The sequence below is a fragment of the Sus scrofa genome, chromosome 11, assembly GCF_000003025.6.
Source record: "Sus scrofa isolate TJ Tabasco breed Duroc chromosome 11, Sscrofa11.1, whole genome shotgun sequence".
In the NCBI taxonomy this organism is placed as follows: Eukaryota; Metazoa; Chordata; class Mammalia; order Artiodactyla; family Suidae; genus Sus; species Sus scrofa.
Genome location: NC_010453.5, coordinates 20,178,759 through 20,250,847, shown reverse-complemented (window position 1 = coordinate 20,250,847; position 72,089 = coordinate 20,178,759). Strand labels below are relative to the sequence as shown.

At 39.6% G+C, this 72,089-nt stretch overlaps 1 long non-coding RNA gene across 1 annotated transcript; it reads left to right on the top strand.

The window, feature by feature from the left end:
• LOC106505291 lies at positions 18,124–66,239 on the top strand. The gene is made up of 5 exons (XR_001299568.2): positions 18,124–18,540; positions 27,823–27,910; positions 29,083–29,274; positions 58,268–58,410; positions 64,741–66,239. It is a non-coding gene; the product is annotated as an uncharacterized LOC106505291 (long non-coding RNA).

Here is a 72,089-nt window from a genome sequence, read left to right as displayed (position 1 = left end):
CTGAATCCAGTCATCTGTCGATGGACATTTGGGTTGTTTCCACGTCCTGGCTATTGTGAATAGGGCTGCAATGAACATGCGGGTGCACGTGTCTCTTTTAAGTAGAGCTTTGTCTGGATAGATGCCCAAGAGTGGGATTGCAGGGTCATATGGAAGTTCTATGTATAGATTTCTAAGGTATCTCCAAACTGTTCTCCATAGTGGCTGTACCAGTTTACATTCCCACCAACCTTCTCTGGGTCCTAGTTGTACTCTTTTTCAGTTTAGTTCACTTTTTCATAGTTGTCCAGATAATATTCAGTTTTTCATGCCTGGCTCTCTACCCTGCACTCTGCTAACATAGGTGAGGCTGAACTGTTCTGTCTACCTGTTAAAGAATATTAAATTATTCGGGGTCTACTTGTGCTGACCACTCAATCACTCATTGTACATTTGCTATTTTATGTAATTCTTTTTTTCTCCTTTGTTGAGTAAACATTTCTATTTTATTAACCTCTGAATTCCTCTTAAAAAGACAAGTAGCAAGTAACAATTTAGTACTCATTAATGTTTTACTTTCACAGAAATCAGTGAAAGGAAACATAACCATGTATTGAATTTCAAAATGGACTATTCGCCATGTAAAGGCCAAAGTCAAATCCATCCTAGGATTGCTCTACCTGTGAAAGGAGTTAAATTATTAATCTACTTGTGGCACTTACTCACTCTTTGTACCTTTGCTATTTTCTGTAATTTAGGAGTTATTATTTTATTTTAGATGGATGGAATTTTTATTTTTAGGTATTATTGTTTTTAAAGTATTATTATTAAACAGTTAAGAGTGAGTACATTTCAAATTATTTTTTATTTTTATTAAAGAATAGTTGATTTACAGTGTTGCATCAATTTCTGCTGTATAGCGTAGTGACCCAGTCATACATTTATATTCACTCTTTTTTCTCAAACTGCCTTCCATCATATTCTATCCCAAGAGCTTGGATACAGTTCCGTGTGCTATACAGTAGGACCTCATTGCTTATCCATTCTAAATGTAATAGTTTGCATCTACCAACCCAATCCTTTTCCATCCCACTTCCTCCTCTCTGCCTTGGCAACCACAAGCCTGTTCTCTAGGTCTGTAAGTCTGTTTCTGTTTTGTAGATAGGTTCGTTTGAACCATATTTTACATTCCATATATAAGAAATACCATAAATTGGAGTTCCCATCATGGCACAGAGGAAAAAAACCTGACTAGGAACCATGAGGTTGCGGGTTCGATCCCTGGCCTTGCTCAGTGGATTAAGGATCCAGCATTGCCATGAGCTGTGGTGTAGGTCACAGACATGGCTCAGATCTGGTGTTGCTGTGGCTGTGGAGTAGGCCCCTAGCCTGGGACCTTCCATATGTTGTGGGTGTGGCCCTAAAAAGACAAAAGCCAACAAAAAAATAATAAAAGAAATAGCACAAATCATATGGTATTTGTCTTTTTCTTTATTACTTCACATAGTATGAGAATCTCTAGTTGGACCCATGTTCCTGCAAATGACATTATTTTGTTGTTTTTTATGGCTGAGTAGTATTCCATTGTATATATGTACCATGTCTTAATCCATTCATCTGTTGATGGACATTTAGGTTGTTTCCATGTCTTGGCTATCGTGATTAGTCTGTGATGAACATAGGGATGCATTTGTCTTTTTGAATTATTTTATACGTGAGCACACAGAGGCTTGGAGAGATTAAATAACTTACCCACGATTTGACAGTTAATTGTTGATTGGAATTCTAACCATTATAATTCTATTGGTTTTTTTCCTGGGCTTCAACCTCTTGAACTAAAAATCTTCTAACAGCTCTTCATGTCTTTAGTTACCTCTCCTGAGTCATTCATTTGTAATGTACCCCCCACCACCATCCAAACTACCCCCTTTCTTGCAACCACCAAAGATACAAGGGCTGTAAAGATGAATGTCTGGCTGTCTGTGGGTCTGTGGTCCACACGGTGTCCAGTATCTGAAACACAAACATCTGGACCACTCTTGTTCCTTGACTTGCAAAAAGCTATTAATCACTCCTGGAAAAGTCAGAGTAGTTTCTTTTCTATGATCTGGTAATCAATCCTGGGATCTTTGGTCGGTTGAAATTCTGTTTGACCACCACGCTCTTAATCCAGAGCCTAAGTGCATGGCCGGAGAATCCTCATACCTTTTAACAGCCTGCTCTTTGCTAGCATGCAGATAGCCTCATCTCACTGGTGTAAGTTTTTTCCTCTGAGGTTAGCATCTGGGCAGACTGACAGTGCGTGAGTGGTATCATCACCATCTGCGTTTGCCTGGTAGGGATCTTACCAGCTGTTACATAGGATCTTGTGAACTCTGTGTCCTCAAGGGAAAGCAAAACAGAGGAACACCAAGTCCTTTTTTCCTTCTGAAGGGGAATATGAGCGTAAGGAACCTGGGGGTACAGAGGAAGGCAAAGGGAACCCCACATTTGTTGCAGCAGGTGTTTGCTTTTGTGCGTGCCTGAGGACTGGTGAGACCAGAGAAAGGCTTGCGGATTCAGAACAGGACGTCACAGAACTTGAGTTTGTATTTGACTTGCAGGAACATGTCACACTGGGTATTCAAACCCCCCCACCAGAATTTCAGAAGAGGAGAAGGGGAGTTCCCGTCATGGTGCAGTGGTTAACGAATCCGACTAGGAACCATGAGGTTGTGGGTTCGGTCCCTGCCCTTGCTTAGTGGGTTAACGATCCGGCGTTGCTGTGAGCTGTGGTGTAGGTTGCAGATGCGGCTCGGATCCCGTGCTGCTGTGGCTCTGGCGTAGGCCAGTGGCTACGGCTCCAATTGGACCCCTAGCATGGGAACCTCCATATGCCGTGGGAGCGGCCCAAGAAATAGCAAAGAGACCAAAAAAAAAAAAAAAAAAAAAAAAAGAAGAGGAGAAGGAACACAGAATTCCTGGGGTCTGAAGGACAGCCCCAGAGAAGGACATATATTTTTAGATAACCTGATTTATCATAAAAATTCATGAGGAATCTATCTGATGAAATAGAAAATAATGCTTTCCCACCATACTTCTAGGAAAATAGATGCTCTAGGAAAACATGTTTTCCTGGGGCTTACTCCATTGCTCATCGGTTATATATGCTCTAGTTTGAGTAGAATAGCATTATACTGAGAAGCAGATCTTTGGGATATAATGGTTTGGCTTGCTTTCTTTTTTTCCTCATAACTTTAAAGGAGGTTAATGCCGCAGGCATCTTCTCTTGCCACTCCATTCTGATGGGGTTTCAGGGCTCCCAAGGGCAAAGGACCTGATGAAAGAGAAACGACCAGCTCAGGTTTGTCTCACAGCAGTCTCTCCATGGTATGAAGGCTTTGGCAGTTGAGAAAGTTTTACATATAACTCATCTTTGCCTCTCCAGCTTGGTGATTGGCATTTAAAAAGCTTGAGGATACTGTGAATGGGCTTCATTTTCCAGAGCAGTATTTGACAAGAAAATCCCCCGAGTCACCCCCCTTGGAAGGGAAGGGCTGTGTGGTCCTTGAGATTGCCTTAGTGCCATAGGGGTTCTTGTAGGATGATGGAACTGTTCTGAGATTGAATTTGTTCTTACAGATCCGAGGGTTTGTAATTATATCTGTACAAGGAATTCTTTTTGAACTCAACAGGGTGTTAATGGAAAATTAATTAGTTAATTGCATGAGAGACTCTGACGATAAGAATTCATTATCATTGTACCTAAATTTATATATGGTCAGTTAAAGAAATGTCCTATAGCTCTCTATGTAATGCCACAATATATGATTTAATCAAAATGAAGACAAGACTGATAGGGAATCAAACCTTTTATTTTTAATCATTACATGTTATGAAAGAGTATTTAAGGTTATTGGTGTATTTAGCAGACTGTATTTCAACTTGCTGTGACCTATTTGGGGAGCATCAGTCAAGAGTGGTCACTGTTCTCAGCCAAACCATGACTCCTACATGGCAAGCACTCTAATTTAGTAATAATAATGAAAACAGCAGAAGCAACAACAACAATTAAGCTAATTACTACCACTTTGGAGAACTTTTTGTGCCAAATGCTGAGGCAAGTGTTAGGCATCTCACTTAATTTTTCAATAGCCTTATGAGAGAGGGACTGTTATTATTTCACAGGTGAAGCAGTTGAGGATTAATGCTCTTACATCACCTGCCTGTGGTCACAGAATTGGAGGTAAGAGTTCAAACCCAGGTCACCTGGCTTCAGGGTCCTTGCAGTAATTATGACTTCATATCACCTTCCAATGAGCCAGATTTGCTTTTGTTCTCCCCACCTCACCTCCAATACTTAGCACAATGCTCTGATGGATGCCCCAACACTTACTTAGTTGAATGGGACTAAAAGGTAATACATGAATATCCAGGGAACTTTTTGTAGACGATATGTGGTGGCCTCATTTGGCAATAAAAAAGATGGATCAAGAACAAAATCCTGATTGTTTGCCTTCTCCTCTTGGAAAAAGCCAGAGTTCAGCTTTGGCCCTGGGATCTTTTACTACTCAATACTTACCTCTCCTGGTGATGATCCCAGTATTGTCTTAATCATGACAGTGAAGCAGATAATCTAGGCTTTTTTATTGTATTTGAAGCACTAATTTAAATAAGTTTACTGAATAAAGAGTACCTCCCCCCTCCCCTCCCAGGAAATATGACAAATGAACCTCTCAAAACTCTTACCTAATCTTACCAGACAAATGAGTTCCATTCATTCATTCACCTCTTCCCTTACCCTCTCAAACTTTCCTTCATTCTTTCAACACATTTTTAAAATTTTTGACATAATTTTGCCTTCAGGAAGTTCACGCGTAGTGAGGGCCACCAGCAAGTAACGAGATGCTTATAACAGAGTGTCCGTACTGACCGTTGAACACAGGGATATGGCGAATGGTTTGCTTGTGACTCAGGCTTTTCCTGGGATGCAGGACTTTCAGTTGCCAAACCTGGGGGAGGCCCTGGCAAACTGGTACATCTGGTTACCCTCGTTGTGGGAAGATAGAGGAGAAAAACCATGACGCTGCCTCAAGAAGCAGGAACAAGTTACCAAAAGACGTGGTTGTAAGGCTGAAATGTCAGGCCAAGCAGATGGGAAGGTCAATTCCTTACCACCCTGGTCTAGGAGCACCCACTTCATATCCCCAGGACTCCCTGGAAGAAGGGATGTGATATGTGATGATGGACTAGACACTCCTTTGCTAAACACACGAGAGAGAGAGATGGACAGAGGAGCGGGGATGGGGCGGGGGTGTCAGAGAAGAACATAGGCACAGGTTTGGCCTTTCTGAATGAAACTAAGCTCTTTTTAAAATTATTTCTCTCTAGGGAGTTCTCACTGTGGCTTAGCAGTAATGAATCTGACTAGTATCCGTGAGGAGTATCCACTGGCCTTGCTCATTGTGTTAAGGGTCTGGTGTTGCCATGAGCTGTAGCATAGGTTGCAGATGTGGCTTGGATCCCACATTGCTGTGGCTGTGGCATAGGCTGGTGGCTACAGCTCCAATTCAACCCCTAACCTGGGAGACTCCATAGGCCTGCCCCAAGTGCAGCCCTAAATAAAGAAAAACAAAAACAAAAAACAAAAATCTTTCTAAAAATTATAAATCCCATCATACACATTCCATTCTTTGCTGTAATCAAAGCCTGAGCCATTTTGCAGGGCCTCTAAAACAGTTTGCTGTTTTTCATCCCATAGATATCACAGAATGAAACATTCTCAGGAGAGGAAAAAAGCAGCCAGGTACAGTGGCAGCTTCTCCTTTTCTAGGCGGCACTGCGTCACTCTGTGCCTTCCATGGCACAGCTGAGTCACAGCTGATGCTCTCAAGAGCGACCCAGGCAGGAGAACAGGCTGGAGCCTCTGTTGAGGACAGATGCCCTCGGTTCCTGAGACAGGACTGGACCTCCAGAGGCTTGCTATGTAAGGGTGGCATGAAGCTGCCAGAAAACATAATCACTGCAGTGATTATTATTATGAGTGCCTTTTAATTGCCGCGGCATCATGCTGAGTATCTTGGGGGAGGAAAAAGTGGGGCCTTATGAATAAATGATCACTTAAAATATTCAAATAGAGGATTACCATATACAACTCTAGAACACTTTGCTTTACATTACCCTGAAGCTAAGGGCTTCCTGCAAAGTCTGGAAAAGTCATGCTCAGTGGCTGAGCTGTTTCAATGTCTGGCAGCTTAAAATACCTATATCCTTGTTTAAGAAAATTTATACGAGCTTATATAAGTATGAGTAACAGACACATTACAAATTATTTAATTATGTAATATGGAGATTTAGGATGCTTATTTCAGGAATGTATTGGGGAAAAAAATAGCATATTAAAAAACAATGTGATTTTAATCCCCTATTGGCACTGGAAATTCACAGAGAGCTAAGTTTGCTTTAGAAAGACATTTTCTAAATCCCCAAATTTCCCCTTTATATAGTGACACTCAAGACCAGAATATTCATTCAAAAAGATACATGCATCCCTATGTTCATTGCAGCACTACTCACAATAGCCAAGACATGGAAACAACCTAAATATCCATTGACAGATGAATGGATTAAGAAGATGTGGTATATATGCACAATGGAATACTACTCAGCCACTAAAAAGACAAACTAATGCCATTTGCAGCAACAGGGATGGGATGGAACTAGAGATTCTCATAGTAAGTAAGCCAGAATGAAAAAGACAAATACCATATGGTATCACTTATTTGTGGAATTTAAAGTATGGCACAGATGATTCTGTCTACAAAACAGAAACAACATGGCCAAGGAGAGCAGACTTGTGGTTCCCAGGGAGGAAGGAGTAGGATGGACTGGCAGTTTGGGGTTGGTGGATGCAAACTCTTACATTTGGAATGGCTGGGCAATGGTGCCCTACAGTACAGCACAGGGAACTGTGTATGATTGGGTCACTTTACTGTGTATAACAGAAATTGAAGAAACATTGTAAATCAACTACACTTTAATAAAAAAAATTAAAAAAAAAACACTAGGGAAACATAGTAGAAGAATTTTCCTATAAAGTTTAACAGATCAAAAGACATGATCCACTGAAAAGAAGTAGGAAAAAAAGGGTAATTTGGAGTCGTGTCATTAGGAAGGGATGGCTGCTGCCCAGGCCCCTGGAGCAAGCTCGTACCTCCTGTCTCCTGAGCCTTAGGCCATCACAGTCCCCACAGAATCCCAGAAGGTAAAGGGAGGGTGAAAGGATGAGCCAGCCCTTGCTGTTTCTGGGATCAGAAATAAGGTACTCTGGGAAAAGAGAGTTTTCTAGACAGATGGACCAGAAATATCCATCCACCACCTCCCACAGACTCGGTTGGGCATTCCAGGAACCCAGGAACTCCTAAAACCCATGGAAGGAAGGAATTAGAAAAGGCCCAGTGTTGGAATGGAAAGGCTGTAGGTCAGAGACTGACAAACTGTGGCCTTTGGGCCAAGTCCTGCCAGTCTGCTTTTCATAGCCCTAAACTAAGAATGTTTTTTACAGTTTTTAAAGAAGACAAGAATAAATAAGAACAGGAGGGGAAGGAAGATAAAGAAAAATAATACCAACCACCATCGCCACACCACCAACACCACAACCACCATCACAAGAACAGTAAGAACAAGAAAAAAGAAGGAAAATATGCAACAGAGATTGTATGTGGCCTGCAAAGCCTAAAATACTTATTAATTGGCCCTTTAGAGAAAAAGTTTGCTGACCCCTGCTGCAGAGCACAGGGGCATCATAACATAGGCAGGTCACAGCCCCTGATGATTTCAGTATCTGGATCTAGTACATTCCCCAGAAGTCCAAGCAGAAGTAGATCCACCCTGGTGGATACCAGCACAGGGACCAGAGCAAACCAAACACATCACCACATGGACTGGGAGAGCAGGGAGGAGAGCTGTGTATAGGAGAACTCCCCTGGTAAATCCATGAGGAAAAACAGTTCAACATGAGGTCAAATACGGTCTCAGGAAGAAGAAGGAAAGTAAACCATATTTAGAGAAGACAAATGGCCATGACTGGGAGTTTTAGTCTTTTTTTTTTTTTTTTTTGTCTTTTTGCCTTTTTCTAGGGCCGCTTCCCACGGCATATGGAGGTTCTCAGGCTAGAGGTTGAATCGGAGCTGTAGCCACCAGCCTATGCCACAGCCACAGCAATGAGGGATCCGAGCCGCATCTGCAACCTATACCACAGCTCACGGCAACACTGGATCCTTAACCCACTGAGCAAGGCCAGGGATTGAACCTGCAACCTCATGGTTCCTAGTCAGATTTGTTAACTGCTGCACCATGACGGAACTCCCCATTTTTTTTTGTTTTTGTTTTTGTTTTTAGTCTTGAACTGAGTATCACATGAGGTTATTATCAAGAAAAGATGGACTAAGCTTAAGAACTTCTTATTTTGAGCAGTTTATTTTCTGGGATATTAAAATGGAGCTCCAAGATGAAATGAGAATAGCTGTTGAAAGAAAAGACTACTTTTTGGAGTTCCTGCTGTGGTACAGTGGGTTCATGATCCGTCTTGTCTATGTGGAGGTACTGGTTCAATTCTGAGTGCAGTGGATTAAGGCTCCAGCATTGCTGCAGCTGTGGTGTAGATCATGCCTCTGGCTCATATTTGATCTCTGGCCCAGAGACTTTGCTATGTCATGGGTTTAGCCAAAAAAGAAGGAATAAAGAAAGATCACTTTTTACTTGCTTGTGCTATTCATATTTTAACCCCCATTGCATTCACTTTATAAAATAATTCTTTGTCTTAGGGTAGGAAATGTTGTGCTGTGGTAACTAAATAATTTTGAAATGTTAGTGGCTTAACGCAAAGTTTATTTCTTGCTCATGGTACTTGCCCCATATTAGTGGGCAGAGAATTCTGCTCCACACAGCCTCTCAGAGACCTAGGATGATGGAGGCTGTGATTTCTTGTAGCTGTACCAAGTGGACTATGTAGCCTTGGGGTCACTGCAGAGGGGAAAAAATGTATAAAGAGGAACATCTACTGTAGTTGCCTTATCCTTGAAGTAGACACTATTTCTGTTCATAGTCCATTGTCCAGAACAAGTCACATGATCCCAATCTAACAGCAAGGCTTGGAAAAGGAAAGGACTCTATTTACCCTTTTCAAAATTTACATTAGAATTTCAAAAGTGTTCATGGTTTAGAAAGCATGCTAAAGTGTTTGTAGACAGATAAGGAGAGACTGAGAGTTATAAGACAAAACCAAAAGTTCTGGGGTCAAGGCAAAATAATAAACAGTAAAAAAAGTATGACAAAATAATGAAAAACAACAAAAAAAAGTAAGCCTATGGGAGAACAATTTGATTTCCCAAGAAGTACTTCAACCATTAATAAATAGTTTAGATAGTCTGCCTTTTTTCTTTTTTTCTTTTTTTTTTTTTTCAATTTTGGCTGCCCCACGACATATGGAAGTTCTCAGGCCAGGTCAGTTCCAGGCCGCAGTTGCAACCTAAGCTGCAGCTGCCACCTCACTGGATCCTTAACTTACTGTGCTGGCTAAGGATGGAACCCATGGCTCAGCTTTCCAAAGGTGCCAGTAATCCCCTTGCACCACAGTGGGAACTCATTTTTTGGATGGGTTTTTTAATTTTTTTCATATAAAGCTTCATTAGATATTTGTATATTTTGGAGATTAATCCCTTGTCAGTTGCTTCGTTTGCAAAGATTTTCTCCCATTATGTGGGCTGTCTTTTTTTTTTTATGATTTCCTTTGCTGTGCAAAGCCTTTAAGTTTAATTAGGTCCCATTGGTTTATTTGTGTTTTTATTGTCATTATTTTACCAGGTGAATCCAAAAATATTTTGTTGCAATTTATGTCAGAGTGTTCTGCCTATGCTTTCCTCTGGGTAAGTCAGAGAAAGACGAATAACATATGCTATCACTTATATGTAGAATCTAATAAAAATGATACAAAAGAACTTATTTTAAAAACATAAACACTTTGGCGAGGGTCTTGATCATGAATGGATATTGGACTTTGTCAAATGCTTTTTCTGCATCTATTGAGATGATCATATGATTTTGACTTTTCTTTTGTTAATGTGGTGTATGATGCTGATTGATTTGCGTATGTTGAACCATCCTTGTGAACCTGGGATGAACCCAACCTGGTCATGGTGTATAATTTTTTTGATATGTTGTTGGATTTGGTTGGCTAAGATTTTGTTGAGAATTTTTGCTCTATATTCATCAATGATATTGGGCAATAGTTTTCTTTTTTGGTGGTATCTCTGTCTGGTTTTGGAATGAGGGTGATGGTGGCATCAAAGAATGTCTTTGGGAGTATTCCTTCTTCTTCAACCTTTTGAAAGAGTTTAAGGAGGATGGGCACCAATTCCTCTTTATATGTTTGATAAAATTTACCTGTGAAGCCATCTGGTCCTGGACTTTTATTTGTAGGGAGTGATTTTATGACCTCTTCAATTTCATTTCTAGTGATTGGTCTGTTCAGTTGGTCTGTTTCTTCTTGATTCAGTTTTGGCAGCTGTAAGATTCTATAAAATTGTCCATTTCTTACAGATTGTCAAACTTGTTGCCATATAGTTGTTCATAGTATTCTCTTATGGTTTTTTGTATTTCCGCTGTATCCATTGTGATTTCTCCTTTTTCATTTATAATTTTGGTTATTTGGGTTCTTTCTCTCCTCTTTTTAGTGAGTCTGGCCAGGGGTTTGTCAATTTTGTTCACCTTTTCAAAGAACCAGCTCTTGGTTTTATTAATTTTCTCTATACTCAAAGCCATTTATGATAAACCCACAGCAAATATAATACTCAATGGGGAAAAACTGAAAGCCTTCTCACTCAAATCTGGAACAAGACAGGGATGCCCACTCTCACCACTGCTCTTCAACATAGTTTTGGAAGTCCTAGCCACAGCAATTAGATAAACAAAAGAAATAAAAGGCATCCATATAGGAAGAGAAGAGAGAAAACTGTCACTGTATGCAGATGGCATGATACTATACATAGAAAACCCTAAGGACTCAACCCCAAAACTGCTTGAACTGATTAATAAATTCAGCAAAGTAGCAGGCTGTAAGATTAACATTCAGAAGTCAGTCACATTTCTGTATACCAGCAATGAAATATTAGAAAAGGAATACAAAAATACGATACCTTTTAAAATTGCACCTCACAAAATCAAATACCTCGGAATACACCTGACCAAGGAGTAAAGGATCTATATGCTGAGAACTATAAAACTATAATCAAAGAAATCAAAGAAGATGGAAAGAAATGGAAAGATATTCCATGTTCCTGGATTGGAAAAATCAATATTGTAAAAATGGCTATACTACCCAAAGCAATCTACAGATTCAATGCAATCCCTATCAAATTACCCATGACAGTATTCACAGAACTAGAACAAACAATCCAAACATTTATATGGAACCACAAAAGACCCAGAATCGCCAAAGCAATCCTGAGAAACAAAAACCAAGCAGGAGGCATAACTCTCCCAGACTTCAAGAAATACTACAAAGCCACAGTCATCAAAACAGTGTGGTATTGGTATCAAAACAGACAGACAGACCAATGGAACAGAATAGAGAATCCGGAAATAAACCCTGACACCTATGGGCAATTAATCTTTGACAAGGGAGGCAAGAACATAAAATGGGAAAAGGAAAGTCTACTCAGCAAGCATTTCTGGGAAACCTGGACAGCTGCATGCAAAGCAATGAAACTAGGACACACCCTCACACCATGCACAAAAATAAACTCCAAATGGCTGAAATACTTAAATATACGACAGGACACCATCAAACTCCTAGAAGAAAACATAGGCAAAACACTCTCTGACATCATGAATATGTTCTCAGGTCAGTCTCCCAAAGCAATAGAAATAGAGCAAAAATAAACCCATGGGACCTCATCAAACTGAAAAGCTTTTGCACAGCAAAGGAAACCAAAAAGAAAACAAAAAGACAACTTACAGAATGGGAGAAAATAGTTTCCAATGATGCAACTGACAAGGGCTTAATCTCTAGAATATATAAACAACTTATACAACCCAACAGCAAAAAAAAAAAAAACAATCAATCAATGGAAAATGGGCAAAAGACCTGAATAGACATTTCTCCAAAGAAGATATACAGATGGCCAACACACACATGAAAAAATGCTCAACATCGCTGGTTATAAGAGAAATGCAAATCAAAACTACCATGAGATATCACCTCACACCAGTCAGAATGGCCATCATTAATAAATCCACAAATAACAAGTGCTGGAGGGGCTGTGGAGAAAAGGGAACCCTCCTGTACTGTTGGTGGGAATGTAAACTGGTACAGCCACTATGGAGAACAGTTTGGAGATACCTTAGAAATCTATACATAGAACTTCCATATGACCCCGCAATCCCACTCTTGGGCATCTATCCGGACAAAACTCTACTTAAAAGAGGCACGTGCACCCGCATGTTTATTGTAGCACTATTCACAATAGCCAGGACATGGAAACAACCCAAATGTCCATCGACAGAGGATTGGATTCGAAGAGGTGGTATATATACACAATGGAATACTACTCAGCCATAAAAAAGGATGACATCATGCCATTTGCAGCAACATGGATGGAACTAGAGAATCTCATCCTGAGTGAAATGAGCCAGAAAGACAAAGACAAATACCATATAATATCACTTTTAACTGGAATCTAATATCCAGCACAAATGAACATCTCCTCAGAAAAGAAAATCATGGACTTGGAGAAGAGACTTGTGGCTGCCTGATGGGAGGGGGAGGGAGTGGGAGGGATCGGGAGCTTGGACTTATCAGACACAACTTAGAATAGATTTACAAGGAGATCCTGCTGAATAGCAGTGAGAACTTTGTCTAGATACTCATGTTGCAACAGAAGAAAGGGTGGGGGAAATATGTAATTGTAATGTATACATGTAAGGATAACCTGACCCCCTTGCTGTACAGTGGGAAAATAAAAAAATTATAAAAAAAAATTTGAAAAGACAGAGAAAAAAAAAACATAAACAAACTTGACAGATTTCAAAACCAATCTTACGGTTACCATAGGTGAAACCACTGGGGGGAGGTAAGAATTGGGAGGGGGGAATAATACATAAACTCTACTCTATAAAATAGATGATTAACAATAACCTACTGGAGTTCCCATCATGATGCAATGGAAATGAATCCAACTAGAAACCATGATGTTGTGGGTTCAATCCCTGGCCTTGCTCAGTGTAGGTTGGTGTAGGTCGCAGATGCAGCTCATATCCTGCATTGCTGTGGCCGTGGCATAGGCTGGCAGCTGTAGCTATGACTGGACCCCTAGCCTGGGAACCTCCATATGCCGTGGGTGCGGCCTAAGAAGCAAAATAAATAAATAACAAGAACCTACTGTATATCACAGGAAAATATGCTCAATAGTTTGTAATAACCTATATGGGAAAAAAGAATGGATATATTTATATGTATGACTTTGATATATACAAGACACTAATATAATATTGTAAATGAACTATATGCCAATAAAATTAAATTTAAAAAAAGAAATAGTTGCTAAAACTGTTCTGAGTTTGGGATCTAAAACATCTATATTAGGAACATGACATTTACCTCTGTGATATTCATGAAAAATTGGTTTACTCAAAAACACCTCAGAGGTTTAAGAAGTCACCTGAATTGTGCTATCATGCATTAATTACTAGAGTAATCAGGAGGAACCTAATGGATGTTTGTTTTTTATAAGCATGTTCTAGATGTTCGAATTAACATCACTATGATTGAAATATACATTATGGATCTTTCATATTTTTAATATTATCCTCTTGCAGCACCTGGCTTTCCTGTGGTTTCATCCACTTTGCTTTCTAACCTGTTTCCCACAGCTAAGTCCATCTTGTGAAAAGAGCAGTATGACTTCATGCCCTAAGGATTGTTATCCCAAAACATACTGGGCCACTTCTTCAGTCTAATGCATGCTCTTGCCTGAAGCCATCTGTAACGTTTTTCTAGAATCCACAAAGTGAGTATCTTTGTGGTGAATGAAAGGACCAGCTCTTAGCCAATGAGGCTTGAAATTCTAATACTTAGAAACCTGAACACAGGAAGGAATAATCTGGCATTGACCTGCGTCTACATGTATGCATTTAAAAAAAATAATAGGTGTTATTTTTCAGAAAGTTAAGATTTACATAAAAATTTAGTATATAATTCAGAGTTCCCATATACTTCCCTATAGTTTCCAATATCTACGTTTCACATTATTATTGTATATTATAAGTAATGAACCAGCACTGATGTGTAATTTCAGTGAAAGTCTACAGTTTACTTCTATTTCCTTAGTTTTTCCCAAATGTCATTTTTCTGTCCCAGGATCCCATCAAGGAGACTACATTAAGTTTCATCTTCATGTCTCCTTAGGCACCTCTTGGTGATGAAAGTTTCTCAGATTTTTGTTTTTTGATGACTTTACCAGTTTTTAGGAGTCTCATCAGGTATATTGTAGTATAATCCTCTATTTGAATTTTGAAAATCTGATGTTTTTCTTATGATTAGATCGATGTAATGGGTTTGGGGGAGAAAGATTACAAGATAAAATGATATTTTCATCACATTAGACATAGTCTTTGTCAGGTTCTCCACTATTGAATAACTCTCTATTCCCCACTTTCATGCTGTGCTCTTTGGAAGGAAGTCACTATGTGCAGCCCACACTTTCGGAGAAGGTAATTATTCTTCTCCTCTGAAGTGTGGTGTATCTACACAATTTATTTCTAATTCTTCAGTATAGGAGAATTGTCTCTTCTTTCCCACTGATTAATTTATCATGTATTTATATCAGAATTGGCTCATAAATAGCTATTTTATACTTTGGTCCAGTACTGCTTTGTTTTATTCCTCAAATTGTCCATCTTTCGTCATTGGGAGTCCATTCACTGGCTCCTGTGCTCCTTTGACATATTTCCATCAGTGGTGTGGGGTCATTTTTCTGTTCTTTTTTTGTTGTTGTTATTATTTTAATTTTTTTAACAAGCTATTCCTTACTTTCTGGAATGATAAGATGCTTATCATATATATTTCCTGCTCTAGCCCTAAAATCAGCAACTTCTCCAAGGTTCCTTGGGTCCTTTTATTGGAGAAAGGGTATTGAAAACAAAGATCTGGGTGTTGTGACTGTGGTGGTATTTCCTTTAGAGCCTCTCAGCAGATAGAACAAAGGAAAAAAATATATATATATGAAACACATGTGTATATATATGTCTATAAATATTTCTTTATGTAACCATATCTGTATTAAACTTAAAATGAGTTTTAGTGACGTCTCTAATTCTAATCCATCACCACATGGATCATTAGTTTTGGACTTTTGCTTCTCTGTACCCTCCCACTCCAACAGTGAGAAACTTGAATGTCACCATCCGCCATCAGTTTACTTATTTGTTCACTTCCCATATACGGGTATGGCAGTATCAGAATCTTCATTTGTAATCTCGTGGGAAATAATTTTATCTACGAGAGTACAGTGCATCCATTTCATTTCCGAAGTTACTTAAATCAGCACCTTTTCCCCCTACCCTCTTCACTGAGGCTGTTTCACACATTTATAATACAATTACATTCTCTTGTTACAGTCTGTGTTCCTTCAGGGATCCTCCAACCTTCTAATGATTAGCAGAATTTTTAAAAATTGCATATAAAAGTTTGTTTTGGGTTTTGGCAAATGCATAAGGTCATGTACACATCTACCATTGCAGTATCATACAGAATAATTCCACCACCAATAAAAATCCCTAATGCCTTTTTATCCCTCCCTTCCCCCAGAATCCCTGGAAACCACTGATCTTTTTAATTGTCTTATAGTTTTCTTTTCCTGAATGTCATATATTTGGAATCACACAGTATATACCTTATTAGGTTGGTTTCTTTCACTTAGAAGTATGCATTTAAGATTCCTCCATGTCTCTTTATGGGTTGATAGGTCATTTCTTTTTATCACTGAATAATATTCCCTATTGTGGATGAACTATAATTGGTTTATCCTTTCTCATGTGGAGACATGTTGGTGGCATTTGGTGATTATGAATAAAGTCACAAGAAATATTCATGTGCTAGCTTTTGTATGGTTGTCAATAAAACTGCATAAAGCCCTAGGAGGACAATTTCTGGACTGTATGATAAAACTGTGCTTAGATTTGTGACAGTATGTCAAATTGTTGTCCAAAGTTGCTGTATTATTTTGCATTCTCACTAGCATGACAGTTCTTGGTGCTCTACATCCTTGCCAGGAATTGATGTCATCTCCCTCCCAAATTTTTAGCCATTTAATAGGCTTGTATTAGTATCTTATTTTTGCTTTACTTTGCAATTCCCTAATACTAAATATTGAACATCTTCTCATATACTCATTTGCCATCTGTATATCTTCTTTGGTGAGGTATTTATTTAGATATTTTGTCCATCTTTCATTTGAGTGTGTTCTTATTGTTGAGTTTTAAGAATTCTCTGTATATTTTGGACACATGATCATTATCAGATATGTATTTTGCCTATATTTTCTCACAGTATTTTTTAATAAAGTCTAATTTATCTATTTTTTTCTTATATGGATCCAGCTTTTGGTGTTTTACCTACAAATTCATCGCTAAAGTCAAGGTCACCTAGATTTTCTCATTTATTACCTTCTAGAAGTTTGGGCATCCTGAATAGTAGTCTATTTTTATTACATTAGTAGTCTACCATATTGCAAAAATGACCAAAATTAAAAATATTGGCGTAGCAAATGTTGGCGATGATGTGGAGCAACTAAAACTCTTTAAAAATGCTTGTAGGAGTATAAGTTGGTTCAACTATTTCGGAAAACTTTGGAGGTATCACTAAAGCTAAATTCACGTTTACCCTATGACCTAGAAATTCTACCTTCAGGAGAATGGAATAATTTTATCTACAAAAAGACTCATATGAGGATGTTCTTAGCTTTATTTACAAAGGCAAAAGAACTAGAAGCAACACAAATGTGCAACTTAAATGATAATGTATACATAAATTATGAAATAGTCATACCATGGGATAATATCCAACAGTTAAAAAAAAATCTTGCTACACTCAACAGCCTGGATGAACCTCACAGATGTTCTGCTGTGCAAAAGAAACTAGACGCAAGAATCTATTGCATGATTCTATTTATAGGATGAACAGCTGCCTGATTTTAGCATTGAAAAGTCCACATCTGGGAATCCCCTCAGTATCAGCAAACTAGACTGACCAGTCATGCTACCTTCATGTGATGTTCAAGAATAAGTGTAATTAATCTATGTTACAGATGTTAGAATAGATATTACCTCTGAAGAGCACATCAAATAGAAAAAGGCAATAAGGAACTTTCTGCCCTGGGGAAACTCTATCTTGAGCTAGGTGTTAACTCTAGGCTATATACACATCTACCAATTCATGGGCTGTATACATAATTGGAGTGCAGTTTATGTATATAACTGTACTTCAATAAAACATTTAAACAGGAGTTCCTGTTGTGGCTCAGTGGTTAACGAATTCGACTAGGAACATGAGGTTGCAGGTTCCATCCTTGGCCTTGCTCAGTGGGTTAAGGATCCGGTGTTGCTCTGAATTGTGGTGGAGGTTGCAAATGTGGCTCGGATCCCGCGTTGCTGTGGCTGTGATGTAGGGCAGCAGCTATGGCTCCCATTCAACTCTTAGCCTGGGAACCTCCATATGCTGGAGGAGCAGCCCAAAAAATGGCAAAAAGACCAAAAAAAAATTTAAATAGACATTTCTGGCAGAGTTCCGGAAACAAATCCGACTAGGAACTGTGAGGTTGCGGGTTCAATCCCTGGCCTTGCTCAGTGGGTTAAGGATCCCGTGGTGCTGTGGCTGTGGTTTAGGTCAGCAGCTACAGCTCTAATTAGGCCCCTAGACTGGGAACCTCCATATGCTTCAGGTGCAGCCCTAAAAAAACCAAAAAAAAAAAAAGACATTTCTGTACTCCTTGGCTAGGGATCTTAGCAATGTCTTTAAAACACTCCTAGTTTAGCTTTCTCACATGTAAAGTGAAGATAACAGTAATTATCTCTATGGCTGCTGTGAGTTAAATAATATTTATAAAATGTCTATTATATATTAGGCATTCAGCTAATACTGGGTCACATCTTTGTGAATCTGCAGGTAAATGCCTTTCCCAAGTGAAGATTTTTCTGTTTCCAGAACTTCACTTCAGAGAGCTTCCCATGCTTGAGTCATGCATTAGCTTGTGACAAGTTATTTTTTAACAACTTTTCTTCCCGGCAGTCACCACCTGTGATGAAAACACAGAGGAGGAAGTTACATCCCAGCGGCTAAGAATAATAGCAAGCAGTCTTTTGAACTATTTAGCTGGAGGAAATGATGAAAAGTTATTGAGTCATCAGATGTATTTCCCTCTGTTTTCTCAGGAGATGTTTTCTACTTCCTGTGAGACAGACCCAGGAAAATTTGCTGAAGAGCAGGCAATTGGTGTGAGATCTTCTGCAAACATTCTTTCACTGAAGGTAACTTAGAGGTCCCACTTTGGCCTAAGAAACACGCGGAATGTCTAGTTACTTTCTCTTGGATCACTTATGGCTTAGGTCACATTGCCACTCTCAGAAGGGATGCTTGTAAGACACCCTCTTGCAACACTTAGAGTAGAGTCTATAGATTCTAAGTGCTGAGCAGTGTATCTTGATGTTTCCAGATCCTGAACTCTGCAATTGCTACTTCATGCATTTGCTTTTACATCCTTATGAGTGAAATATTTGGGTTTCTATTCAGTTGATTTCTGCATATCTGGAAAGTCTATCAACCTGGCTAAGAAATCTTGTGATTTTTGGAGACAGCTTGGCAGGTGTCCAGGAATACTGAATGTTCCTGCCATCTAGTACAGTGTACTATTCTATTTGGTTCTCCATTTTTCTCTCTTTACATAAATTTCTGGGAAATTTTCACATTATATGCAAATATATAAAAGCATATGCTTTATTTTTCATTTTTCATTTTATTAGAGTATAGCTGATGTACAATGTTGTGTTTGTTTCAGGTGTATAACAAAGCGAATCAGATATATACATGTCTGTTCTTTTTCAGATTCTTTTCCCATGGAGGTTATTACAGAGTAATGAATAGATTTCGCTGTGCTATGCAGCAGGTCCTTTTACTTATCTAATGTATAATAGGATGTATATGTCAATCCCAACCTCCTGATTTTTCCCTCCCCCCGTGTTTCCCCTTTGGTAACCATAAGAAATATTTGAGCCTGTTTTATGAATAAATTCTTTTGTGTAATTTTTATTAGGTTCCACATATTAGTGATCTCATATGATGTGTGTCTTCCTCCGTTTGACTTAACTTCACATAGTGTGGTTATCTCTTGGTCCATTCATGTTCCTGCAAATGGCATTATTTTGTTCTATTTTATGGCTGAGTAATATTCCATTATATATATACACTATATCTTCTTTATCCATTCCTTTGTTGATGGACATTTAGTTTGTTTCCATGTCTTGGCTATTGTAAATTGTGCTGAAGTGGACATTGCAGTGCATGTATCTTTTTGAATTATGGTTTTCTCTGGATAGATGCCTAAGAGTGGGATTGCTGGATCATATGGTAGTTCTATATTTAGTTTTTTTTGTTCTCCATAGTGGTTGTACCAATTCGCATTCCCACTAACAGTGTAGGAGGGTCCCCTTTTCTCCATACCCTCTCCAGCATTTACTGTTTGTAGGCTTTTTGATAATGGCTATTCTGATGGTGCAAGGTGATACCTCATTGTAGTTTTGATTTGCCCTTCTCTAATAATCAGTGATTTTCAGCATCTCTTCATGTTTGTTTTTTGTTTTTTGTTTTTTGTTTTTTTTTTTTTTTTTTTTTTTTGGCCTTCTGTCTTCTTTGGGAAAATGTCTATTTAGATCTCCTGACCATTTTTTGAGTGGGTTTTTTTTTTCTTTTTTAATATAAAGCTGCATGAGATATTTGTATGTTTTGGAGATCAATCCTTTGTTGTTGCTTCATTTGTAAAGATTTTCTCCCATTTGGTGGGTTGTCTTTTCATTTTTTGAATGGTTTCCTTTGATGTACAAAGGCTTTTAAGTCTAATTCGGTACAATTTTTTTATTTTTGTTTTTATTTTCATTAGGAGGTGGATCCAAAAAGAAATTGCTGTGATTTATATCAGAGTGTTCTACCTATGCTTTCCTCTAAGAGTTCTGTAGCATCCAGGGTTATATTTAAGTCTTTAGTTCATTTTGAGTTTATACTTGTGTATGGTGTAAGAGAATGCTCTAATTTCATTCTTTTACATGTATATGTCCAGTTTTCCCAGCAACACTTATTGAAGAGACTGTCTTTTCACCATTATATATTCTTGCCTCTTTGTCATAGATCAGTTGACCATAAGTACATGTGTTTATTTCAGGGCTTTATATCCTGTTCCATTGATCTATATTTCTGTTTTTGTGCCAGTACCACACTGTTTTGATGACTGTAGCTTTGTGGTATAGTCTGAGGTCAGGGAGACTGATTTCCTCCAGCTCCATTTTTCTTTCTCAAGATTGCTTTGGGTATTTGCAGTCTTTTATGTTTTCACACAAATTTAATTTATTTTCTTCTAGATCTGTGACAGGAAAAAAAAGCTGTTGGTAATTTGATAGGGATTGCACTTTATCTGTAGACTGCCTTGGGTAGTATAGTCATTTTCACTATGTTGATTCTTTCAAAAAAAGAGCATGGTTAAAAGTATGTACTTTAGAGAGCTCTTCTGGGTGGGATTTGGTAGAAATTAAAATTATTCAGAAGAGATAGTTAATGTGTATGTTGTTTACAATTAGGACAATTCTAGTTCCCATGAAATAACACTGACTTCAAATTAAAAACCTGGGTTTGAATCTAGGTCTACTCTATAAAGCTGTGCAAACTTGAACATTTAATATCAGTTTTCTGCATCTGAAAATTTGGAATAAAAAGTAATACTTGCCCCTCAGGATTATTGTAAACCATTTATAAAATCACGCATGTGAAAAAGCTAGTGCACTGTTTTCTTAGTAGATGCTTCGTGTATGGCAGATTTATGCTATTCATTGCCACTCAAACGGTTCCTCAAAGTTTAGGAAGTCCACCCTGAGAGCAGATAGTGAGGACAGGGGTGAGCATAATAATACTCCTACCTCATCCACACAAACCAGCCCAGACACATACCCAGGTCTTTGGCCCAACTAATGTTTCCACCTCTCTCTCTCTCCTCTGTGTTTTGTCCTTTATCCAGTGCTCAACTACTGGAAAGGGGTCTGTAGAACAAATGCATGATCAGTCCTTGAGAAATTTTAAATAACAAGCCATTAATTGCCTAAAGGAATTAGCTGACCCTTGCTTGTTTCTGGGAAAATCAATAGTTTCTTGCCAGGTTTCCAAAGTAAAAGAACTGAGTCTTATGGAACATTGAAGACGTTAAGATGTTAAGGCCTAAGATTTTTTCCCCTTCTTCTTTCTTTTGCCTTTATATCCCCATGTCTCAAGAATAAATTTTGCAGATTAGAGATATTGGCCCAGAGCAAGAACAGCTTGTCCACCATGTTGAAATGAATTTCTAATTTATTTCATGTAAAGACCTAGCCACATTTCTTATAGATTTTTTAATAGTTCAAATTCTACTTGTAGCATTTAATCTACTGATTTGATGCTGGAGATGATATAAAAATTCAACTTTATTGAAACCTTGTTGCTTGAATTGGAAGCCAACAGGACCATTTAATGGCCTCTGATGACTTGCTTTTTTAGAATATCCACTAGGAGAGTGATTTCAGGGGCCAGCAAAATTGTTGATCTCCTCTCTCTCTCTCTCTCTCTGGGAGTTGGGAGAGGAGTATAGTCTACCAATTAGGAGTAGATTTTATGAAATGATTTCAGGAAGTCAGAATCACCAAGGCCCACCCTCCATATCCTCCATGATGAGTCAGAGTCTATAATTAAAATCCAAGTCCACCACTTAAGACCTTGTTTCTTGGAAAATAATCAAATCTCTCCATTTGCACCTCTGTTCTGTTCCAGGGTCCTTCAAACCCTGCCCTCTCAGGGGATGTTATGTGTCACGGAGAACAATATAAGGTGCAGCCACCTCATTCTGAAACCCATGTTGGTGCTCCTCCAGAGAGGGAACACTCCATCTTCTCCAAGCCTGGATCTCAAGCATCTTAGTTTTCTTTCTAAGCAGGAATTCTAAGCACTACCCAGGAGTTCTCTCTCTAGACCAGGAAGGAGTTCTTCTTGTTATATATTAATCATCATCTTCCCTTTTGTGACTTGGTTAGGTGCATGAACCTAGTCAAAACTACTACCCAGACCTTTGCCCAGGGAGTACCCATGCCTTTAGTTACCCCTTCCCACAACAATACTGCTTCCATAAAGTAGGGATCTTACTGCCATAGCACAGTCAGCAGGCTCTGCACCATCCAGATGTAAATAAAACTGATTCTACCAAGCCGGATTCCCAATTCCCTTGTGTGATGACAAAGATGCAAAATGTCCTGTGGTCCTGCCTGTTTTCTTCCCTTGATTGGTCTCTTTCTTTCCAAAGTTTTTATTACCTGCATAGTTTCACCAGCACTTACTCTTATTTTAGGGCCACACCTGTGGCATATGGTGGTTCCCAGGTGAGGGATCAAATTGGAGCTGTAGCCACTGGCCTACACCACAACCACAACAATGCCAGATCCGAGCCACATCTGCCACCTACACCACAGCCGTGCTGGATCCTTAACCCACTGTGTGAGGTCAGGGATCAAACTCGTATCTTCACGGATGCTAGTCGGGTTCATTACTGCTGAGCCACAATAGGAACTCCTCACTAGTACTTACTACTTTCTAACCTTGGTGCTTTTTATCCTTTCAAGTTTACTTACAATCATCCTTTCTCACTTTTGTCCAGCAACCTATGCCTTTAACATCATCACCAGTCTTCATGCAAATACAGATCTGAGAGCAGATTTGGGATGATTTAATTGCTACCATGTGGTGACCAGGAGTTGATCCAGTATTAGGTTCCAGGATCTGGGGCTGCAATGGGAATTATAATCTGAGGCAAAGGCTGAAGAGTAGGCATATTAAAATATCAGGATTCTAGGAGTGGGTCCTGTGCAATAGAATTTTCTGCAATGATGGAAATGTTTATAACACTCTGTATTGTCCAATACTTAATAACTAGCCACTTGAAATGTGACTGGTGCTGCTGAAGAACTGAAATTTTAATTGTACTGGCTTTTAATTAATTTTAATTTAAATAACCACCTGGGGTTAGTGGCTACTTGATTGAACAGCTCATGTCTAGAGGGAAGTATACTAATTCCAAGGGGGCTAGAGGGAGCACTAAAGACCACGGATCCAGCATGGAGTGGGGAGCTAAGAAGAAGAGATTACAGTCAAAGGCAAGTTAGGCAGGAGTGAAAGAGAAACAAGGAAGTAGGGAGGAGGGATTACAAGCACTTTTCTAGAAAAATTGTTTTTACTACATTTTATGGATAAGTTGAGTTGTTCTCAGAACTTTAGAGAGAAGCACTGGACCAAAGATATCTAGATGATTCTTTTGTGCCTCAGCTTTTCATCCTTACACATCAGTCAGTTTTCTCTGAAAGATGATCTGAAGCCCAAACACCATGAAGATCAGCAGTACAGCCTTCACTTTGCAAATCAGTACAAAGAGAACAGAAGGTGAGGACCCAGTTAGAGGTGCAGGTGGGTGGGCACATGTTGGGCTAGTCATGTGTGGAAGCCCCCCCCCCTTTTTTTTGCCTTTTTGCTATTTCTTTGGGCCGCTCCCGCGGCATATGGAGGTTCCCAGGCTAGGGGTCGAATCAGAGCTGTAGCCCCCGGCCTGCACAAGAGCCACAGCAACGTGGGATCCGAGCCGTGTCTGCAGCCTACACCACAGCTCACGGCAACACCGGGTCCCCAACCCACTGAGCAAGGGCAGGGATCGAACCCGCAACCTCATGGTTCCTAGTCGGATTCGTTAACCACTGTGCCACGACGGGAACTCCAAGAAGCCCCTTTTAATAATTATATCTTACCAGTGACATAGAAGTGTCGTTATCAACTGAGTAATGGTAAGGAGGAGATACTGGACATCTATTGAGAGGAAGTGTGTGAACTAGATGCCTGGAGAGTAGGTGAATGAAAGAACTCAGGAAAAATAGGAAGATATCTGGAATCCCCTAAGGCCCACTTAAAGTGAGTGGCCATGGATTTAAAGGAAGTTGGCATGACCCTATGTCCTTCTCCAGCCATGCCCACCTGCCCAAGCTAATTTTCTGATTTAACTGGATGTGCAAGGAGAATACAATGGAGATAGAAAGAGAAAGGCATTGAGGGTGTGTGCTGGGGATGACTACAATGATAGACTATAGACTCAAAACAGGGAAAATGGAGAAATGAAGACATTTGGGATTGTGGAACAGTGAAATGCAGTAAGATCAATGGGTTAAGGGCTTGGGTAGGTTAAAAAAATGGGGATCTTAGGACAAGCCAGAAAGATAGAATGTGGTGGTTGGAGAGCAAGATGCTTAAAATAAAGTAATGGAGAATATGCTATTGTTGATTTAAAAATATGTATATATCTATGGTGTAATAATGGGAGTGGGTGGCTAAGCCTGGATGGAAGATGGGATTACTGGAAGAGGTTAAGAAATTCAGGGAGTTCCCATTCTGGCTCAGCAGTTAATGAACCCAACTAGTATCCATGAGGACGCAGGTTTGATCCCTGGCCTTGCTCGGTGTGTTAAGCGCCCGGCATTGCCAGGAGCTATGGTATAGGTTGCACACAGATGAGGCTTGGATCTGGCATTGCTGTGGCTGTGGTGTAAGCCAGCATCTTCATCTCTGATTGGACCCCTAGCCTGGGAACTGCCATATGCCGAGGGTGTGGCCCTAAAAAGACAAAAAAGAAAAGAAAAGAAAGAAAGAAAGAAACAAAAGAAAATAAATTCTGAGGTCATGGGAATGGGAGAATGGTACATGTATGTATTAAAACCACCTGAAATTATGACAGGAGAAAGTGATGGGTGAGCTAGGTTTGAAATCTTCAGTATATGCGAGGAATGACCTGATGATGTGTTAATGACTGTGGCAGTAGGTGTTATAATCTAATGGCATGAGTTGCCAAGCTGGGATGGTCTAGGAATAAGGAGAGACGGTGGTCAGGAACATGTGAGGAACAAGGAAGACATCAGTACTACTTCTAGGCCCTAAGGTAGCAGGAGTATGGGAGAGAGCTGAAGAGGAAGCACTGCCTCAGGGAAAATCCAGCCTTTTACAAGACCGGAATGGAGAATATATAGACAACCATAGAGAAGATAAGGGACGATTTTGCTGACCTGGACCATGAATTCCCAAAACCTCCATGGAAAGATTTTAGAAATTAGGAAGAGGGATATGGGACCAGAAAAGAGGATGAAGAATTCTGAGAGACATTGCAGTGGGGGATGAGGAAGGACCTTTTGGAACTAGATTTTGTTGTTGATGAATTTTATGTGATATGCAGGACATGGTATGGTTATGAAGAATATTAAACACCTATGGGTGCAACATGAGGGAACATCTCTTATTATTTTTGCTCCAGTACCTTCCCATGATGCTGGAGAAGATATGAGCAGCCCCACTACTTCTATTCTTAAGAAGATAGGTACCTCAGCCACCCTCTCACCCATGATGAAACCATGTTTTCTAACATTTATTTCTTCTGACTCAATTTCATGAAGGGTCATATGCTGGGTAGATTCAGGATGTCATGCCCATATCTTAACTGAAAGAGAGGCAAGGAGCCAATTTCTGGCTTTCTTTGTGAAAAGAAACTCCAAACACAAAAGGGAATTCAGAAGCTTAGAGATCTTGACCATGGCAAATGGACAAATGCCCACTAGAGACTCCAAAAAGCAACTAATGTTTTCTGGGGCTCTGCTTAAGGATGGGGTGTTTTCCCATCAATGATTTAATTCAGTCACATTATAAATATTGGTTGAGTACTTGCTCTGTATCAGACACTGTTCAGGGCACCAAGAATATAAGGATAAGAAAGACACAGTCTGACCTTTAAGAAACTCCCCACTACTGGGGAAGACAGACATAGCAAATAAACAAATAATAATGCAGAATAAAGGGTGCTATTTAAAAGGATTTTACAAGAATCAAAGAGAGGACAGCTAAGTGCCTGGGCTGGTTGTGATGGAAATGGGAAATTAGAGATGGCTTTGTTTAATGTTGGATCAAAGTTCAGGACAGAATTTGTTTTGGGAGAATTGAAGAAAAGGCGAGAATAGCTCTGGCCAAGAGAACTGTATTGCATATTTCAGTGTGGCTCGTGTCCTGGTGGGGAGAGTGTAAACAGGGTAGAATTTGGGAAAAACAAATGGTAGAAGGTGTAGTTAGAAAAGGAGGCTGAAGCCCAACTATAAAGTAGACGTCTTTAAGAAATTTGCTTATAACCTACAGGTGAGGGGTTGTCAATGTACTTGTGCTTATCTGTTGGTTTGCCATTATGGGAATCCTTCTTTCAAATAGTACAGGATGCCTACCCAAAAAATACAGCTTCTGTGGTTAAATTAAGAAGAGGGAGGGGAAAAAAAGAGGAGGGAAGGAACAAATTCCTACTCTTTTCCCCTGTTAGTTCATAAGGTGCCTTCGTGGGCTCCTGTGGTTCCAACAGGGTCTGATGGAAGGCTGATGGAAAAGGCATCACCTGGAAAAGATCATGCATATTTCATGTTTTAGGAAGATGACTTCAAAAGATCTGAGGAAGGAAATGGATCTCCAGGAAGCAGAACTGAAATTGGGAGGCTGGGGACAGGGAGGCCAGTTGGAAGCCTATTATAGGGGTTCACTGCTGATAGGATAATGAGAACATGGACCAGGATGTCAGGATGAGGAACCGTTGTGATGCTTGAATTTATGGAGGAGGCTGTTGTGTTGCTTGAATTTATGGAGAAGAAGAGAAAGAAGAGTCAAAAATTTGTAAAGATTAACATATAGTAGAACTAGTAGTTGTAGCAGGTAACGTGGAGCATACAGGGTCACAAATTTAGAGACTATCAGAATAGGTCCTTAAACAGTATTGGCATCACTTGAGTTTGTGGTCCTGGAGGGAACGTTAGGTAGAGGTATTCAACATATAGGGAAAATATGTGCGTGAAATGAAGGAGAGAAATGGTGCTAAAGCTATAGAAGTGAGGGTATTGGTAGCTGGTACCATGGATGTGGACAGGCTGGCTCAAGGAAAACATGGAGGGAAAGGAAAGAGCAGCAGGACAGAAGTCTAGAGCACATAGCATTTTGAGAGGGTGAGGCAGAGAAGAACCATGACCTGTGTGTAGACATGGTGATGGAAATCAGAGGAGACCCTGTTAGTGTAGGTCTTATTATTTGTTCAAAATGTCTCATTCTGCCCCCACCTTTACCACGCCCAACCACCACTCCTGCTGCCATGCTCTAGCTCCATGTGGCGTTGGCCCTGGCTTCAGCTCATGGATTATTAGCAGGCATAACAAAGACCATATTGAACCAAAGCTTTAATGATGCCTGAAATGGCTCTGTTTCTTTTGTTTCTGTCCTTCACCGTGAGAACAGCAGGGGCCAGATGGCAGCTAATCATCATGGATCCCAAAATGAGAAGATGCATGGAGCCCAGCCAATCCATAACCAACATGTAACCCTCATGGATTGTGAATGAGAAATAAACATTTGTTGCATAAGCCATTGATTTTGAGGGCTGTTTATTGCTATAGCAAAAACTGACTAATACTGTCACATTCCAGGAAGAAGAGAGCAAACAGCATGAAGGAAGAGGGACCAAACAGCAGAGATGGCACATAGCTTGGGAGTTAGAAGAGGCTGCTGGATAGGGTAAGCTCCACATAGGTGAGAACTATGAGATGTCTGATGTATATCCAGGATCAGGGTTTACCTTGAGCCAGACAATGAAGTTTGTTTTGGACACTTCCCCTCTCGGTTACCCAATCCTCCCTATTACTTTCCTATCCTCTTGTCTCCTGATGTCCTCCAGAAATAGACATGTCTTCTCTACACAGTGGCCTGACCTCTGTATTAGGGTCTTCTGGAGACTCAAAAGCCTTTGAGTCTAAATGATGTTGATATTCAGCGAAAGGGTGGACACAGGTAATTTTAATCGCACAGCAACTTTCTAGGAGGACGTTCTGCCAGGGTAGATTTCCTGAGTACTTGAGCTTTGTGAGGTTCTATTTTCATATCTTTTTAAAATAGTATAAATCTGAAGGGTTAGCCAAGCTGTACACATTCTTATTGTCATATCTTTTTAAAATAGTACAAAATCTGAAGGGTTGGCCAAGCTGTACACATTCTGGGCAACCACATTTAATGAAACGAATACTGAAATTCTGTAAGCAGGACGTGCTCGCTTGAAGGTCAATTCCTCACATCTAACTGCAGAGGACAGCAGTTGTAAACTTAAGGTTTGGGGTTCATATCTGGGTCAACAAATGCCTAGATCTGTGCATTTAGACACCTTAACTCTCTGTACCTTAGTTTACTTTTTTTATGGTGAAAAAGACTATCTTTTGCATTTTCTGATAGTAGTTAAATCAGAAAATGCTTAAGCAGCTCGGAGCACAGAGTTGGACAGAGCCCTCACTCAACGTTAGCTGTTATTCTATTGATACTATTGTTATTACTACCCTATGTTTTAGGATTTGCATTGTACATATAGTGAAAGTCCCAACCTAATTCTAAAGTGGGATTTCAATGTGTTTGGACATGAACTAGCCAGGCTGCTGCCAGGAGTCGGAGTCGACTTGAATGAGAGTTTTCAGTGAAATGAGAACGGGAGGATACTGTGTGCCGACAGAATGAGGGGAGGAAGAGAGCCTGGCATCTCTCCCAGAGAGTGGGTACCTATCGTGGCCCTGCCCGACTGACTCAATTCCAAGAATTGAGAGCTGACCCCTACTGAGAGGGGGGCTGTACTCGAAATCCCTGTGGCTTCTAATGAGGTGCTGTTTTTACAGGTTTTTTTTTTTTTTTTTTTTTTTGATGTAAAGTTAAAACAGTAGAGTTCACTTGGGAATCTGACTGTATTGTGGGAGGATCTTTCTCCATCCTTCTGTCTGGAAGAGCAGCTCCCACCCAGAGAGCACTGGGAGAGTGCGCTCCACACCTCCAGGCCATTGGTCAGCTCACGGAGACGGCATCACCACCACGAAGGCAGCCTCCTCCTCTGTGTGACTTCAGAGGTAAGACAGGCTTCACAAGGCTTCTTGGGCAATAGCCACAGTGATGAGGGGATCCCAGCAGGAGAGCACAAAGAGATGACTTGAGAATTCCTACAAGACTCCACTGAGATAACTATGGATGGTTCCTTGGTGGCGGGAGGGATGGACTGGGGGCTGGGACTGGCATCTGCACACTGTGGTATATGCAGTCTCTGGCCATCAGGGACCTGCTCTAAAGCACAGGGACCTCTGCCCAATATTCTATGATAATCTAAGTGGGAAAAGACTATGAAAAAGAATCAATATATGTAAATATACAACTGACTCACCATGTTGTACGACAGAAATTATCACAACATTGTAAATCAACAAGACGTCAGTAAAGCTTTAAAAAATGGAAAAAACATGGATAGTTCTTATGAATTGACCACATGTAATTCCTCGTCTCATATAGCCTTAGGCCATAGGGGATTCCGCCTTGGATCCATGCAGCTGATGAGAGGGCTAAACTTAAATAACAGCTCTATTTCCTCCTGGTAGTTTGGTTGGATTCCCAATATCCCCACATTTTCTTTATCTCCCTCAGTGTATGTGAGAAAGTCCATGTAATGGTTATATCCCTTTATTTTGGGGTTAAGAATGCATTTTCCCCAGGGGAAGAAAACTCACTGTAACTTTTATTAGAAGTAGTGAAGAGTGTATGAAGACAATAAAAGAAAGTTTTCAAAAGAAAGTAAGTGTGAAGAACATGAAGGTACAAATGTGATTTATTGAAGTCAGCTGGAGAATGGCTGATGGTGGGTGTGGGAAGATGGGACTGTCGCAGAACAGAAGCTGAGGCCACGAAGACAAGTTCTGTCAACTTCACAGCTCTGTTCAGATTCTACATCAATTCTCAATCTAATGAGGAAGGAATATCCATTCTAGTACATAGACACTATAGACTTGGTCTTTTATCCAAGGATTGGGCATGTCTAAAGATTGTGTGTGTGTGTATTTTTAAATAACACAATACTAGCTATCGTAACAGATAAGTTATATTGTAACAGATAACGTAAAATGGGTCAGTGTACCAGAGTGGAGAGTAGGGATGCCCTGGTGGACTTGGCCAGGTTTAGCTTGTGACTTTGAAGGCCATCCTGTCTTATAGACATGGAGCTGTACCACCCTGCTCTCCTTCAAAGGACTTGTTTTCAGATGTCAAGTGACCAGACCCACTTTCTAGAGTGGCCCACAGCCCAGGGTTGAGGGAAGTGGGCATACTAGCCATTTTGGTTCTACCCGAGTCAACACTATAGGACCAGTTTAGCTCCTGAGATCCCCTGGGGTCAGCCAACACTGGCATCAGCCCAGTTTCACAGCTTAACTTGCCTTCTGCCCCATCCTGCTTTTTCCTTACCTTCCACGGGTATTGGTCCCCAGGCATTTCCTAATAAACATTCAGCTCAGAGTCAGATTCCCACAGAACTCAACCTGGGAATCTCTGAGAAATGACTGACAGCTTGCTACAGGAAAGACAAAGGAGGTTACCCATGCAAGGTTTCCTCTGAAAGGGACACATATCACTTCCTCTCACATCATTAGCTAAAACTCAGTCACCTGGTCAATCTCTCCAACTCCTCATTTTATAGACTCAGAGATACCCAGAAACATTGGCTGGCTACCCAAGATGATACAATTCATTCTATAATTCAGATCATTGTACTCCTGACCCTTCTCGGGAAATAGTATGGTTTTATTTTTTCCCTTTAGGTAATAATAATAACTCTGTAACTATGTCCACCTCTTTCTTCCCATCCATCTCATCTCTTTCTTCGTCGTCGTTTCAGAAAAAAACCTCAGAAAAAAATCAGAGTAAATTATAGCAACTGTGTAATCTCTAACAAAATACATTATTTCCTTTTCTTTCATGTCATGACCCACTCTTCTAATTTATCTTTGCCCTGGTCCTTCCCCCCCCCTTTTATTTATACTTTATCATGTTATTGTGGTTCTGCTATGAATTACCTCACATTCTTTTTTTAGAATGAGTCAGGGTAGGTGTAAATAAGTGAATAAATAAATACATAGAAGCATGATTCAGAATTCTTTATACCATAGCATCCTATTACAAATCCTTCCATTAGCGTTGAGCATCATTACAGGAACATTTCCATCTCATTATAAAATGAACTGACTAAACCCACAGAAGGTCTGGCTTGAATAAAAATTATATGCAAGGCACCTGTTAAATAGCTACTGCCTATTAAAACTTCTGATTTCCAGATGGGAAATAGCAACATAATTTATGATTTATGATTCATGTAAACGCTCCTTTCAGGAAGAGTGCCTCTCTGGCAGATAAAGTTTAATCATTCTCCAAGGAATGTATTTTCTTTCTTTTCTTTTTTTTGGTGCCTACTCACATGTTAGGTACTGTAGTCTTCTATTTCGTGGCCAATGAAACTTGGGTCTGGAGAGATCATTGCTCATAGTTATACAGAAGGAAGCAGCAGCACTGCCCCCCTGGGCTATTTTTTTTATGGAACTCTCTAATTTGAAAAACCAGCCCAGTAGAGGATTTTAATGCCACTGTAAAAGAATGTAGTAGCCAGAGTCATGTATTCCCATGATAATGCCCTTTGAGATACCTACTACCCAGGCTTTTCTCTGAGTTATGTGCTCCTGACCCTTGAAAGATTGTGACTGATTCTGTCTCCTTCCATCATCTTGTGAACATTCCTGCTCCAAATTCAGCCTCCTCTCTGTCCTCCCTAGTGATCCTCAAACCCACACCCTGTGATAGTCTTCCTGTCTTGCTGGTAAGACAGGTCGGGGGTCTTGTCCAATTCCGCTCTCCAAATGAGTTTTGGGAGATCCTGTTGTGGCTCAGTGGAAACGAACCCAACTAGTATTCATGACACAGGTTCAATCCTGGCCTCGCTCAGTGGGTTAAGGATCCAGTGTTGCTGCAAACTTCAGTGTAGGTTGCAGAGGTGGCTCAGATCCCATGTTGCTGCAGCTCTGATTTGACCTCTAGCCTGGGAACTTCCATGTGTCACATGGAAGCGAAAACAAACAAACAAAAGGAGTTTTGTGTCTGTGTGTGCTGCCCAGTAATAAGAGCCCCGAAAGTGTCAGGGGTGGGGGGGGGGCTGAAAAAGGAAAAAGACGCAGAGCCTGCTGCCTCCAAACCTAAGCTTGAGGTTGGAATACCTCAACTGAGATACACTGTTCCCTGACAAGCCTTTGGTTTATAAATGCTTCCTTATCTCTCAGGGCAGCATGTATTTTCCTAGAAATTTGTTCATGAGCTTTTTAGTTGGTGCCCTTCCTTAGTCATTATATTTGAACCCATTTCTTTGGGAGATCTTAAACTCCAACTGGGCTTTGGAAGAGGTGAGACCTTGATCTGTTCTCCTAGGAGAGGGACTCCAGCTCTGGTCACTTCTTTGGGGGTGATTTATAGCTTTCAACAACTTTTCTTATATGAGGTATCAGGCCTACCAGCCTTTTGAAGATAATTCACTTCTTCCCATCTTTTCAAGATGATAGCTGTGGTTGTCCTTCCCAAAGTAATTTATTCCCATTGAAACAAGTAGTATTCATCAATTCATTCATTCTCTTATCATCCACATATTTATTCAACAAACATTTTTGGTGAGTCTGCTAAGAGCCAGGTGCTAGAATATAAGCTCCATGGTGGCAGGGACCCTGCCAGTTTAGTTTATAGCTGCATTGCCAGGGCTGAATCCCATAGCTGTTACTGAGTAAATAACAAATTTAATGTAGTGCCTGTTGTGGCAGAGACTATCAGTTGCCTATACCAGCATCCATTCTCTCCTTCCCCCTTAGCTAATAGGGCCCTAGTTTTGAGCTAGGAATACTGTCACTCACCTTATTTGCAGCTAGTTATGGGCATGTGGATTTGTTCAGGCCCAAGGTATCCATGGTACCAGCAGTATGGTACTACTGGGAAACTGCTTAAGGGGGTTGGTTCACCTGTAAAGAGTGTTCTTTGTAATCCATCTCTTTCCCTCCTCTTCTAGCTTGCAATATAGATTTTTTTTTTCTGACTGTTAGGATTGAGGAATAATTAATATAGATGAAGTGTACAAATCTTAATGATAAAGGTTAATCAATTTTTATAGGTATGTACACTCATAAAACTATTAGCCAGGTTAAGATAAAATATTCCCAGCACCCCTAGAAAGCTCCCTTATGACCATCCCAGTCAATACTTTTCCAGAGGTAACCACTATCCAAGCAGGTTAGTTTTGCCTGATTTCTTTATTTCTTTATTTTTTTCTATTTTGGCTGCCCAACAGCATACAGAGTTCCTGGGCCAGGGATCAGATCTGAGCCACACTTGCAACCTCTGGCAACCTACTGTGCCAGGCTGGGAATCGAACCTGCATCCTGGTGCTGCAGAGGTGCCACTGATGTCATTATGCCACAGTAGGAATTCCAGTTTTGCCTGATTTTGAGCTTCATATAAGTGGAATCACATAGTTAATCAAGCAAGATCTCATCAAGAGACAGAAACCACTCCAGTAATTTGAATAGGGAAAACTTTTTATGACTTTATTGATTTAAAAAAAAAAAATTATTGTTGACTTAAAATGTTCTGTCAATTTTTGCTGTAAAGTGATCCAGTTACACATATACAAACATTCTTTTTCTTACATTTTCCTCCATCATGTACCATCACAAGTGACTGGGTACAGTTCTCTGTGCTACACAGAAGGATCTCATTGCCAATCCACTCCAAATGTAATAGTTTGCATCTCCCAACCCCAAAGTCCCAGTCCATCCCTGTCCCTCCACCTCCCCCTTGGCAACCACAAGTCTGTTTTCCAAGTCCATGAGTTTTTTTCCTGTTGATAGGTTCATTTATGCCATATTTAGATTCCAGATATAAGTGATATCATACGGTGTTTGTCTTTCTCCTTCTGACTTACTTAGTATGAGAATCTTAGTATAAGAATTCTTAGTATGAGAATCTCTAGTTCCATCCATGTCACTGCAAATGGCATTATTTTGTTATTTTTTATGGCTGAGTAGTATTCCGTTGTGTATATGTACCACATGTTCTTAATCCATTCATTTGTCAATCAAATTTAGGTTGTTCCCATGTCTTGCCATTGTAAATAGTGCTACAATGAACACAGGTGTGCATGCATCTTTTTCAGTGAAAGTTTTGTGTGGATAGATGCCCAGGAGTGGGATCATATGGTAGTTCTATATTTTGTTTTCTGAGGTACCTCCATACTTGGACAGGGAAACTTTAATATAAAGAATTACTCAGCTGGAGCCCCTGGCGGCTCAGCCTGTTTAGAATTGAGCATTGTAACTGCTGATGTGGGTTCAATCCCTGGCCCAGAATTCCACATGCTGTGGGCATGGTACCCCACTCCAAAAGAATTAATGATTTAAAAATAGTTAATGGAATTCCCGTTGTGGTTCAGTGGTTAGCAAATCTGACTAGGAACCGTGAGGTTGTGGGTTCGATCCTGGCCTCGCTCAGTGTGTTAAGGATCCAGCGTTGCTGTGAGCTGTGGTGTAGGTTGCAAACTCAGCTTAGATTACGCATTGCTGTGGCTCTGGTGTAGGCTGGCTGCTACAGCTCCGATTCGACCCCTAGCCTGGGAACCTCCATATGCCATGGGTGCAGCCCTAGAAAATACAAAAAGACAAAAGAATAAAAAATAAAAAAATAAAAGTAGTTAATAACTGGAATTCCCATCATGGCGCAGTGGTTAACGAATCTGACTAGGAACCATGAGGTTACGGGTTCGATCCCTGCCCTTGCTCAGTGGGTTAACGTCCAGCGTTGCCATGAGCTGTGGTGTAGGTTGCAGATGCGGCTCAGATCTCGCGTTGCTGTGCTCTAGCATAGGCTGGCAGCTTCAGCTCTGATTAGACCCCTAGCCTGGGAACCTCCATATGCTGTGGGAGCGGCCCAAGAAATGGCAAAAAGACAAAAAAAAAAAAGTAGTTAATAACTAAGATGGGTAAAAAAGGATTCAGGGGGTACAAAGTAGCAAATATAGATGGCAGGTACTACCTCTAGGGCTTAGGGCGAGGAAAGATATTAGGAATTTAAAGGATGCTCTATCCTCATCCCTGAGATTCAGACCTGCTCAGAGGAGCAGACTGCTGGTGGCTAAGAACCTTGCTGGAAGTTATAGGTTGGCACTTGCCCATAGCAGTGGCTTGCCAGCTGGTGGAGGACACAAGCCTATGTGGGTCTGTGGGGACTGCTCATGTGAGCACTACTGGGCCACCCACATGCCAGTATGCCAGGTTTCATACACTCAAAACAGTACCCTGAAACTGGAGAGGGAAGCCTCCTCTGCCTGCTGCAGATTTGCAGTGTCCCTGCTAAACTATTTGTTGATAAGACTAATAAGGAATGAACTGGCAAAGGAGAATGTATATAGAGCCAAACGCCAGCATCACAAAGCAAGGCAAGAAAGATTTAGAGCTGAGAGGCAATAAATTGATAATTGTCCCAAATAGCATATACTCTATCTTTTTTCATTCATGGACACTGGGTTTGATAGCTGGAACTCTAGCAGCTAGCTGGAACCATGAGGCAACCTCAAGAATGGAAGCCTTGTACTAGGGTGGTGAACATAGTGTTAGGAGCCTGGGTCTCTGGTGACAGCAGTAAAGCTGCTATACCAGCCCAGAACTTCTCAAATATGGACTTTTTTTTTTTTTAATGTGAAAAGAAAATAGCACATTACCTCGTTTAAATCATGTGATCTTTTTTTTCTTGATATATGCATGGAATCAAATGGTAACTAATATACATACTTCCAGCTGTTTATTATCTGGGTGAGATTGTCATATAAACAAAACCATGATCAAAATGAGGAAGATTCAGGAAGGAATTAGAATTGGTTGTTTTCTTTGTGTCAGGCCCTATGCGAGATAGTTGGTATACTGGCAAGATTAGGACCTGCCTATCATACAGTGTTGTGTCTGAGTGTCATATCAGCCACCAAAAGATGAGTCGAGGTTTTCTGACTTCTCGTTTAGTGCTTTAGTATTTAATAACCCAAATGTCAGATGGGATCAACTTTTCTATTAAGAACTAAGTAAGGTTTCCCAAATGTCCGATTTTGTGCCTTTGTCTCCCAAATCTAAAGCTTTTCCTGAAATTCCTGTCAATTTAATGGTTGGGGAAGGAGAAGGAAAAAGGCGGTTGTGTAAAGTGTTTAAGTTTTCACAGTTACCTCTGGTTCTGATTTGTCAGTTCATGGATCAATTTTCTATCTTATTAGTTCATGCACTAATTTTCATACTGTGTCAACTCAGCTGTGACACTCATACCAATTATCAATTTCAAAAAAAAAAAAAACCCACTCCCACAAGTCAGTATTTATGTGTAATAGTCTCTACTGAAACATACCCAAACAGTAGCCAGAGAAATATCTATACTTTGATTTTTATTTTATTGTCTTTTGAAAATGTATATTTTAAATGTTCAAAGATGATAAATTGGGAAATAGTAAATAGACAACCCAGTTTTCTAATGGGTTGCTCATCTTTTCTGAGTGAGAGAAATTCTTATGTTAAATGAGCCCTCCATGACAAGATTTTTTTCTCAATTTTTCTTCTTTTGTCTTTCCTTGCAGTGGTTTGGCCAGGGGCTTTAAAAAATTTTCATAGGCATCTTTTTTTCAATATTTTCTTTTAAAGCTTTAAGAGATCATATTTTAATTAGAAAGCTCTTCTACATTCCATGGTTATAAATAATTCTCCCAATTTTTTTTCCTAGTAATTTTAGGGCTTCCTTATTATATTTAAATCGTTAATCCATTTGGAATTGATTCTTGCATAAAATATTAGTTTACATCTGATTTATATTTTTTCTAGATGGCTATCCAATTATCCCAATACTACTTAATATTTCTCCATTGACTCAAGATACCACTTTTATTATTTATTGAATTATCACTTGCATTTTTTTGTATCAGTGGATTCTATTTTGTTCATCAGTGTCTATTCTTGAACCTGTATCTCAATGCTATAATACTTGATTTATACATTTTAATAATTTGCAAGACTAATTATCCTCATTACTCTTATATTTCAGAATGTTTCTAACTATTCTTTGCTCACTGATATTTTTACATGAGTTTATAATCACCTTGTCTAGTTTAAGAACTAAATCCTGTCGGTATTTTTATTGGAGTCATGTTAGAGCTACAGATCAATTTCGGAGAATTTAAACCTTTTTGATACTAAGTCTTCCAATTCCAGGCTTTGTGCCTTTCCATGTATTCATGATTTTTTTTTCCCCTACTACAGGGGTGTTTGACAGTTTTGTCTCCGGAGATATTATATATTTCTTATTTTTCAGTTGCTTCTCTTGAGTTCATCAAAATATTTCATGTTATTTCTAATTAATGATAACTTCACATCCTCTTTAAATTTTCTGGCCCCAAATGTCATCAGTGGTGAGGTTGAAAGATCCTCTGCTACATGATTTTTGCCTTCCAGCCATATCAGCCTTCTTTTTTTCCTCAAATATACCATACTTCTCCCTTCTTAGGATCTTTGCCTTGACTGTTTCCTCTCCCAGGAATATTTTGTCTCCAGATTTTTACCTAGTTTTCTCCTTCACGCATTCAGGAGTTGACTTAAAAACCTCTTTAGATAGACCTTCTTTGACCAACAGTTAAGATGATTTCTTTACAGAACTTGTCACTCTTCGTATTTTAAAAACAGATTTGATGGTAGTGACTTCTTCTGTTACTATTTACTAGTGAATCCCTCACGCCTTCAAAAAATCAGGGTAGGTTGAATTAAATTCTAAATAGCAGTTCTTTCCTTCATCTCCTGTTAAGTTTTCTCTTATTTCTCCACTTCCTGGCACCACATCTCTCACTCTTGGCCACCAGCTTATTGGTTTAGGAAATAAATCTCCTCCTTACAGAAACTAAGCCAAGTAGTTCCCATTGTGGAACAGCGGGTTATGAACCTGACTTGTATCCATGAGGATGTGGGTTCGATCCCTAGCCTTGCTCAGTGGATTAAGGATCCAGCATTGCTCTGGCTGTGGCAAAGACTGGCAGCTGCAGCTCTGATTTGACCCCTAGCCTGGGAGCTTGCATATGCCTCAGGTGCAGCCCTAAAAAGAAAGGGGTGGGGGAGGAAAGAAAGAAAGAAACTCAGCTAAGAGGAAGAGATGAGGCCTGATGTCTCAAAGTCTACTGAAGTTCCTCTGTTTTTCCTCCCTAAAGTCCAAATGTCCTTCATGTCAAGTTATTGACAACTATGGAGGGAGCAACCATGGCCTCCATCACATAGTGGGCAGGTTCTTCTTTCTTCCCCAAAATACCACCTTGAGGAGAGGATACAATTGATTGGCGTATGTAGCTCAGACTCTTCTAGGGGTAGTTCATAGGCTCAAAGGAAGAGCTGCAGGGTCCAGGGCCCCAGAGACTAGAATGAGGCCTCACATCACCAGGCTTTTCCTTTCCTTTCTCCTTCATGCAGCTTCCTGTCAAGCTATCCCTCCTTAGCCTCCGTCTTTAGAAAGGCTTCTCCAGGTCGCTTGACTGAGTAACTGCAGGGTAAAACGAGCTTCCTTTTCCAAAGGGCCTGTTAAAGGGAAAAAAAATTATTGGCTCTTCCTGGGTCACATGACCACCTCTGGACCAATTACCACATACTCAGGGTATGAATAGGGAACTCTGATTGGCCCAGCTCTGCTCACATTCCCTTAGTGACTGGAATGCCTATTTCCAATGCTGCTGGGGCTTGGGTGGGGGAAACTGCACGGATGGGCAAAAAAGTAACAGTTCTTTGCAAGCCCTTATTAAATAAGAGAGAGTTTTCCATTGTGTGTGTATTATTTACAAAACTGTATGTTTAAGCATCAAATTACATAAGAAAATAATAATGGTTGAAGTGCTGTGATAAGTTTGTGCTTATTTTAGCACTTCTTTTTGTTTGTGGTGTTTTGAGAATTTGACCTAGATTTTCAGTTTTGTCAAGTTGAATTTATCTACTCTGTTTTACGGTTCAAAAAACCCATTGTTCAACCCATTATTTCCCAGAGGTATTCGTTCCATAAGGATCAAGTCCTGTGAGCATCTCTTACCAGGAACTGGGAGATTGTGCCGGCCCCTTGCTGACGTCTGATGTGGTGTGAGTTATAGGGAAGTGTTTTATCAGTTTCAGCAGCCTAAACCCCAGCCTCAATAATAGCCTACACAAGAAGATTCACTTGCACTTTCTGCTATGTAATTGAGAAAAGATGTGGCTGGACCTGGCTTCTACTGCAGACTCCATTCACTCTTCTCTGTAAAACTTTGGGAAACCCCATAGACTTCTCAGATTCTCATCTATCAAGGGAGATTTTATTACCAGCTTCACAAGATTGTGAGAACAATATATATGTAAATTCACTCCATCAGTTGCAAAGCACTATATATGTATTTTTAATAATGATAATTATCAAGCAGCTTTAAATCTTTCGAGTAACAACATAGGTGATAAATACCATAGTCGTGAACAAAGTTCTAACAAAATGTAATGCATTTATAGTCTGAACTATTCATTTTCCAACACAGCCAGAGATAATTGTGAACATTCTCCATTTCATATGTAGGCTTTGTCCACTAACTTGATGCAAATACAGCATATGTCCTATACCTTTTAGAATATCCTTATCATGTCTGCTGTAGAGCAGGGTGCATAGAAGGCACTCCATAAATGTAGGCAGTATTGTTAAGGGGCAGAATCATGGGGCAAGTGAAAGCAGGGTTGAGGAAGTTGAGAAGGGAAGCCTGGGGGCAGCAATGGAGCTGGAGCCTTTAGTTGTCAAGTTCACGAGTCTGAAAGCAGGTGTAAACAGGATGTTAGAGGTCTAGTGTAGGTGTCCCTTCTTGAGTCTCGCCATACACCCCTGCCTTCAGAGTTGTGACAGATGGTGAATAAATAGAGACCTGGGTGAAGTGGGGGAAAAAAATGAGCTTTTATTAGGGCTCTCCAGAATGACCAGAATTGAAGAATGCAATGGGGCTTCTTTCCCACGGAGTCCTTAGAAGCATCACAGCTTTGATTGGCATACTAGGTTCAGACAGTGGAGCTGAAGCCAGACTGGCCCCACCCATTCGGGCTTGTCTGAAAGATTTGGAGACTCTAGTTGTCTATAGCCACTGGAATAAATTGCCACAAACATAGTGGTTTAAAACCATACAAATTTTACAAATTTCTCATCTTACAGTTCTGAAAGTTAGAAGTCTAACATCAAGGTGTTGGCAGGGCTGGTTCCTTCTGGAGGCTCTGGGATGGAATCCATTTCTAGACCCTTTTTTCTCAGCTTCTAGGGGCCTCCAACATTCCTTGGCCCTCATGTATTTTATGAATAGTAGTTTGTATCTGTTAATATCAAACTCCTACCCACCTCCCTTTCTCCTTTGGTAACCATAAGTTAGATGTCTAATAATACACCATTTGGATTATAAGCTCTTCAAGTTTTATCAAAGTCATTATTAAATGTTTAGATAGATTCAAGGTGGAATTTTCCAAGTAACAAGATGTCCAGTGAGATATCTGCTGTCATCTCAGAACTGAAGTTAAGGTCCCAAACTGAGGACAAAAACTATGACCGTCATCCTCTTGCCTTCTCTCTGAGTTTGAACTTCTTGCCTCTAAAAAGAAGTCCTGTGATTCCACTGGGCACACCCGGATGGATAATCCAAGATAATCTTTCTATCTCCAGTTTCTTACCTTAATCACCATGAAGGCAAAGTCCCCTTAGCCATATAAAATAAAAGATTCACAGGTTCAGTGGGATTAGGATTTGAACCTGTGTGTGTGTGTGGGGGGGGGGGGTGCATTATTCAGCCAAAAACAGAAGTCTAAAAACTCAACGAAGAGAATAACCCAGGTGGTGACAGGAGCTGTTGCTGCGACTTAAAATAGTGATCCACTCTTTATTATTGTGGTGCAGTGACTGTCAGGTGGTTCCTGAAGTCTTACGATCAAATTTGTCACTTGGCCTGGAGGGCAAATCCAGGTGGCAGTAGGGGGGGGGGTGGTCTGTAAAAGTAGCTCCCTACTGCTCCCTTATGAGGAGAGAAGTATATGTCTTTTCAGAGAGAGGGAATGGGTAGGGATGTTGTCTTCCAAGAAAGAGGAGAGGAATTGCTAAAATCATGGATGCTTCCTTTTCAGTCCTCTCTGGAGCCAACTTTGAGGATGGATGGTCATCTGTATACTGAGTCAAGACACTGACTCTCTCTCTCCACCTTCTCCTTTCTCTTTATTCCTAAGCTCAGGGGAGATGGAGAAAAAAGAAGGGGGAAAACATAGCAACAAAGATCAAAATAACAAGGAAGCAGAGAGGAGAAGGACAGTGGAGGAAAGAGAAGAGTTGTTGAGGGAAAGTGGGGAAGGAAATGAATCAGCATCCCTAGAGGGTGATGGTTTCAGCTGCAGCCCAGTGGAAATGTATTGTGCACCACCAATGAGAGCTATGCATGGTATTTTAAGTTTTCTAGTAGGCACATTAAAAAAATAAGAAACTCAACATAGCCAACATGTTACCTTGTTAATGTGCAGTCAACATAAACACCTGTTAATGAGATCTTTTTCATTATTTTTTTTCCTATGCTAAATACTTGGAATTTGGTGTGAATTTTTTTTTTTCTTTTTAGGGCTCCCCCCGTGGCATATGGAAGTTCCAGGGCTAGGGGTCAAATTGGAGCTGCAGCTGCCAGCGTATACCACAGCCACAGCAACACCAGATATGAAACACATTTGAGACCTACATCACAGTTCACGGCCACGTCGGATCCTTAACCCACTGAGTGAGGCCAGGGATTGAACTCACATCCCCATGGACCCTATGTTGGGTTGTTAACCTGCTGGACCACAACAGAAACTCTGGTATTTTGTATTTTGCAGTATATCTCAGTTGGGTTCAGCCACATTTCAAGTGCTCAAAGGCCACATAGGACTAGTGGCTACTGTCCTGGGACACGTAGCTCTAGGAGATTTCACTTGTCCTTTGATTTGGTTTTGCAGGGGAGGAAGATCATTTAATTCCTCAGAAAAGGCAGTGAGGATTGATGAAGAATGCTTGACTAAGACAGAGAAAAAGAAACTAGCTCCGTTATCGTGACTCCATCCATAATTCACTGGGCAGATGATTTTTCAGTTTCCTGTGAAGGAAGCTGATGCTTGAATTTCACATTCCCCACAGTGAGAGCTGCAGAAATGAGAACAGACTCTAAAAGGCAGTTTGCACTCCCTGAAAACAGATGCTGCACTAGGTAAATTTAGTAGGCGGATCTGTTTATTATGTTGTCTTGTTAAATGCAATGTTATTGTTAATCCCTCCTGTGAGTTTTAATACTTGATACTGCTTCTGCCACTTTATGTTGACTCAAGAAGTAAAAGGAGGCTTAATGTGTTGCTACGGCAATGGGTGCTCCTAAGAGTAAGGAGCAGAAGAAACAGCAAAGGCGTTTTTTCCCCAATGCTACTACATTCACATCTGCTATGTGGTGCCTTGTTTTGTCTCAGCTTACTTGCCATATGTGTTTACTCGCCATGGCACGAAACTTTAATTATGCTGTAGCTGGCTCTCTCCGTATCATAGGGACACAAAAACTGACTGCAGGGAAGTCAACAGAAACTGCTCTTAGGTGGTGTCCACCAGAGCAAAGCGAAGGTGCCAAGCAATCATGTTATGAGTAAGACCATGTAGAAAGAAAAAACAGATTATTCATTCCTTGCCCCCCCACCTCCTTTTTGCATTATTGGACAGAATTTCCAGAGAAAGGAGCAAATCTTTACTTTACACGACTCTATAAGGTTATCTTGGTTTGGCTCACTCCCTAGAGTTCTCTTTACTGTGGCCCAGCACTTCTCAGTGACAAAACTGAAACAGTATTTTTCATGCTAGTCAGGGACAATGCAACATTTAAAATGAGTTTTTTATTGCAGTGTAGTTGACTTACAATATTGTGTTCGTTTCAGGTGCATAGCGAAGTGATTTCAGGTGTGTGTGTGTTTCAGATTATCTTCCATTATAGGTTACTACCAGATATGGAATAGAATTCCCTGGGCTATACAGTACATCCTTGTTGCTTATCTATTTTATATATAGTAGTTGGTATCTGTTCATCTCAAACTCCTAGTTTATCCCTCCCTCCCCCTTTCCCCTTTGGTAACCGTAAGTTTGTTTTCTATGTCTGACAACACATTTTGATCACAAGCTATTTGAGGCTTATCAAAGTCATTATTATGATAGATCCAAGGCATACTTTTATATGTGACAAGATGTCCAGTGGGTCATCTGCTGTCACCTGAGTTAAGGTCCAAAACTGAGGACAAAAACTACTACATAAGTCCTTAATGAAACTAGGCAGTGAGCCAGCAATAGCAGTAGCCACCTCCCAGTACATCAATATGATAAGAAATTGAGAAAGGAGGGGAGACATTGTATTACTGGGGGTACATTGCTAATAGAGAAGCTATTAATACTTCTCTATGGGGCTGGAGAAGGTATACTTTGCCCTTCTTGGGTTGAGCTGACTGAAAGAAGGGGAGATGCATCTGTTTTCAGGCTGTATTCTTGTTGAGCCCCCTGAGTCCTGCTCATACTTGGGCTGCTCCCTCAACGGGAGCTGGTAAGAGAGCCCCAGAGGGAATGTCCCCCAGCACAGAGCTGTCACATGATCCAGCTGCTTGTGTGGAGCACAACTCCAGGCTCCCGCTACCACTGTAAGTGTTCACTGTTGTCTTTCTCTTGTTTGCTGTGGGGAGAAGGTATTTGTTATGTGTCTTCTGAAGTTTGGGGGTATACTTGACCAAGACATTGGGTCCTCATCTAGTTCAGACATTTCTAAGGGTTAAAGATGGACGGAGTATGGCACTAAATTTAAGGGACCTTGTGGTGATGTTCCTGAAAAGAAAATGAAGTCAACCTCCACCAATTCCAGTCCTCAAGTCTCTCACTGAGAATATGTGAAGAGAATCCATCTAATCCAGGATCTACACAAAGGACACTGAGGTTGGAGGAGAGGAAATAACCTTGAAGCTGCCCTGGTTTCTCCACACCCTTTATTTGTAGACTTTTTGATGGCGGCCCTTCTGACTGGTATGAAGGGACACCTCATTGTCATTTTGATTTGCATTTCTCTAATAATTAGTGATGTTGAGCATCTTTGCATGTGAATTTTTTTTTTTTTGGTCATCTGTCTTTTTTGAGAAACATCTATTTCAATCTTCTCATTTTTTGGATGGGTTGTTTTTTTGGTTTCGTTTTTTTTTTGTTGTTGTTTTTTGTTTTTTTTGCTATTGAGCAAAATGTACCCTATTGTGCATGTGGTTGTGATATGCAGGGTAGTGTAGCTTGAGTAGTGAGAGGGAGGACAAGTAGGTCACATAGATGATTGTCAGAGAAACCCAGAGGCATGGAGAGGACTTGAGGCAGTAAAGTAAACTCTTACAGGATGAGTGATGTATTACATATAAAGGGGAAGAGGGAAGCGTGGATAACGTTGATGTCCACCTGTAGAGAGAGAAGGGGTGATGAGTTGGTAAGCAGGGTGTTTAGGAAAAGAGGGTAATTTGCTTTGGGAAACAACCAGGGGCTATAAAAAGAAGCAACTAAGCAAGAGGACAATTCATTAGGATTTCCTCAATCTGTGAGATTTTGATGCTGTATAGTGTCTAGCGGGGAAATGATTGGCATTTAGTATGGTGTCCATGTCCCCAAATATTGGATTTTTTTAAACTGTGATTCATGCAGTTGCTGGAGACTAAATGAAAGAATTTTGGAAATGTGAGTCACAGGGAAGATGTGTGATATAGTGAAAGGCTTACTCGATTTGGAATCAGAGGAGAGAGGCTTGCATTTGGTACAGCCTAAGAGTGTGAGAGATAAACATAGGTAGTAATCATGGGAGCTTCTATTTCTTGACACAGATGTGATCATGGCCAACCACTATGCTACATGCTTTATATGCATTATTCTCATAATAACATATAAAAAGGAACAGATACTGTTTTATCATAATTTTCCAGATGAGGAAAATGAGGCTTAGAGAGGAAATGAGAAGGTCACACAGCAAGGGTGTATCCAGAATATAAGCCAACATGGGTCCTCCTCCAAAGATTGAGCTCTTCACAGTCTACGGAACTGCCTTTTAAACATCAAATAGAAAAATCCAAATAAGGCAGGAACTAAATGAAAACAGTGCCAGGAATAAGGTTATACATAGAATCCTGTACCAGTGCTATCAGCAAGACATAAATTAGGCTCTGAATTTTTCATAGAAAAGAATGTAGGATCAACTACACGATTTGCAGTGTCAAGATAAAATCAAGTGCTACAGAATTATTCTAATTGTAACATTAGCAAGAAATGTCTTCCAGAAGTTTTCACTATGTTCAATATAATACACTTCTTCTTCAGCAATATCCTTAATGCAGACGCAATGATGAATATCAGATAAGGCAGCAGTCTTACCCTTGGCTAAGTAATAGGATGTTGAAATTAGTTTGAACCAAGATACAGAAGTAAAGAGAGAAAAAAAAGATCAACATAAAAACATCAAAAAAAACAGTCAGAGAAAAAGAAATCGGATGTGTCTGAAGATTGTTAAAGCTGTAGTCCACCCCCTATAGTGGATCAGGTGTGTAACTTTTCACTCTATGAGTTTTTGTAAATATTGTTTTGTTTGTCTTTTTTTCTGATTTTGAATCCAGAAAGAACTTTGTTCAGTTATCAAGCTGATGAAAAAGAAAGATACAAACAGATAGTGAAAGAGGAGCAGAATGAAATCAGCCACCACCAGAGTGGCTGTGTATGAGCCCAGGGCTCATAAAGTCACCTCCAGGAATGAAAAAGAAGGGTATTGACATCCAATCATAGAGGTGTGATAGACAGGTGCCTTGGAAGTCTGTGTATCGCCTGGAGTCCAAGAGGAGAAAGACGTCATTGGTATTGAAGAGAATCTCCATAAAGGGAACATACAAGTCCGCCAGAGGACTGCACAAACTAGCAGAGCCATGTGATGAGTCTGGGAGGTGTTATTCTGTTACTGTGGTCTTGGGTGCAGGGGAACACAAAGCCACCATTATTGTGAAGTTTGATGATTAGATGTCGAGCGTGCTTTTCCAACTGAAAGATGCTTCTCCACATGTCCCTCACAAGTAAAAGCTTTAATAAGTCAATAGGCATTGAAATGGGCAACAATTAATGGGCCGGATTCCCTGAGAGATTTTAAGAAAAAGATCAGATAGGAGTTCCCGTCGTGGCTCAGTGGTTAACGAATCTGACTAGAGACATGATGTGGTTGATCCAGCTGCCAGTGGTTGGTCTGGGGTGAGTGGGTGGGTCTAGAGCAGCGGACTATGAAGCCAGCTACAGCGATGACCCTAGCAATAATGTTCAGAAAAAAAAAAAAAAAAAAAAAAAAAAAAAAAAAAAAAAAAAAAAAAAAAAATAATGAAAAAAAAAAAGTAACTCATGTTGAAGACAGGCAAGCCTACACAGCCTGTTCTTCATCCAGGACTCCATCTCGTCTGTGAAATGGTTTTCTACTAGAGAGGAGCTCGAGAAAGTATCTTTTACATACCCAGGCCCTGTTCATTTGGTGGAGGTGCTTTGTCACCAAGGTTGAGAAGGACATTTTCCGCTATAGAGACTGAAGTACATTCAGAAAGAAGTGACCAATCTGAGCTTACCTGGAAACCCCAAACACTGCCCCTCTCTCCTTGCTGCAGGGTGACTAGGGTCTCTCCTTAGATTGTCCCTCCTAGAATTGGGTGTCTACCTCTTCCCTTACAGGCTGCAGATTCATGTTCTTGATTCCTCATTCACTTACCCAAAGCAGCCATCTTCATGACTTTGATGTTTCTAATCCTTGGCAGTGCAAGTGGTCAACTGGTGTAGCTTATTCAAGTCTGCCCTTATGCAGAACCTTCATGTGAGGCCACATGAGATCTAAGAGGTCTTATAAAGCAGCATTTGACATTCATTTATTTCATCTTTCGGTGTTAACTCTCCTCCATTTGCTGAGTTAGAACAGCCTGCTGTTTGCCAAAGGCACTTGGCGCTCTCGTATCTGGGGCCATGGCTGGGAGTCACGATGTAGGTTATTGTTAAACCTTCGCTTTGGCTTCTGTGAGCTTTTCTGCATGTGTCATATGCCTGACATTCTGGGAAAACTCTCGTTCTCATTCTCCCCTCACTTACAGACTTGGCTAGACACTGGATCATCTGTCTACCTACCGATTTCTCTCTTTTCTTGACTTTGGCTACTTACTGGAAACAAAGATCATAGCTGGTCAATGACCCTCTTTGTTTCTGGCCTATAATTCACAGGCAGTTGAGGTTGTTATGGGGGTGGATTTTTATCCCTGCTATGCACATACCAGCACTGGCCCTTAATCTTCTATTGCTCTGTCCACTCTCACAACACCAAGGACCTTGGCTTCTTTGTTTTCAGAAGCAGACGTCTGAGCTGAGCCTTAGAAAAGAGTTCAGATGCACCTCAGCATAGTTTCGCTATAGGGCACTGGTAGGCAAACTCCTCTTGGGTGACCAGTTGGTGCTTTCTCACATGAGGCAGAGTTCTCCATAGCCCAGCCTAGAGGGGTTGGGGAAATCTCAAATTTCCTAACTTCTTAGTTTCTGTTTAGTCAAAGATTATATTAGACATGCTCTTTGTGTAATGCCTTTAACTTTTCAAAATATATATATATATATATATATATTTTTTTTAGGGCTGCACCTGCAGCATATGGAAGTTCCCAGGCTAGGGGTTGAACCAGAGCTGCAGCTGCCAGCCTACACCACAGCTCACTGCAATGCCAGATCCTTCACTCACTGAGCGAGGCCAGGGATCAAACCCACATCCTCATGTATACTGGGGGGGTGCATTACTGCTGAGCCATGACCGGAATTCCTGAAAATAATTTACTAATGATCATGTGCTATCTTAGAAGAATTTTTGAGAGGCAGAAAGGAAGAACCGTTGGGACTGGGAAAGTCAGCCAACAGGTTAGTGACTTGCCCAAGTTCACACAGTGGATAAAGGGAAAGCTGGGATGAGGATTCATTCTCTAACCACAGAGTCTACCTGACATGATAACCCTAGTCCTATCATCTGCTGCCAAAACACAGAAAAACAAAGCACACATTTAAAAGGTTTTCTATTTTTGATCCAGAAATATGAGCAATCCACATGGTGACTTGCCTTAGATTTTACTTGACGACTGAGAGGCTATCTCTCCCTTTCATTAGTACTTAGGAAATACATGTGCATTCTTTCGTTTATAAGGTAGTGGAGAAAAGTGTGCCCTTTCAGTTGTCTCATCTACCATGTAATAACAGCCTATGAAGTTAACTTGCCATTTTTAAGCACAAATTTTAAGAGGGCTTTGCAAGAAGGAGAGACAGGGGCTGCTCTCTCTCTCTCTCTGTTTCCTTATCCTTGCTTCCCATTGGCTTTTCTGATTAACCTTCAGTGTTGAGTTTTGCATTCATTGGATGTTAATAAATATAGCGTTTGATTCCTCCCTGCTTCCTTCTCTTGCACATAGTCCTTTTTCAAGATCTCTTTGTCCAACACACTGCCATTTGACAGTAGCTGTTTAATTCGGCCAATAAGAGGGCTACATTCTGGAGGCTTTAGTGACTTAAATTTGAGGGGTTGCAGCCAGTCCTCACATGGCTATTTTTGATTTACCGTAGGAGGGCCTAATATTGCACAAATGCGTCCAATTTATTTGTTACTTTATCTATTTGTTTAAAATGTTGGAATATAAAATTTTTTTGAAGATAAATGTCAAATACAGTATATTCTTTGTTCCTTGATATCATGATGAGGGAACTATTTTTTCCTGCCTTGACCTCCTTATAATTATTAGTTTTATGTCTGATTTTCCTGAGTCAGTTCTAATGTGCTTCAAATACATGCTAAAAATCAGGTTGGTATATGCTAAACAACCCTGGTCCATTGGCTTTGTCCCTTTTCTAAATTGTGTTTGGAGATTTACATTTGTATCTCATTATTTATTATTAAAAACACAAATAACCAAACCTCAAAAATGACAGTTTATCACACACTTAAGGATGCAGCAAATTAAAATGAGATTTTAAATTGTAGTGTGCTTAGGTATTGTCTGGTAACTTTTTGACTAATTTTCCACAGTTTTTATGGATGCCTGCTAAATTTAACTTCAGTCTTCCTTATGCTAATTTGAGAATATTTACATTTCTCAAGTGATTGAGTAAATGCTCACAGGAGTTCCCATTTGCTTTCTGCAGCCTAGTTAGCTCAAGCTCATTTACCTGAAATACAGCTACACCCCTCTCTTTAACTACCTGCTTTAAAATTATCAGAAAGAAAACATTAAATTCCTCTTCAACCCTCCCAAATAATTTCCTAAGACTTCTATTTCCCAGATTGCCTCCTCTGCATATGCTCATCCCACCAAGAAAGGTCCTTGGTCCCTTCTTTTCTGCTCCCCAGCCAGCCCTCTTCCTTGTGAGGAACAACACACAAAAGCACTCATCTGTGTCTTCAGGGTGCTTTTTTTTTTTTTTTTTTTTCTGTGAACGTTCTTTAATACAGGGTCTTTGTGGCAGATATTACTTGGCTAACCCAAACCCATTTCAGTTCCCCTCTTCCCATTCTTTCATGTGGTGTAGAAGCTGGAAAAGCTAAATACCTTCTTCCCAGCTTCCTTTACAAGTGCATGTACCCACGTGACCCTGTTCTGGCCAATCAGACTAGAGAAGAGATCTATTGAAGACATTACACTCGGAACAAGACTGCTATGATAACACATTCCCCATTTGGCTTCTCCTTGTTATTTGATCTGACTTAAATTATTTGACAGGGTGAACAAAAATCACCTTGGGAGGGGGAGCTTGGTGGTGGCTGATAAAAAATGAGATCAGTGGCCTGATTCCCAGAGATGCTAGTCAGGCACTCCTGAGTGGGAAGCTGGAGGTAGAATTATAAACAGCTGCTCAGCTAATGCTAATGCAGATGTTTGGGATAAATCTTTGTGAAACTCTGCTTTATGTTTCCCAGACAATTTTACACCCTGGTTTCCATCCACTATGAAACAATTTCAAGTATACTGGAATAGATAAGAATGGATTTTAAACATCAAAAGAGGATTACTGAGGAATATTAATAGTACACTATTTGAAAAGTTCAACAGTGTTATTTCAGGCTTGCAAATGTTTTCCCTGTAACTGTACAACTATCTGAAACCTTCTTTTAGGTAAGCCTTCTTTTTAGTAGTAAGAACTTTTTTCTTTTCCTTTTTTTTTTTTTTTTTGAGAACAAGTGTCTGAAGACCATACTTAGACTGCTAGCATTTATTTAAGTGAATCCATATACACTTGGATCAAATATCCCTTGAATTGACTAAAACATGAAGCATTTCACATGGGTTAAACATTGCAGTAATTTCTCTCTGGTTTTTCAATCCTTAATTTGTGTGGGTTTCTTTTTTTTTTCTCCCCTATATTTAAAGTGTTCATCGGAAGCTTTCATATAAATTTGTTTTATATATATATATGTTATGTATCTACCATTACTAACCAAACAAATAAGAGGTACTCCAGTAAAATAAGAATCACTGGAAGCAGAAGAGAATGTTGAATAAAATAATCCTTGTCACAAACATTCTTATACAGGTAAGAGGAGATCCATGCTATAATACCTACCCTGTCACTGTGTGTGTGTCCTTGGGATGATCACAATGTTTATAGTATTCGTTTACCTCTTCTCTAAAAGGGAATTGCAAAAAGATCTTGGCTTCAGAGCAGGTTTTTAAAAAAAAAAAAAAACAATAATAGTGTCCAGAGATTTTCAACTTCCTGAAAAATGGCTTTTTCAGCCATTCTCTTCAAAACTTACTGTGAACCCCATCTTCCATTAATGAATACGCCAGGGATCACCAAGCACAGTGCTGTGACAAGTTGTGTGTTGTGATCAATTTTGTTATATATAGTATATAATTTATTATCAAGTGGAAAACCAAAGTTTGAAATGATTTTAAATTAGAGTAGATTCAAGATTTTTCTTATAAAAATAGCATGTATTCCGAAAGCCTGTCACTTACTTTGTGACATGCTTTCCAATCTTTCAGAGGAGTTGAGCTTAAAGAGACCCTATAGAGAACCTATCAGAACATGGGCTGTGTAGCCCAAAGGCTTAAAAGATATTGTGATATTTTATGTTTGGATTTTATACTTTTGTAACCTAAGTGTTCCCTCTACTAAAGATGACCTTACTCCTACTCTGTGTTTCTCAAAGACTGGTCTTTAAACCATCTGTGTCAGAATTCTTGGGAGTGTTTGTTAAAATGCTCATTCCTGGCTAAGAGAGCAGACTTAATCATGATCTCTAGGACGTAGTGGCCAGAAATCTGTGAGTCCAACAAACTCTTCAGGTGCAGACTGTAGTTTGAAAATTCCTGCCATGGTATATCGTCTTGTATTTCCACGCTGCGACTTTCTGCTACACCCACCTCACTCTGTCCCTCCTCAATTATTATCAGCTCAAAATCCTAGACAGAATGCTAATAAATGCTAATAGATTGCTGAACCGCCCATAGAGATGCCAACATAACCACAGAGAGGTCAACACTTAGCCGACAGTGTCTTTACTTTCCACGACACAAATTCCAATTGAGAACCAGAACATCATCGGCATCAAGACACTCCTATTATATATAACCTCTCGGTCACCCCCTTCTGCAAAGATAATAACTACTGTGAATCTTCTCATCATGGATGAGCCTGCCTATGTTTTACTTTTAAATCAAATTGAATCATATAGTATTTCATCTTTTGTTTTTGGCTTCCTTTACTCAGTGTTCTTTCTGTAAGATTGATCTGTGTCACCTGTAGTAGTTCATTCATAGAAATTACTGTATAATAGTCCATCTATAAATTTATAATTTGTCTATTCTACTGTTGATAGAAATATGGCTGTTTCATTTTCATTTTGGACGTGAATAGTGCTGTGAATATTCTATAGTTCTACTTTATTATTGAGAGACGTTCACTGTGTGAAGTTTCACATTTCTCCTATATTCTGTGCCTTTTTTTTAAATTTTTATTGGAGTACAGCTGATGAATTTAGGTATTAATTTCAGGTATATAGCAAAGTGAATCAGTTATACATATACATATATCCATTCTTTTTCCCCATAAAATTCCAGTACATTAGGTAAACCTCCCTGTGCTATACAGTAGGTCCTTATTATCTATTTTATATATAATAGTGTATATGTATTAATCCCAACCTCCAGTCCCCCCTGCCATGGGTTCCTCCTTGGTAACCATAAATTTGATTTTGAAATCTGTGGGTTTGTTCATTTTAGAAATAAATTATTTTGTGTCATTTTTATTATTTACAAATCATTTATATATATATGATATTTGTATATTTATCATATTAATTCAAGTAAGTCAGACAATCTCTAGATCCATTCATGTTGCTGCAAATGGCATTTTTTTGTTCTTTTTTATGGCTGAGTAACATTCCATTGTATGTATGTACCACATCTTCTTTATCCATTGCTCTGTCAATGGACACTCAGGTTGCTTCCATGTTTTGGCTAATGTAAATAGTGATGCAGTGAACATTGGGGTGCATGAATTTTTTCAAATTATGGTTTTCTCTAGATATATGCTCAGGGGTGGGGGTGTTGCATCGTAAGGTAGTTCTAGTTTTAGTTACTCTTTTGACTTTGTAGGGCATCACCCATGGAGATTCCCAGGCTAGGGGACAAACTGGAGTTGCAGCTGCTGGCCTACACCACAGCCACAGCAATGCAGGATTCAAGCAGTGTCTGAAACGTACACCACAGCTCACAGCAATGCCAGATCATTAACCCACTGAGCAAAGCCAGGGATTGAGCCTGAATCCTCATGGATACTAGCCAGATTCATTTCTGCTGAGCCATGACAGGAACTCCCTAGATTTAGTTTTTTAAGGAAGCTCCATGTAGTTCTTCATAATGGCTGCCCCAGTTGACATTCCCACCAAGAGTGCAAGAGGTTACCCTTTTCTCAGCACCCTCTCCAGCATTTATTTTTGTAGACATTTTGATGATTGCAGTTCTGACTGGTGTGAGGTGATACTCCTTGTAATTTTGATTTGCATTTCTCTAATAGTGATGTTGAGCATTTCTCATGTGCTTTTTGGCTATTTGCCTGTCTTTTTAGAGAAATGTCTATTTAGATCTTCTGCCCATTTTTTGATCAGGTTTTTATTTTGTGATATAAAGCAATATGGAATGTTTGCATATTTTGGTGATGAATCCCTTGTTGGTTGCTTTGTTTGCAAAAATTTTCTCCCATTATGTGGAGTTTTTTTTTTTTATTTCTCATGGTTTCCTTTGCTGTGAAAAACTTTTTAAGTTTAATTAGACCCCATTTGTTTTCTTTTTCTTTTCATCACTTTAGGAGTTGGATCCAAAAAGATACTGCTGTAATTTATGTCAAAGAGTGTTCTGCCTATGTTTTCCTGTAGGAGTTTTATAATAGCCAATCTTACATTTAGGTCTTTAATCAATTTTGAATTTATTCTCATGTATGGTATCGGAGAATGTTCTAATTATCTTAGATGTAGTTGTCCAGCTTTGCCAACACCATTTATTGAAGAGACTTTTTCTCATTGTATATTATTGCCCCCCTTGTCATAGATTAGTTGAATTAGGTGTGTGGGTTTATCTCTGGGCTTTTTATCTTGTTCCTCTGATCAATATTTCTGGGTTTTTGTGCCATACTGTTTTGATGAATGTAGCTTTGTGGAATACTCATAAGTTAGGGGGCTTGATTCCTCTAGTTCCTGTTTTCTTTTTCAATATTGCTTTGGCTATTTGGGGTCATTTGTGTTTCCATACAACTTCAAAATTTTTCCATTCTAGTTCTATGAAAAATGCCATAGGTAATTTGATAGAGATTGCACTGAATCTGTAGATTGCCTTGGGTATAATCATTATGACGTTATTGATTCTGGTATAACATTGCATAGTGTTCCATCTGTTTGTGTCATCTTTGATTCTTTCACTAGTGTCTTACAGTTTCCAGAGTACAGATATTTTGCCTCTTTAGGTAGGTTTATTCCTAGGTATTTTATTCTTTTGAGTGTGATGGTAAATGGGATTGTTTCCTTAATTGTTTGTGTATAGGAATGCAAGAGATTTCTGTGTATTAATTTTGTATCCTGCTACTTTACCAAATTCTTTGTTGATTTTTAACAATTTTCTGGTAGCACCTTTAGGATTTTCTATAGGATGTCATCTATAAACAGTGATAGTTTTATTTCTTCCTTACTAATTTGGATTCCTTTTCTTCTTCTTCTTCTTCTTCTTCTTCTTCTTCTTCTTCTCTGATTGTCATAGCTAAGACTTCCAAAACTATGTTGAGTAAAAGTGGTGAGGAGTTTCTGCTGTGGTGCAATGGGATCAGTGGTGTCGCTGGAATGCTCTGTCATAGGTTTGATCCCCAGTCTGGCACAGTGGGTTAAGGATCTGACATCACAGTAGGTCACAACTGTGGCTCAGATCTGATCCCTGCCCCAGAAACTCCATATGCCACAGGGCAGCCAAAAATGGGGCAAAAAAAAAAATGAGTAGAAGTGGTGAGCGTGACATCCTTGTCTTCTTCCTGATCTTGGGAGAAATACTTTCTGCTTTTCACTATTAAGAATGATGTTAGCTGCAGTGGGTTTGTCATATATGGCCTTTATTATGTTGAGGTAGTGTCTTACAGTTCCAGAGAACAGATCTTTTGCCACTTTAGGTAGGTTTATTCCTAGGTATTTTATTCTTTGGGTGTGATGGTAAATGGGATTGTTTCCATGCTCACATTCTGGAGAGTTTTATCAAAAATGGGTGTAGGATTTCGTCAGAAGCTTTTTCTGCATCTATTGAGATGAGCATATGGTTTTTATTCTCCAGTTTATTAATGTGGTGTGTCACAATGATTGATATACTGATACTGAAGAATCCTTGCATCCCTGGGATGAATCCCACTTGGTCATGGTGTATGACCCTTTTAATATACTGTTAGATTCAATTTGTTAATACTTTGTTGAGGATATTTTCATCTTTGTTTATTGTGATGCTGGCCTATAATTTTCTTTTGTGCTGTCTTTGTCTGGCTTTGGTATCAGGGTGATGGTGGCCTCATGGAATGAGCTTGAGAGTGTTCTTTCCTCTGTAATTTTCTGGAAGGGTTTCAGTAGAATAGGTGTTAACTCTTCTCTAAATTTTTGATAAAATTTTGACTGTGAAGTCATCTAGCCCTAGACTTTTGTTTGTTGGAAGTTTTTAAATCACAGTTTCCATTTAAGTACTTGCTATTAGTCTATTCATACTTTTTTCCTGGTTTTGTCTTGCAAGGTTGTGCCTTGGTAAGAATTTGTCCATTTCGTCTAGGTTTTCCATTTTATTTTGTACCTTATATATTTAAAGTTATATTATTAGGTATATTACAAACTAGAATTTTATTAGTTTTTGTCAAGCATGTATGTTGTAGAGATACACATGTATTTCTAGTGTAAACACAAAAAATGCATTAACTCATAAGCTAGTAAGAGAAAAATGAACTAATAAAAATAATAAATAGAAGAGAAAAAGAAAAGTCAGGAAAAAATAGTAAACAATTCTAAGACTGTAAATCACCTCCATATATCACTGATTACATTATACTTGAATGGACTGAGTAATCTAATAACAGCATAAAGAATTTCAGAGCTCTACACTTTTTGCAAGAGGTATATAATCATCCCTTGGAATCCACAAAAGATTGGATCCAGGACCCACAGCTATACAAATCCACAGATGCTCAAGTCCCATGGTCTGCCCTCTGTATCTTCAGGGTTCTATACTCACAGATTCAACCAACTGCAGATCCTGAACATAATGCACAGGTTGCCATTGGTTGAATCTGCAGATGGGGAACCTGTAACTATGGAGGGCCAACTGTATTTTAAATGCAAGGCAGAAAATATTAGAAATCTTATTTTGGCTGGTATTATAGCCACATTAACTTTTTAAAGTTTTTCTTTGCATAGCATATCATTTTTGTCATTTTAATATTTTTATGTCCACTGTCAGCTTATTATTGCTTCTTTGAAGGTAATATATTATTTTCCTTTCAGCTATTTTAAAATAATTTTTCTTGTTTTAGCAGTTTGTGATTGTCTAAATGTAGCTTTCTTTATATTTTCCCATTTGGATTTATAGAACGTTCTGCATCTGTTTCCTGATGTTTTTACTAACATGTGAAAAATTTATCTCATATCTCTTAAAATATTTGTCTCATTCTCTTTTGCTTCTCTTCTGGAACTCTTTATGTTAAGTATATTTTTACTGACCTATCTTCCATTTTACTAATCTTCTCTTTTGTCAAATCTATCATTAAACCAATTAGTTTTTAATTTTACTTACTTTAACAGTTCTCTAATTTTACACTTGTCTAATTTTCATTCGATTTTTTAAAAGATTATTTTTCCTGATAAAATTTTCCATCTTGTGGAGTTTCCATTGTGGCTCAGTAGGTTAAGAACCCCATGTAGTGTTTGTGAGGATGTGGGTTTGATCCCTGGCCTCGCTCAGTGTGTTAAGGATCTGGAGCTGCTGCAAACTGAGGCATAGGTCCTGGATGCCACTTGGATCTGGTGTTGCTGTGGCTGTAGTGTAGGCTGGCAGTGGAAGCTCTGATTCAACCCCCAACCTGGAAACTTCCATATGTGACAGGTATGCCCCCCTCCACACACACAGATTTCCATATTCCCATTTCTTTTCTCAAATTTATAAAAATTACTTTCATATTCTTGTCAGATGATTCCAATAACTGAACAATCTGTCCATCTCTTTCTATTGCTGCTTTTCTTTTCTCTTGCCATTTTGTTTGACTTCTAATTTTTGAATAAATGGCAGATACACATTAGAAAAATTTTGGAGGATCTGGAAAAGTTTACCTTCTCCATAGAAGTTTATTCTATTCTCAGGTAAGCAATGGGGAGGATAAAGTCATAGATACTACTGAAACTACGATCAGAGACTGAGCTCACTCAAGTTACCTTTTATTTGGTAATTTTTCTCCTTATTTCTGAGCAATCCCCATCTGAGGGTTTAGGATATCTACCATAATGTCCTTTTTGGTGTGTCCTGAACTCTAATTTTTGTCTTGCACCATGAGTCTTAAAACCCTGACGTTATTTTTCCGAGTTTTGCTGTTTGGCTTCTTTCTTCTTATGCTCTGCAGCTTAAGAATTCATCAAATACTTCGTGGGAAAAGAAAAAAAAAACCTGCCAAGACTCAGAGTTTGTCTTCTTTACACTTCTTTTCATTCTGAAAACAAGACCCTCATATCTTGGCTACTTTGGCTTCCAACTTTTATTTTCTTGGCTCCATGAAACTGCCAAAAGCTCTGTTGACTTTTCGAACTTCATGAGCAGCCCCTCTGTCTGATTCTCAGTATCTAACTCTAGGCCAAGAATCAGAAAATATCTCACTCAGTAGGCCAGAAAATATTGGTTATTTCTCTATAGTTCCCTTCTTAAAAATCTTACAGTAGCTTTTCTTTTTCTTTTTCCTCTGGCAACTCTCTGATGCCTTCAGACAATTTTTTCCTTTAGTTTTATATGGATTTTTGTCATTGGTATGAGTGATAGAATTGATCTACCACACCCATTCCATATTAACCTTAAAAGCAAAAGAAAATAGAGACCAGTTACATCTATGCAAGGTCACAAGTAAAGTACCTACATAAGTAATTGTAGGGGAAGGCCATCTCATACACGCAGTCATTCAACCACCTAATAATGGACCTTGGGTCTAGAACACTTCCTTGCCAAAGACAGAGTCCTCATAGACTGTGCTGGGATTTTCCCCTTGGGTAGGAATATCTTTCCAAGTGTCAGCCTCAACATGTATTCCTTTGTTTTGCTTGAGTGTGTGTATTACATGGCACCCAGCCCACTTCACTATTATATCTGTTCCCAGCAGGGAGAGGACAGGGTCCTGCTGCTGCTTCACAAGAGAGGAACCTACAGGCTAAATGCCACTTGGAAGCTGCTGAGAAGGACCCACTGGCCATGGGGGACCAATGCCCACTACTGAAGATGAACTTGCTTGCTCTTCTCCGCGTGAGTAAAGCTTGTTCCATCCAGTGCTTGACTGCACTGTTTTCATAGGCAATTCTAAGGCCATTGTGCAAAATAGGCAGTTGATTCTACTTGCTCGACAGTCATCCTAGAGAAATACCAACATATGTACTAATCATTTATTCACTGTTCCAGTTATCCACTGCTCCGTCACAGTACTAAATGATTTAGAACAAGAGCAGTCACTTTTTCCGCTCACAAACGTACAATGTGGACAACACCTGGAAAGGGAAGTTCATCTCTCCTCCATGTTACATGTGCTGAGAGTTGGAAGGGTAGGGGGCTTGCAGTGGCTGGGGGCTAGAATCATCTGAAGGCTGTCTCAGTCACATATCTGCAATTTGATATAGGCTGTCAACTGGAACCTCAGGTAGGATGATGACAACAACAGCTGTACATGACTTCTCCATGTGGCTGCTTGATTGATTGCCCTCTTTTCTTTGTGTGTATGTGTGTCTTTTTTAGGGCTGCACCTGAGCATATGGAAATTGCCAGGCTAGGGACTGAATCAGAGCTGCAGCTGCAGGCCCACACCACAGCCACATGGGATCTGAGCCACATCTGTGACCTACACCACAGCTCACTGCAACACTGGATCCTTAACCCACTGAGTGAGGCCAGGGATCAAACCCACATCCTCATGGATCCTAGTCAGTTCATTACTGTAAAGTCATGATGGGAGCTCCACATTTGCTTTCTTAAGGATCTTTTGTGGGTTCCATGAATCTCCCACGAATACATCTCTAAAGGCCTGAGCTGAAACACTAGCACAGCATTACTTCTGCCACAGTCTATTAATTCAGTGTCAAGAAGAGGGGACACAGACCCTACAGTCTCACTGGGAGGCGTGAAAAATATTTTTGAGTTATGTTTTAACTCAAGACTCTGCAGAGTTCCCATTGTGGCTCAGCAGCAATGAACCCGACTAGTATCCAGGAGGACACGGGTTCAATCTCTGGCCTCACTCAGTGGATAAAGGATCTAGTGTTGCTGTGAGCTGTGGTGAAGGTTGCAAATGTGGCTAAGATCCTGCATTGCTGTGGCTCTGGCATAGGCCAGCAGCTACAACTCCAATTTGATCCTTAGCCTGGGAAGTTCCATATGCACGGCCCTAAAAAGAAAAAAAAAAATCTCCACACTCTTTGATCTACCTAATTATCATATGTACAAATGTGCATGTATTCTCCTAGGTGTTGGTAATGAACAGTAATGATCAAAATCTATCAAGATTCTTCCCTTGCAGTAGGAATAGAAAATTAAAACAAACACATAAATCTGTAGTATAATTTAAGATGGTTATGGAGGCAGATGGTATCAGTGGGTGGAAAGTGATGCTCAGGTTGAAATTTTTCAGACAGTGTCCAGAAAGTGCCTCATTGAAATGGTCACACTTGGAGTTCCTGTTGCAGAACCCAACTAGTGTCCATGAGGATGCTAGTTTGATCCTTAGCCTCACTTAGTGAGTTAAGAATCTTGTGTTGCCACAGCTCTGGCAGCAGCTGCAGCTCTGATTTGACCCCTAGCCTGGGAACTTCCATATGCTCCAGGTGCAGCCCTAAAAAGTTAAGAAAAAAGAAATGGTTACATTTAATCAGATACCTGAATGAATACTTGTAAGATCTGGGGGAGGAACATGACAGGAAGAGGAGATGAAAAACAAACCTGTACTGAGGGGGGAAACGAAGTTGGCAAGTTCGAGGAACAGGTAAGCAAAGTTGTTAGTGGAAGAAAAAGTCAGAAATATTGGCAGGATTAGGCATGTGATGTCTTAAGGATTGTACTGAGGAATATGAATTTGGATTTTATTTTGGGTATTGGGGGATGATATGGGTGGGGTTTAGGTAAAGGTTAACAGATTTCTATTTGTGCTTTTAAAACATCCTTCTGGTGGCTCTGTAAATTGACTGGATAGTGGCAAGAACGGGAAGTTGGCAAGAGATGAAGTTACCTTGGACTTGCGTGGCAACAATAGAGTGGGTTAAAAGTAGGGGGATTCAGGATATGTTTTGAATGTGAAGCTTAAGACAGTCCAGTGCAATGGATATGTATTATGGCAGGGACAGAAGAAAATATTATTTGCAGGTTTGAGCTAAGCAACAAGGTGAATTGTGCTGCCTCGACTGAGACGTAAAAGAATAGGAAAGAACAGGTTGCACAGGGGTATAAATTGCATTCTTAAATATGTTAACTTTGAGCTTCCTCTTACGTATTCAAATGCCAAAAAGTTCTGAGTACATGAGCATAGCGTTTAGGGGAGGAGTTCCCATCATGGCTCAGTGGTTAACAAACCCAACTGGTATCCTTGAGGACTTGGGTTGGATCCGTGCCCTTGCCCAGTGGATTAAGGATCTGCCATTGCCATTAGCTGTGGTGTAGGCTGCAGATGCAGCTTGGATCCCAAGTTGCTGTGGCATAGGCTGGGAGCTGTAGCTCCTATTCAACCCTTAGCCTGGGAACCTCCATATGCTGCAGGTGCAGCCTTAAAAAGACAAAAGACAAGAAAAATAATTTAGGGGAGAGGTCAACATTAGAGTTATTAAATGTGGTAGTCTTTAAGTTTATAAATGATATATAAAGTCATTGACCTGGTTAGAAATCACCAAAAAAGTAAGCGTGGACAGGAAGGAAATAAAAACTATAAAACATAACCATTTTCAATTCATTAAAATGAAATACTTGAGGTCACAATTTTTTTTTTTGAGAATGCACCTTGGAAGGAAAGAATTTTTATGTGTCCTATAAATTCTCAAAATATTACTCTGATTATTATTGGTCTCAGAAAGATAAGCAAGAGTTTCCAAGAATATCTAATTTTCCAGAAATTTAACTTTTCATCTTATCTGGGCTGTATATCACATGCATCATACCATTAATTTATTCTATAAAATGTATCACCTAGATAATATGACATTTTTTGCTTATAGTGTGAATAAAACCATCAGCTCTATAGTAATTGATCTTAATCTGTGAATAATGTAGACCTTCTGATGCTCAGAAAACTGAGTCATCTTGTAGTCTTGCCTTAAATGTAACTCTAGCAGATTTGAAACCAAATACATAGAAGCAGCATGACGTCTTTCATTAAAAAGAAAAGAAAGAGGGCCTAGGACTGAGCTCAGAGAATGTTCAATAGTTAGAGCTCATGAATAAGAAGTGAATCCCATTACAGATAATTGAGAATTAGAAGTCAGTGAAAAAAAGGAGAGAATAACGTCTTAGAAACCAAGTTAAAAATAATGTCTTTCATAAGAAGAGAACAGTTATGTCTGTTTAAATGCTGAAATAAAATGAGAAATAAAGGTTAGGTATTAGATTTGGCAAGATTGGTCACACGGTTAAGTATCATCTCAGTAGACTCTGGAGACAGTGTTGTGACTGGCACAGGTAGATGTGTGAATCCATGCAGGAAAATAGAGACGTTGAAAAAAAGAGATTTACTATAAAAGAAAGTCGGAGACTAGGGAGTTGCAGAAGGAAGACATGGAGCCTAGGGCAGTTTTATGACATTTCTTACAGCTTATTTGTACCCTGTTGAGGATAATCCAGAAGAGAAAGGGACGTTCATGGGACAGAAGACGGAAGGGCAGTTGTAGGTGCCATAACAGAAGTAAGCAGGGCTTCCAGTGTGCAAGTAAAGGAGTTACATTTAGAAACAGTTCACTGGTTGGGTTAAGAAGGAAGCCTCTGTGGGTGGTAGGGAGAATAGGCTGGTAGGTTTGGTGGTGGAAATACTAAGTAGTTTCCTTTTGATTACTTTGATTATACCCATAAAGTAGATGGTAATCATGACCTGAGAGTAAGGCGAGGTGAAGGAGTGTATGAGGCGTGAGGAGAGAAAATGAGTGAAAGCCTCACCCGGAGAAGAGGAGAATGAATTAACCAGGGCCCAGAGTAATTCTGAGAGGTAGTGTCCACAGGTTTGGGGCACTTTTCAGTGAGCAAGAAGGAAAGACAATCTTCAGAGACCAAGAAATTGTAGCGTTCTGCGTTCTAACGAGCACCGTGGAAAGATTTGAGAACGCAGTAAAGAATTGGAGATGGGGTTAAATGAGGAGAACTTCAGATGAAGACATTCTGAAAGCTGGGGGCTTTAGCGCTGCAGGTGTCTACACAGATATGAAGCTTCATGGGATTCCCTTTTGTCCAGTATGACCTCCGAGTGTTTGCGGAAGCCGACGTTAAGTTGACGTTCTTAATGGCGATCTGAGAATACTCTCATCTACCCTCCTTATAGAAAACTATCAAACAGGATCCCTATCTCACTTCAAAGATACAAGTAAATTCTAGATTGGGTAAAGACATAAATTAGAAAAAAAAATTGAGACTTTAAGTATAGGGAAAAAATCTTTGTGCCCTTAAAATTGGAAAATATTTTAGTCCAGTCACTAAAATTGAGTCCATAAAAAGGAAAAATTAACCAACTTGATACCATTAAAGACAGGATTTTAGCCTGACATCAGTATCATACATAAATGACCAGGGGAAGATGAGAAGTCAATGTCCAATATAGAAAAAAACAAAAGTTATGGACAAAAGAAATAGATATGCAGGTCACAGAGCAGAAAAATAGGCTAATACACATCTGAAAAGATACTCCACTTATAGCCAGGAAACTATAAAATAAAATAATATTTTGATTTCCCTTTATATCCACTTAATTGGAATGAGTAACAATTACTTATAACGGTATTCACGAGTGCCCATGAGAAAAACATAAGCTTGCCTACATTGTTGATAGTAAATTTGGTGCAACTGCTACTGACAACAAGTCAGCAGTATCTAGTAAAAGTGAAAATGTGTGCACGCTATCACTGATCATTTTCATTTGGGGTACATTCCCTGGGAAAAATTATAGTCATGTACATAAAGAGATACACAAGAGTATTTTAGTAGTGTTACTCATGAAAATGAAAAAAATTTGCAGCAACTTAAAATACTTTGCTTTGGGGAATGGATGTATGAAATATGATATATTCAAATTACAGAAAATGATGGCACAGTGGAGGAGAATGAATTTATACATATACCACGCCAACCTGCACACATCTAAAAAAGTCATATTGAATGAAAAAAGCACATTGCAGAGAGACTTCCCCATTTTATAATCTATATAATGTTTTACATACACTAAAAATCGCTATTATTTTTGGATAGCTATGTAACTAAAAATATACAGCATTGAACTTGGAAAGATTCATATTAAATTTACCATAGCAGATATTTGTCTGTGGAAGAAGGCACATTTAAATTCCTTTTCTTCATTTATAAAATTAAAATATGGCACAAATGAACCTATCTACAAAAAGCAGAAAAAGACATAGAGAACAGACTTGGGATTGCCAAAGCGGAGGGAGTGGGAGTTTGAGGTTACTAGATGCAAACTATTCCATTTAGAATGGATCAGCAATGAGGTCCTACTGTAGAGCACAGGGAATTATGTCCAATCACTTGAGAGAGAACATAATGGATGATAATATGAGAAAAAGGATGTATACTGGTCTATGACTGAGTCACTTTGCTGTACAGCAGAATTTGGCACAACACTGTAAATCAACTATAACAAAAATACAATTAAATTTTAAAAGTCATACATGTATAGATTATCTTTGATATATCATTTTGTTCCATTTCTGTAGTTTTAACTCAAATTCAAAGTGAAAGGAAATAAAGACAGATGAAAATGAGGAAAGATTTAACAGTGCATCCAAACAAAAAACGAGCATTTCTATTAGTAAAAGCACAACAGCTGTGATAGTTGAGGAAAACAAAGGAGAGAAATACTACTGAGTTATCTGGGGTCTTGAGCAGAGTTCTGAAGTCAGATTTGCTTTGTCCATTTTCCATTCCTATTTATTCTACAGTTTAAGTCACCTCTTACATCCAGAGTGTTTTTATCTATTGAAAAAGGTAAGTTGATTAGAACAATGATTCTCTTTTATTTTTAAACTATTTAGTGTTTACCTTTCTTCCAGTTGTGAATTTTGACTGGCATTCATCTAATTTGTTAATTTGAGATAAAGAAGAGAACCACAGTGGAATTTCTGATACAAAGAAGAGAGCCCAGCTACATCATGATATTTTGGTGCCTGCAGAGACTGTATGTCACAAACTAGCCCAAGTCCCCAGAAAGAAAAGATACGACAACCTGATTAAATGTCTCAGAAGGTTGAATACATGATGAGAGAGGATTACATATGTCAAAAAATTTTTTCCATTTTATGTCTCAATAGATAGTGAATATTTGAACTCAGCAGTCCTCAACATACCTAAGAGATTAACCTATGTATGGGCCTTTTTCATCTCCAAAAGCAGAACAGCAAAGCCAAATGATGTCTGACCTGCCACTCAAGTTTCCAGTTACAGAAAAGACCCTGCTTCATTCAGCCTGCCCACCCCAGCTGCCCTGATCTCAAAGTGCAGACAGATCACAGGTACTGACCTCAACATCACCTATCAAAAAGGCAGCTAGTTCTTAGCAGGTAATCACCTGGGTTTTATCCAGAATTGTGTGTGTGTATGTGTGATTGAGAGAGAGAAGGAAGGAGGGAGGGAATAAAGAGGGAGAAATAGGCACAGTTCTGATTGCTGTCAGCTGCGCAATCTTGCTCGACTGTGGCTTGCAGGGCACTCAGAACTCTTGGGAAGTTGAGGCAAGGGAAGCGGGCATTTCCAGCCACAAAGCCTGCTTTGTATACAATTTGTTTGCCGGGGCAGAAAGAATTGGTGAGCTCTTGATGCTAACTCAGAATAATATTGGTCAGGGGAGAGGGTGATTTACTCAAGATGTGCAGCTTCCTTTTATTGAAATGTTTTAAAGATGGAAGGAGAGTCAAGAAACCAAATTAAAGCACACATTTCAAGTAATGTAATGTGCATCTGGCATGTTTAGGTATGATTCAGAACATGTCTGTCTGAGCGTTATTGGATTGCTTTATAAAGGTGTTTTCTAGAGGGCACGGACCATGTGGGGTGAGCAGGTGTGCTCTCTCTCTCCCCCAGCACACAGATATACTCCCCCAATACTGCAAAACCACGTCTTTCCAGAATGCCCACCTGTATCAAATGGCTCTCAGCACGGAGTTCTGAATGTCTTCTGGTTGTAAAACCACTGAAACAAGTAAGAATAAATGATCCTGAGACTAAGTCCCCATAATTATCACTGCAGAGCCTGGTCATGCTCATGGTCACGATTACCTTTAGCTTTAGTTGCCTTTCGTTTGCTCTGGTGAGAAAATCAGCCAGGCAAACTCCCCCTTTTCCCATCTTCTCTGTAGACTAAAGAAAAGTCAGTCACTCTCTTCTCTTTGTAATAACCTGGCAGCAGTATGTGTCTGTGTGTGTACGAATGTGTATGCAAGCATATGTGATACAAGTGTGTGTCTATGGGTTATGCATGTGCATATATGTGTGTATACATGCTCATGTGTGTACCTGTGTGGGGGCTTATGTGTATGTGTTTTTAAGGGGGAAGAGTTGCTAATGTAGAAGTGTTTTGTTGCAAAAATCTTTAGTGTTTCCACATTGTGAGAGGTAGGCTCTCGGCAGGGCCTTCTCTGTCCTTCCTGTCACTGCAAAGGCCTGTTGAGTGGGACATCACTGACCTCACTGTGTTGGCTGAGGGGTTCGAGCTAAGGGAGACTGGTTTGTGTGCAGTAAAATGTGAAGGAGCATTGCCTAAGACTAAATGCCCCAGGACATTAGACTTGACCTCTGTATAATGCTTTACAGTTTACTAAAATGTTTCCATCTAGGTTAATTTGTTTAATAAAGATATGGTCTTCGAGTTCTGGTTGCGGCTCAGTGGGTTAAGAACCCAACATAGTGTCCCATGAAGATGAGGGTTTGATCCCTGGCCTTGCTGAGTGGGTTAAGGATCCAGTGTTGCCACAAGCTGCAGTGTAGGTCACAGATGTGGCTCAGATCCCGTGTTGCTGTGGCTGTGGTGTAGGCCGGCAGCTGCAGCTTTGATTCGACCCCTAGCCTGGGAACTTCCATATGCTGCAGGTGCGGCCATAAAAAGAAAAAGAGAGAGAAATATGCTGTTTACACACGTTTCCTCCCTATCTTAACACTTGCATTTACTTATCTAGCAGGGTTTTTTTTTTAAGACCTTAAGAATAGATGAAAAATCAAGAGCTAAAGAGAATCCATCCATTTGACCCCAAATAGAGCTTTCTTTTTTTTTTTTTTTTTTTTTTTTTTTTGTCTTTTTGCTATTTCTTGGGCCGCTCCTGCGGCATATGGAGGTTCCCAGGCTAGGGGTCGAATCGGAGCCGTGGCCACCGGCCTACACCAGAGCCACAGCAACGCAGGATCCGAGCCGCGTCTGCAACCTACACCACAGCTCACGGCAACGCCGGATCGTTAACCCACTGAGCAAGGGCAGGGACCGAACCCGCAACCTCATGGTTCCTAGTCGGATTCGTTAACCACTGCGCCACGACGGGAACTCCCCAAATAGAGCTTTCTATTGGCAGAATCATTTAACCAAGCAAGAGCCTGCTTAGTGGGGTGCTCTCCTAAGGAGTCAGCATACCCCAAATTGTTTTTGACACTGAAGCTTGAAGGAGGCCTTATCAACCCCCAACAACTCTACTACAAGAGATAGAGACTAACATCTATGGCATTCCTACTATGCTTCACCTGTCTTATATTTACTTCTCACACCAACCAGTGAGAATAGCTCTTAGAGTCCCATCTTCTAGATAGTCAAGAATTTTATATATCTTACACAAGTCCTTAGGGCGGTAAGTGTTAGAGCTAACATTTGCACCTTAGTCATCCAGAATCAAATCTATGCTTCCTATATCACACTGTGTTTTAATCAAAAAGGAAACTAGAATAGCTTTTTCCTCTATGTCATGGTAGCAGAAAGAATTTACAGGTTTTTTGAGTGATACTTCTACTTAAGAAGCAAAAAATATTTTTTGCCTCATCTAAAATATGACTCTTTTCTGTTCTTCTAATGCTAGCAGATATAAACCCCATCTCCCTGTTATAGTCCATATAATCCTCTGAAAAGGAAGTTATCAGAAAATGGAAGGGATCTAAACAAACAATAAAAGAACATGTGCTTGAAACTAAAGGAAAATAGATGGTAGATTATGATACACATGTGGCCAACCAGCCAGAGCTTGCTGTAAGAGCCAGCAAATAGAGAGATGTCTAAAAGCCTCCCAGGAGCCATGCCCCCCTGGGGCAAGGACAATATTAATTTTCTCCTAGCCCTCGAAGTGCAATACTTTATTCCATGGTCTTTCTAGCATTAACCATTGCCAGGGGGGCCAAATACAGTAAATGGATCAATGACTTGATGCTATTAGGCAGGTCCTATGAAGAAAAGAAATAACTGCAGTCTCCTTGGCAATAAGACATCAATATGAGCCGTCCTCCGAGGAGGCCTCTGGGGTAGAGTGCCTACACACATTCTTGATCAATAACGCATTAAACAAGGATGAGTGTACCAGCCTGGCAAACAATAAACAGTGCTGAGTCATCCACAGCCCCTCAAAATGAACCAGGCTTTAGATGATGCTAAATAGAAGTTTTAATCATCTTAAGCAAATCTTGACATGCTCTCATGCATGACTTCCTGGGAAGCTGTGGTCAGGGCTGGACTTACTGCACACACTCAAGCAGCCCTTTCTTGACATCTCTGAATAGCAGTAGTAGCAACAATAGTGGAGTTATAAGTAGTAGGTAATAATGATAGCAATAATTGATAGCGATGATTTCTAATTTCAGTGTGTGTCTTAACTTGTTTAACCCTCACAACAACCCTATAGCATAGGTACTATTATTATCTTCACGTTAAAGAAAAAGGAGAGGTCACTAAGATGGTGACACACTGGAGGCTACCAAATTTCCCTCATCTCACAAATACACAATATACAGCTACACGGGGGTCAAGTCCCTCTGAGAAAAATCCAGAATCTAGTTGAGTTACTCCTACACATCAGGCAGCTGAGAAAGCACCCACATCAAAGCAGGTGGGAGAGGCTGAGACATAATACACCATGAACACTATACTCCTAGTGCCTTACAATGGAGAGGGAACCTCCAATTCCCAGCTTCTGCAAGAGGAGTGAGGAGTTTAGACCTCATGTTTAGCACCCCAGCTTTTAAGGCTATTGCTCGAGGTATAGATCCAAATCGCCTGTCTCTGAGAACCAACAAAGCTTGTGTTCCCAAGTCCCATAGCACTATAGCAAACAAAAACTGAAGGTTTTAAATGGATGTGCAAACACTTCCTATGGCTGGGCTCAGTGCAGGGGAAACAGGCAAGAGAACCCATCTCCCAGGTTCTCCTGGGAAGGAGTTTCACTGCATACTTTTCCAAATGCTGCCTGGGGATTCAGCTTCTGATCAGCCTGCATCTAGGTGCCAACTACAATCCTTCCCAGAGCTCAAAAGAGCTAGTGGACACTTTGCTTACATTCTCCCTCTCCAACTTCCTGGAAGGAGCTTGTTCACACATCTCATGCACCAACTTTTGTGGCTGCCCTCTAAAGGGTGATCCCTCTTATTATCTAGCTCTAATAGCCAACAGGGCTCAGCATTCATGAGTCCCACAGGACCATATTAAACAAAAAAGGCAGTTTTCAAATGGGCATGCAAGCCCTTTTCTGCAGGCTTAGCACAGAGAGGGCAAGCAAAACACCTATCTTGCAGTTTCTCCCTGGAAAAGATTTGACTTCATACTTTCCAAGCTTCTGTCTGAGGTTCTAGCTTTTAATCACCTTGCATATGGGAGCTGAGTAGGCTCTTCCTGGGAGCCCGAAAGAGCTGGTAGTCACATCCTCCACCATCTCACTTAACTCAATCCAGTAGTAAAAGCAAGTCTCAAGATTCTCCTTGTAAAGAGGTTTTCCACGTATTTAGCACCCCAACTGCCAAGACTGCCACCCCAGGGGATGGCTTTCAGTTCACCTAGCTCTAGGACTCAAGAAGATTCAGCATTTCTGAGCTCCTTAGAACCACACAAAACAAAAAGGCAGTCCCCTTTGAGCACACAAGGACTCCAAGAGCTTATCCCCCCTGATTCAGCACAGTGAATAGAAAAAACACTCAGCTTCTGATTTCTCCCTGGTAGGGGCCCTACTGCATACCCAATGTCCTGATTTTCCTACCTGATGCCTGAAGGTCCAGTGTACAATTAGCTTGCATTAAAGTGCTCAAGGAGCTGGCAATTGTATTCCTCTGGGAACCTAAACAAAAATATGAGCATTTCCAACACATTTGAGATGCTGAAGGGTTTTGTTATACCCTCAAATACTGGGAGCCACCAATAAGAAAATGGCAGTATGGATATGTAGAAACATTTCAAGGGCAACCAGGAAGTCAAGCCAGGCTGATTGATAAGGTTAATCTGCTATGTGAGGCTAGTCTGTCAAGACCAACCAAGTGGCTGTTTGACATTCAGAAATCAACACTGAGGGTCAAAACGAAGATGTAGGGGAATATGTTCTAGACAAAAGAATGAGAGAAATCTCTAGAAACTGGCTCTAATAAAATGGACATAAGTGATTTACCCAACAAAGATTTCAAAATAATGGTCATAAATATGCTTACTAAAGTCAGGAGAGCAATGCATGAAAAAAGAGACTCTCAAAGAGAAAATACTAAAATGTACCAAATGGAAATCATAGAGTTGAAGAATATAATCTAAGTGAACTAAAAAATTTAATATAAGACTTCAAGGGCAGACTAGATCAAGCAAGGAAAAAAAAAAGAATCAGAAAACTCAAAACAGGGCAGTGGAATTCATCCAATCAGAGGAGCAAAGAAAGAAAAAGAAAGAAAAAGAGTGAAGATAGCTATTAAAGGCATATGTGACACCATCAAGGAAACCAATATATACATTACATTATAGGGGTCCAAAAAGGAGAAAAGAGGGAAAGAGGCAGAAATCTTATTCAAATAAATAATGGCTGAAAACTTCCTAACATGGGGAAACAGACATTCAGAACAAGGAATCCCAAAAAGAACAAAATAAGAAGGATCTAAGACCCACACTGAGACATATTATAATTAAATTGTCAAAAGTTAAAGACAAGTGAGAATCTGAAGGCAGCAGGAGAAAATAAACTTGTTAATTACAAGGGAACTTCCATAAGACATTCAGCAAATTTTTAAGCAGAAACCTTGCAGGCAATAAAGGAGTGGGATGATCTATTGAAAGTGTAGAAAGAAAAAAAAACTCTGCCAGCCAAGAATACTCTTCCCAGCAAAGCTGCCTTTCATAATTGAAGTAAAGGTAAAGAGGTTTCCAGAAACAGACCAACAAAAGTTAAAGTACTTTACCACCAGCAAACCAGCCTTATAATGTTAACTAGAGTTCTTAAAGCTGAAACAAAATGATGCTAATCAGTTGCATGAAAACATGTGAAAATATAAATCTCACTGGTGATATATAGTTAAATTCAGGATATTCTAAAGTTGTAATTATGAGGGGGATTAAATCACTTATAATTGTAGTATAAAGGTTAAGGGTATTAAAAAAACATTATTTATTAGTGGTATGCAATATAAAACTATAAATTGTGACATCAAAAATGTAACACCTGGGGAAGTATAAAAATGTATAAGTTCCGTATGCATTCAAAGTTAAGTTGTTATCAGAAGAGATTGTTGTATGATATTTTATGTAAACCTCATACTAGCTACAAAATAAAAACCTATAGTAGATAAAAAGAAAGAGAATGGAATTGACGTATACCACTATAGAAAATAATCAAATAACAAAGGAGGAGAGCAAGAGAGGAAGGAACAAACGAACTGCAAAAGAGCCAGAAAATAAAAAATGACAATAGTACGTCTATACCTATCAATAATTTATTTAAAAGTAGATGGACAAAATTTTCCAATCAAAAGACAGAGAGAGACCCAGCTATATGCTCATTATAAGAGGTTTACTTCAGCTTTAAGGACATATACATACTCAAAGTGAAGGGATAGAAAAGATATTCCATGCAAATGCAAGCCAAAAAAGAATTAGGGTAGCTCTGCTTATATTGCCCCAAAATAGAGTTTAAGCCAAAAATGTAACAAGAAAAAGAGAAGGTCATCATACAATAATAAAGGGTCAATTACTTATAAGAATATAACAATTTCAGCTATTTATTCTCTCAATATTAGAGCAGCTAAATATATAAGGCAAATATTAACAGAACTGAAGGAAGAAATAGACTACAATACAACAATGTTAGGGGACTTCAAAGTCCCACTTTGACAATGGATATATAATTCAGACAGAAGAAACAACAAGGAAACATTTGACTTAAATGACACATTAGACCATATAAACTTAACAGGCATAACAGAACATTCCTTCAGCAGCAGAACACACATTCTTTTTAAGTGCACATTGAACATCCTCCAGGATAGATCAATTATTAAGCCAAAAGCCTTAATTTTTCTTAATTTAAAAAGATTGAAATCAAATCAAGTGTCTTTATGACCACAGTGGTAGGAAACTAGAAATCAATTAAAAGAGGAAAAATTAAAATTCACAAATATATGAAGATTAAACAACTTATTTCTGGAGAATCAATGGATCGAAGAAATCAAAGGTAAATAAAAGGCAATCTTGAGACAAAAGAAAATAGAAACACAACATACCACAACCTATGAGATGCAGCAAAAACAGTTTTAAAAGGAAA